The sequence below is a fragment of the Diabrotica virgifera genome, chromosome 5 (assembly GCF_917563875.1).
Source record: "Diabrotica virgifera virgifera chromosome 5, PGI_DIABVI_V3a".
NCBI lineage: Eukaryota > Metazoa > Arthropoda > Insecta > Coleoptera > Chrysomelidae > Diabrotica > Diabrotica virgifera.
This window is the reverse complement of record NC_065447.1, coordinates 119,138,856-119,205,774: the sequence shown is the minus strand read 5'-3', so window position 1 is coordinate 119,205,774 and position 66,919 is coordinate 119,138,856. Positions and strand designations below refer to the sequence as shown.

General features: G+C 32.0%; 3 protein-coding genes and 2 long non-coding RNA genes across 5 annotated transcripts in view; 2 read left to right on the top strand and 3 right to left on the bottom strand.

Annotated features, from left to right (window-relative positions):
- The first annotated feature begins 2,003 nt into the window (after window positions 1–2,003).
- LOC126885448 (general transcription factor II-I repeat domain-containing protein 2-like) lies at window positions 2,004–2,894 on the top strand. The gene has a single exon (XM_050652019.1). The coding sequence runs from the start codon at window positions 2,004–2,006 to the stop codon at window positions 2,892–2,894; it is 891 nt and encodes a 296-aa protein (XP_050507976.1).
- Window positions 2,895–23,620: 20,726 nt separating this feature from the next.
- Window positions 23,621–24,822, bottom strand: LOC126884345 (uncharacterized). Its single transcript, XR_007697975.1, has 2 exons — window positions 24,318–24,822; window positions 23,621–24,219 (listed from the first exon to the last, which is right to left on the bottom strand). It is a non-coding gene; the product is annotated as an uncharacterized LOC126884345 (long non-coding RNA).
- A 705-nt stretch (window positions 24,823–25,527) lies between these two features.
- Window positions 25,528–28,298, bottom strand: LOC114332816 (uncharacterized). The gene is made up of 3 exons (XR_007697972.1): window positions 27,775–28,298; window positions 26,894–27,051; window positions 25,528–25,651 (listed from the first exon to the last, which is right to left on the bottom strand). It is a non-coding gene; the product is annotated as an uncharacterized LOC114332816 (long non-coding RNA).
- Window positions 28,299–31,969: 3,671 nt separating this feature from the next.
- LOC126884329 (coiled-coil-helix-coiled-coil-helix domain-containing protein 1-like) lies at window positions 31,970–32,903 on the bottom strand. Its single transcript, XM_050650270.1, has one exon. It carries the CDS (start codon window positions 32,764–32,766, stop codon window positions 32,410–32,412), a length of 357 nt encoding a protein of 118 aa, XP_050506227.1. The 5' UTR covers window positions 32,767–32,903; the 3' UTR covers window positions 31,970–32,409.
- A 21,321-nt stretch (window positions 32,904–54,224) lies between these two features.
- The window catches only part of LOC126884323 (phenylalanine--tRNA ligase beta subunit), a 97,905-nt gene continuing 85,210 nt past the window's right edge, over window positions 54,225–66,919 (top strand). Inside the window, exons 1-3 of the mRNA XM_050650262.1 lie at window positions 54,225–54,465; window positions 54,535–54,590; window positions 64,370–64,530. Coding sequence (XP_050506219.1) covers window positions 54,408–54,465; window positions 54,535–54,590; window positions 64,370–64,530 — 275 coding nt within the window. The 5' untranslated portion in view covers window positions 54,225–54,407. The remainder of the gene's footprint in view (window positions 54,466–54,534; window positions 54,591–64,369; window positions 64,531–66,919) is intronic.

Here is a 66,919-nt window from a genome sequence, read left to right as displayed (position 1 = left end):
TCATTGTGCGTTTAAATTTTTCAAAAATACTTATTATAGTTTCCTCATGATTCGAAAAAAATGGATCAAATTCTGTTGAAATATACCAAAAATCTACTAAAAAATATTGCCTACTAATGGTTTGTTTTTAACCAAGAGGAGTGATTCAAATTTACCGCGCTGTAATGCTTGTTTGTAATTGGTCCAACTGCAGGCAAGTTTACTCCACTCTTATAAAATTTTGACACTAATGACATTTATCAAATTTTGACCCTAGTGGAATTTCATAGGTTAGTTAAGATATACCGGCGATTTTTTGTGTTATCTGTGTTATTCCTTTAATTTTTAGATTGTTAGTCTACTTTTATATAAAAAGCAGTCGTTTTTAGAACTCTTTAGCGACGTATTAATATAATATAATATTCATGGCTTACCGTTGAGGGCCGACATGATCAACCAAAAAAGAAGATGTATTTGGTTATTATTCTAGTGACTTTCTTAGGCGTGAATCTGCCTTTTAAGTTTACTCCTCCTGGTTAAAAAATAAACTATAGAATTTTTTAAAAAAATATCAAAAATCTACCAAAAAAGTAGAAATCTACTAAATGTGGCAACGCTGTTAATGAGAATGATACACTTTTGACACTGGTCACATGACCTTTGTCACCCAATAAGAGGGTGCGTTCTAAAATGGTTTTGATAGTCGGCGCAGCCAGGTTTGGTTGGCGATTGGACTTCTAAGTTGTCTTAACCGTCTAAGGTTGGTGATAAGGTATTTTTTTTTAGTAATATTGGTAACATTGTTTAATGCGCCATTTTGGTTTTACTTGAGATTTTTGGGATGTAAAGAAAATGAAAACACAGAATATAAAAAATGCAGGCATTTTCTGATATCTTTAAAAGCACCATAAATACATTAAATTTATACAGAACATCTTTAACATAAATTTTGACGTTTACATTAAAATTTGAGTTTTTAAATTTGCATATTTTTTGTCAAAAATGTCATAAAAAAAGGAGCGCGTGTGTTTTTTAAAGGTGAAATATCCATATTTGACGGTAATCTGAGATGCGTTTATAAATTTCACATCAGGTAATAAGTCTTTTATGTATTTATATAAATTTAAATACCGAATACGACGTCAAAACAGTTTACTTTTTGGTTTTCGCATTCACCATACAGGTGTTAAAAATATAGGTAAAAAAACATAACTAGTCTGACTCCTTGAGCAACCATTGCACGCGCAGGTGCTTTTTATAGTCGCTTCAGTTGTCTTATGCAACGCGTACGAAACGATGTTGCTTAAACAGGAGGTTGCCTAGGCAACGTTAAGACAACTCAAAAATCGTCCACCAAATCAGTGCAGAATAGGGTCGTCTTCTAGGCCAGGGGTCTCCAAACTTTCCAGCCTTAGGGCCATACTGATTACTCCTGTAAGTTCCGAGGGCCAAGATGGCAACACTGCATATTATTAATTTTCCTGTATTTAATTTTTTCCCGTAAAATAACGAATAATTTAATTTTTTGTAAGTGTGGTAAGCTGTCAACATTATTAAGTATGTCAAATATTCACCTATTTTTGATATATTTTAATTTAATACAAGGTAGACATAAACAAACAAAATATTTCCACCAGTGGAAATCTCCAATCTCTCCCGAGATTGTCCACTAATAACATAATTATTCTTTCTACTATTTTTCAACGCCATCGATAGAAATTGTCACAAACACACTTAACTATCCGAAATAATAAGAAGTCTGAAAAATAATAGCCGTAAATCACTTAAGTGTTACGCCCCTGATAACTGGGAGGAGACTAAAGACCCCACCTAAGCCAGTAAGCAATTTTGGGTTTGTGCGCTCCGCCAAGTTAGCTGGCGATGACAATAGTGGCGTAACTACAAGTCAGTTCCTATGAAACTGTTGTGAAATAAAATAGGGCGTACCTCCTTAAAACAAGTTTGTGCGTGTAACAGTATTTTGATTTGATTTGAATTGTTGCTTTTGTGTGTGATTTAGTAGAATGGAAAAGAAGCGAAAAATTGATAGTGAATGCAGAAAATTCAAAGATCAGTGGAACATTCAGTATTTCGTAATTGAGTCCAGTAACAAGGCGCTATGTTTGATTTGCAATGAAAGCATAGCCGTTCTCAAAGAATATAACATGAAACGTCATTATGAAACAAAACATTCTCAAAATTACTCAAAATATACAGGAATTGTGCGGACAGAAAAATTCGAAGCTTTGAAGTGCGGATTGAAATCGCAGCAATCTTTATTTACAAAAGTCAAAACTGAACAAGAGGCGGCAACTCGTGCCAGCTTTCGTGTGGCTCTTGAAATTGCAAAACGTGGAAAACCATTCACCGATGGAGAAATGATCAAGGAATGCATAATTGCAGTAGTCGAAGAAATGTGCCCTGAAAAGGTAAATTTATTAAAAACTGTCAGTATGTCAGCAAACACTGTGGCTCGAAGGGTACAAAACATCGCTGAAAATATATCCTCTCAACTGTTCGACAAAAATGGACATGTTGAGTGGTTTTCTTTGGCCTTGGATGAGTCAACGGATGTGTCAGATACTGCTCAGGTGTTGATTTATATTAGAGGAGTAGATAAAAGCTATGAAGTGCACGAAGAACTTCTTGATATGTATAGTATTCATGGCACAACTACTGGTATCGATATTTTTAAAGGAGTTGAAATGGCCATTAATAAAAAGAACCTTCGATGGAAAAACTTGAAATGTATTACAACTGATGGAGGCAAAAACATGAGTGGGAAAGATAAAGGAGTGGTCGCTCTTGTGTCAAAGGCTGTAGAAAATGACGGCGGCTCAAAACCATTAGTCTTACATTGTATCATTATCAACAGTCTTTGTGCGGAAAATGTTTGGATATGTCTGACGTTCTGAAACCAGTCATATCAACTGTTAATTTCATCAGATCTTTTGGGCTGAATCACCGACAATTCCGACAATTTATTGCAGAGATTGGAGAAACAGACTTACCTTATCATACTGCCGTACGCTGGCTTAGTTGTGGGAAAGTCCTTCAGCGCTTTTTTGAACTTCGAGCAGTGATCGAAATTTTTTTGAATGAAAAGCACCGCCCTCTTACTGAATTACAAAACAACGCATGGCTATGGAAGTTAGCATTCTATGTTGATTTGACAAAACATGTGAACGAACTGAATTTGAGATTGCAAGGAGAAAACCAGCATCTTCCTGATTTATACACTAATATCAAGTCATTCCGGATGAAATTGATACTGTTTCAATCACAACTACGAAGTAAATGTTTTTCACATTTTAAAACATGTGAAATATTCAGCCACACTACTGAGACTGAGTTTCCTATCGATTTTGCAATCGAAACTTTGAGTGCTTTGAAGATAAATTTTGATACTCGTTTCTCGGACTTTGATGCCATTGCGAATCAAATTAAGATTTTTCAGAATCCTTTTGATGCTGACATTGAAACCCTAGCCCCGGAACTTCAAATGGAAATTATTGATCTTCAGTGCAGTGATATAATTAAGAACAAATATGAAAACTCATCTTTGTTGGAATTTTATAAGAGTCTTCCACTGACACAATTTGATGATAATTTGCATAAATTTGCTCGTGGGCTGTTTTCCGTTTTTGGTACTACTTATTTGTGTGAGAAAACCTTCTCCAAAATGAAGTACACAAAAAATGTATACAGATTTAGCTGACGAGCATCTTAAATCTCTTTTGAGCAGAAATTAACTGACGAGCATCTTAAATCTCTTTTAATAATTGGTACAAGTAAAATTAGTCCACAACTACAAACTATTGTCGGTGGAAAATCTTAATTACATACATCTCATTAGCATTTCATATGTCATGTTTGTTATAAGGTATGTGTTGTTCATTACTTACAATGTATAAAATGTTAGTTGGATTCATTTCAATAATTTGTTAGTTATTATATGCTGAAGTTAAATTTACTGCATAAATTATACATGTCTTTACTCATTACCATTCTGTGTTTCTTTATCCAACTTATCACAAACATTTTATTTGCTATAAAAAATATTAAGGAGTTTTCAAGTATGTCTCCGCGGGCCGGACAAAATCTGTCTGCGGGCCGGATGTGGCCCTCGGGCCGTAGTTTGGAGACCCCTGTTCTAGGCAATAACAACGTTGTAAGAAAACGTTGCCACGCGGTAGATAACGTTGTCGCGTCGACAAATTGCTACTTGGGTAAGGGTGTCGAGTCGGACAAACTTTGATATATGGGAACACTGGAACAGGGGCAGTTTTAATTGTGGAACAGCTTAAAAATTTGGAACGGTCAGACCACGAAAACGGCACATTTATTTTGTCCGACAGAACAGACTTAAACTCTCCGAACAGAGAATAAACTCTCATGCAAAAATCAGACTGCTATTTATCACCTGTCATAATTCTCTAATAGAACTAATAGAATAATAAAGCTCTATAGAACAAAAGTTACTTAAAATTAGTCATTTACCCATTTCCGGACTTGTTTTGGACATATATTTTTTCACCCAAAAGAGGGGGTGAAAGTCACCCCCAGGGAAAAAGCACACATCGGCACAATATCACTTTTTCTCTTTGACATGTAAGCTATACGTATGCCCAATTTCATGTCAATCCAAGCGGTTCTTTAAAATTTAGACCAAAAACCGTGAAAGAATGGACTATACGTCTTTCAGGGGAAATTTAAAGAAAGATATACGATTATTTGTTCCATCGTTTCTTTCAAAACATCCCGCGTAAACACACTTATGCGTTACAGAGGCCATTTTATCTAAAATGTGAGTCCTTTTTTTTTAAGTTTGCTATAACTTGTCACAACACTTGTCACAGATAATACACCTATAGGGTAAGTTCGGCCCTGACACTACTCCTATCTCCTCGCAAGTCAGAGAGGGAATGAGAAATCGCGATACGGTTTTCGAGTAGCGCCATCTAGTTGTTGATACGTCTTTCGGTTACCAAGAGGTGAGCTATCTAGAGGAATATTTATAATCAATGGGTGCATTCAGCAGACACAATCGCTAACTAATCGATTAGTGATTTTCTGCTGAATGCCACATAAATTGTGACATTCAGCATGTAAATCACAAATCGATTACTAATCGATTACTTAGCGATTGCGTCTGCTGAATGCACCCAATGCCAGCGTTTAATCGTAAATCGCGGCGTCGACGTTGTCAAACCGCTCTTATATGAACAAGCCCTCAGTAATAATGTAATCTTTAATTCTGCGTTCAAATTGTTCAAAAATATTTATTAGTTTTCTCAGGAATCGAAAAAATTAATGCACTTAAATAGCATTTGCCCCAGATTTTGTCCTACTAATTTAAATGATGTCTAGTTTATACGGGCTGTCGGTAATAAATATGTACTTTATTACTATGTTATGGACACCAAGTCTTTTAAACCTCCAGACAAATTGAAAGATCATAAAATAGGTACTTTTTATTTTTGTAAAAAATTTTCTTGCTAACCCATTTCGTTGCCTGGATATTTAGAAACATATATTTAGAAGTCCAAAATACGAAGTTTTCGGCTGTAGGTACCTATTAAGGTGGTATGACACAATGTTAAAATTTATATAGTTTTTAGGTACAGTTAACGTCACTATTTTAAAACCAATCTTCAACTTAAGGATATGTACGTGAACTGTAGACTTTCTATTTTAATAGTATCTAGTTAAAATTTCCAAAGAAAGCAGTAATTTTTTTATAACTGTACTTAAAATAATCCATGTCAAAACTTACTTGGTAACTTGCCCGAAGAATTGGTTTTGTGTAATAATTTCCAAAAGAGACCGAAATCATTAGACCGAAAGCAGTAGACCGAAAAGCACTTTACCGAAACCTCACTAGGCCGAACAGCAGAAGACCGAAAAGCAGTTCTTTTTACTTGTCGCAGTAAAAGAGATAAGACTAATTTAATTACAACTAAATGTTATTTGGATGGTTATTATAAACAGTTAAAATGGTGTTAACGTCACTCTACCCTTAATTTATTTTTACCTTCACTAATTTGTTTGACGAATGAAAATTATTTCATATCAGACTGTACAGAGTAACAATTTACACAGTATATATATATATATATATATATATATACATATATATATATATATATATATATATATATATATATATATATATATATATATATATATATATATATATATATATATATATATATAAATGGTGGATGTGTGAATTATTCGTAAAGGGATTTTTCCACATTCTCAATTTCATTTGTTTGATTATATATATATTTATATATATATATATATATATATATATATATATATATATATATATATATATATATATATATATGAATTATTTGCAAACAATCTACCTACTTGTTTTGGTAATGAAACCTGTATGGCCTTCCACTTTGAAGGCACTAGATGGCGCCCGGTATTTAAAATAAAATACCTAGAACGCCGAAAACAAGAGGCAATAATTGCTGCTTTCTACTTTAACAAAAGTATGAAAATAATGTGTAAATAATATACGAAATTAATATTCACACCTCCGTCTCTCCTACCATTCGTAGACCGGTTTCTGCATTATTGCGTCATCAGTACGACTTTATAGGAAAGACGAAGATGAGAACATTCCTTTCGTATATCTGAGGCCGCGATGCAGCCAAAAAGTCATTCAAAGACTGGTGCAATCTGAATTATTATATACTTATTATTATATTATTATATATTATATACGAACAATTATATATATATATATATATATATATATATATATATATATATATATATTGTTATATTTCTATTTGATATGAAAATTAAAATTAGATAATTATAAACAGAATTCAATTTAATATAAAATATTTTCAATTTTCTCAACCACGGGCATATAAATTTAGAACAACCTGTATACAACAAATTGTTATATTTAATTTTAAGAAGTGATTAAACGATACTCGGAACAATGCGCTTAAAATAAAACTAAAGTGAAATCGATAATAGGTCATTATCGTTGTTCGCGGAAGGTTCAATCATTAGCCGATGCTAAAGAAGACTTAGTGAAAGTAGATAATAGATCATTAAATTTTGTAATTAGTAGAAAGTAATTTTAGAATGGGAATTAACTATTTTTTTTGGAAATCCATTAAGCATATTTAGAAAGTTTAAAAATTGGTTTTGAGGAATACTGCGAATGAGAGTTGGTGGTGGAATTTTGATTTGTGAATCTGGAAGGGATATTTAGAAAGTAGGGGAATGAATGACAAAGAGAGAGCAGAATGTTTTGAACTGTCGAGAAGTGAAGTCGAGTCGTAGACGGTAGTGTACGGAGAGTAAGAAAGCCGGTGTAGTTCCGTGAGTGTGGAGTATCTATCGTAGAACGAGAGGTAGGCCAAGTTGAGAGTAAAAGAACCTCCTTGAGCCAAGAGTTCCCGGTAGCTGATTGCAGTTTCGAAAAAGGTAGAACACAGCATCACGACAGAAGCAGGAAACGAGAGCTATACGAGCTAGTTTCGGAGGAGAACATTACTGGAAGCCAGGACGAGGTTTTGATTGCAGCCAAGGATAGCAGGAAAAGGGTCTTGTGTGAAGACATTCTCAGTGCACCAGAAAAAGGTCAGTCTCATTTGTTTGGACATGAATGTATGGGTTTTTCGTAGTAAATACCACATTTAAAATTGAAAAAACATAATCAATAATATCAGAAAAGCTTCATCAAACTTAAATAGAATTGTTGCTGATAAATCATACTAGTTAAATGTTAATAAAAGCTTTCAATTGGAAATCAAAAGAAAATAAGATTCCCATGTATAAATGTTATGTTTAAGAATAATAAGATATAGCAAATATTAAGCAGTGATTGCCATTTAAATAAAATAAACAATATTTTGATTACAATTGTAACCCATATGTGTTATTATTTTACTCTTTTCTTTCCTATCCCGATTAGGAACCATTAAGAAATACTTAGAAGCCACGTATGTAAGTAATTAATTTTATAAAAAAACCCTGAGATTGAAAACATATTGATATGTGATCTGGTAAATTAATTAGATTATTATTAAAGCATTGATTAAATTAAATGACATATAAAATTATTATCTCATATCAATAATCAAGATCACAACAACTGTCGTCCAACGTGGAGGGCATTGTAAAGTATTTCTAGTGGCAAATTTGAAGGATAGAAAGAGTAAAGCCGGTATTTGAAAATTTATATGCCTGTGGTAAAAAGTGAGATACTTACATTTGATAACATAGAATTTTAGATCTCTTTAGGTACAAATTTTACATAACTGATTTAATATTTTATTTTTTACGATATTACATTTGATATATTTATTGACAATTTATAATATTTGGGTGAGAAAAAGTCGTCTTGGTAACATACTAGTAAAATTTCATATTTGGCGGGGACAGTACTTCTTGAAAACAAATGTCTGTGACAAGAAGCCAAAGCAAGGACAACAAAAAACAAAAAGAACATTCAGACCAAGAAGATATTTTAGACACGACAATCATGGCATCAGAACAGCAAGAATTATCAGGAATAGATAAACTATTACAACTGATGCAACTCCAGTCACAAAAACTGGATGACAATCAAAGAGAAACAAAACTAGCAATGGATGAAGCAAAAAGGACAATGGATAAAAATCAGGAAGAAACATCAAAGAAAATGGATAAAGTGGATCAAAAAATGGATGAAACACAGCAAAAAATGGATGACAATCAAAAGGAAACAAAACAAGCAATAGAAGAGAACAATAAGAAAATAGAGGAACGCATAGAAAAGTATGAAAAGGAAATAAAAGGATGTTTGACAACAATGAAAAACGAGATAGAACAGCAAGAAATGAAAATTAAAGATCACATGCAAGAACAAGAAATTAGAATGAAGGACCACATGAAAGAACAAGAAATGATAATTCAAAACAAAATGGAGGAGTTAACGAATGGCCAGAAAAAGGAAATAGAAAATGTGGAAAACAAGTTTGAAAACGCTATTCAAGCAATCAGAGAAGAAATGGAAAGAAAGATTGCGGAAATCAATATTCAACAAAATGTAGGAGAAAGAAGAGAAAATGTTATACATAGCACAGATGACGTGAAGATAAGGTTTGGCGGGGATGTAAGAAGATTACACCCAGTGCCGTTCATAAATAGCCTGAAAAAGAAAATACAGCACATCGGAAATTTCGAAACAGCAAAAGAAACTATCAGAAACCATCTAAAATATGAAGCAAGCCTATGGTTCGATTGCAAAGAAGAAGAATTTGACAGTTGGCAACAATTTGAACAAAAATTTTTGAATTATTTCTGGGGAAAAGTCCAACAATTGGAAATTAACAAGGAATTGCAAAATGGGAAATACAATGATAGGATGGGTATATCAGAAAGGACATATGCATTACAAATTTACTATAACGCAAAACATCTACAATATAATTACTCATCGGAACAATTAGTCGAACTGATTGCAAGACATTTCGAAGAAACGCTGGAAGACCATATCACATTGCAAAACTACAAAGACATAGATAGTTTATGCCAATTCCTACAAATAAGAGAATCACGTTTAAGAGAAAGAAAATCAAGAAGGTCGCGAGAAGATTACAGGCTCCGAGAAACACAGGATTACAGAGATAGAAATCAAAATAGGAGGGACTATACAAGACGAGAATTTAATCCCAGAAGGGAAAACGAAAATAGAGACAACGGAAGAGGAAATTATGAACAAAGAAATAGGCAATGGAATGAGGACAGAAATCGAGAATACCAGAATAGAAACACCACACTCGCAAATCAAGAAAACAGAAATAATGGTAGACAAAATGAACAGGGATATCGAGAAAACCGAAACAGATCCGACAGACCAAGAGAAAATAGAAGAGAAGTAAATAATACCCAGACAGATGAATATGACGGAGAGAGACATTATGACGAAAATATAAACTACGATGAGCAACCGGCGTTTTTTCACGACGGCGCTCACTAAAAACCAAAAATCAAACAGGAATCTTTTGTAACCCCAAGGAGTTTATTAAATTGGCAAGAAACAACGAAAAGAAAAATGGAGTTAATTTAAAATTTGTGGATGGATTTATCAACGAAAAACCAATTAAAATTATGATAGACACTGGATCTGAAATAACATTGGTCAACAGAAAACTAATAGAAGAAGTTAACTTAACAAATTTAATTTACAAAATACCTAGGGTAAATTTAGTGGGCGCAAACAAACGGACATTGGCAACTATAAATGAAGGCATACGAGTAATGGTACGACTGGGTAAGAAGATGTATGCACTACAATGTGTAATAATGCCAAACATGTCACATGACATGATAGTAGGAGTTGACGAATTGGCAGAAAAACATGTAGTGATAGATTTTAAAAATAATACGATGAATCTAACAGAAGAAAAAGAAGAAGAACAGAACAAGGAACAGGAGAAACAAAATACGGACGAATCAGGTAAAGAACAAACAGTGGAAATGAATTTGGCAACGAAGCAAGGACAAAGAAGAAAAGGGAGAAAAAGTCAGAAAAAGACAAAAGAAAATGAAACCTGTGGCTCCTCAAAAGACGAGTTGAGCCCAGAAGAAGAAAAATTGAGAGTATCAAAAGCAAAAGAAAACTGGGATTCCTCAAAAGAAGAGATGAGCTCAGGAGAAGAAGAAATAAAGCTAACAAATGAAAGCGAAAAAGATATGATCGAAACAGTGGCATTTGAAGAGGAGGCATATGAAAACGAGGATGCAGAATACACGGTAAAAGTATGTGAAAAATCTGAGGAAAAAGACAGAAGATTGATATGGGAAAAAGGGAAAGACAACATAATAGCCGACACTCTAACACAGGATGAGGACACTGAAAATAAGGAAACAATTACTCTACAGGTGGGACTAATTAGAGTAATACAAGAAGAAGGGGTATAAGACGTAGATTAAAGTAAGGAAATATACAGGGAGTTGGTTTTGCCCTCGAGAAAATTTATTTAAAAATGCAGATAAATTTTATCGAATACAAGGCGGGGATTTGTTATATTTCTATTTGATATGAAAATTAAAATTAGATAATTATAAACAGAATTCAATTTAATATAAAATATTTTCAATTTTCTCAACCACGGGCATATAAATTTAGAACAACCTGTATACAACAAATTGTTATATTTAATTTTAAGAAGTGATTAAACGATACTCGGAACAATGCGCTTAAAATAAAACTAAAGTGAAATCGATAATAGGTCATTATCGTTGTTCGCGGAAGGTTCAATCATTAGCCGATGCTAAAGAAGACTTAGTGAAAGTAGATAATAGATCATTAAATTTTGTAATTAGTAGAAAGTAATTTTAGAATGGGAATTAACTATTTTTTTTGGAAATCCATTAAGCATATTTAGAAAGTTTAAAAATTGGTTTTGAGGAATACTGCGAATGAGAGTTGGTGGTGGAATTTTGATTTGTGAATCTGGAAGGGATATTTAGAAAGTAGGGGAATGAATGACAAAGAGAGAGCAGAATGTTTTGAACTGTCGAGAAGTGAAGTCGAGTCGTAGACGGTAGTGTACGGAGAGTAAGAAAGCCGGTGTAGTTCCGTGAGTGTGGAGTATCTATCGTAGAACGAGAGGTAGGCCAAGTTGAGAGTAAAAGAACCTCCTTGAGCCAAGAGTTCCCGGTAGCTGATTGCAGTTTCGAAAAAGGTAGAACACAGCATCACGACAGAAGCAGGAAACGAGAGCTATACGAGCTAGTTTCGGAGGAGAACATTACTGGAAGCCAGGACGAGGTTTTGATTGCAGCCAAGGATAGCAGGAAAAGGGTCTTGTGTGAAGACATTCTCAGTGCACCAGAAAAAGGTCAGTCTCATTTGTTTGGACATGAATGTATGGGTTTTTCGTAGTAAATACCACATTTAAAATTGAAAAAACATAATCAATAATATCAGAAAAGCTTCATCAAACTTAAATAGAATTGTTGCTGATAAATCATAATAGTTAAATGTTAATAAAAGCTTTCAATTGGAAATCAAAAGAAAATAAGATTCCCATGTATAAATGTTATGTTTAAGAATAATAAGATATAGCAAATATTAAGCAGTGATTGCCATTTAAATAAAATAAACAATATTTTGATTACAATTGTAACCCATATGTGTTATTATTTTACTCTTTTCTTTCCTATCCCGATTAGGAACCATTAAGAAATACTTAGAAGCCACGTATGTAAGTAATTAATTTTATAAAAAAACCCTGAGATTGAAAACATATTGATATGTGATCTGGTAAATTAATTAGATTATTATTAAAGCATTGATTAAATTAAATGACATATAAAATTATTATCTCATATCAATAATCAAGATCACAACAATATATATATGAATTAAACGAAAAGATTTCTCTGGTATACCAGAGAAATCTTTTCGTTTAATTCATATAGATGTCGTACCAAGTGTACTGAAGTCTGGTTATTTTATTATTACCAGAAAGACCAAAAGCATTTTCTTACACCTCGACCATCCACCTAGATGTTCCTGACGAGAGCTTGACATGAGCTCGAAACACGTCGTGTAGAATATCGGTGGTGGTCGAAGTGAAATAAAATGCAATCGCCGTTTCCTTTCATATATATATATATATATATATATATATATATATATATATATATATATATATATATATATATATATATATATAGGGTGAGGCAGATAACTGGCCTATTAGAAATATTTAGAGAACTAAAGGCAACAGAATCATGAAAATTGGAATGAAGGGGTTTTAAAGGGTGATCTATTTAATGAAAATATTTTCATCAATTTGCCACTTCCGGTTATACCGGAAGTTGCTTAAAATTTCGTTTTTTTAAATGGGACACCCTGTATATTTTTACATTTTTAGATTCTACTCGATGTCTTCTTTCTTAAAATATGCGGTTTTGTAATGTTATACAGGGTAGTTTAAAAGCTAATTACGTTTTTTTATTAATTTCGTAGCAACTTTCACACCCTGTAGAATTGTAGTAGTTGAATATCAAAAACTCTATTTATGTTAAAATGATTTTTAATATAGTCTACTATTATTAAAAATTATTAGTATAGCTAAATGTTAAATTTTAGTATACAGGGTTGGTCGAAACCCGGAATGAAGATTTTCTGAATTTTCTTAAATGGAACACCCTGTATTTTAGTATTGCAATGAAAAGACATTTTATGTTACTTTTTTATTTCTTAAGCATTCCCTATACCTAAATGCTTTCATTTGTGCCTAATTGTTAATCTCCCAAGAATGTTAACTACGTAGGTATTTTGATAGCTCAACCATTATTGGCAATTTTAAAGATCAGTCTAGATTAATATGTATTTATTTCCGAAAAATTATTTGTGATTGAATATTTTCACGGCCAACCTAATAAAATTTCACGTATTTTTTGTTGAAGTTAATGTTTGGTTTGAATCACCAATAACTCACAAATTAAAGCAGTTAGGTATAGGGAATGCTTAAGAAATAAAAAAGTAGCATAAAATATCATTTCATTACAATAATAAAATATAGGGTGTTCCATTTAAGAAAACTCAGAAAATACTCTTTCCGAGTTTCGACCAACCCTGTATAGTACAATTCAACATTATCTATACTAACAATTTTTAACAATAGTAGACTATATTAAAAATCATTTGAACATAAATAGAGTTTTTGATGTCAAACTACTACAATTCTACAGGGTGTGAATGTTGCTAGGAAATTAAGAAAAGAAACGTAATTATCTCTTAAACTACCCTGTATAACATTACAAAACCTCATATTTTAAGAAAGAAGACATCCAGGAGAATCCAAAAATGTAAAAATATACAGGATGTTCCATTTAAAAAAACGAAGTTATAAGCCACTTCCGGTATAACCGGAAGTAGCAAATCGATGAAAATATTTTCATTAAAGAGACCACTCTTCAAAACCCCTTCATTCCAATTTTCATGATTCTGTTTCTTTTAGTTCTCGAGATATTTCTAATAGGACTTTTATCTGCCTCACCCTGTATATATATATATATATATAAAATATAAGCAATATATTTAGTTATTATGTGCATTAGTATCAAAATAAGAATACTGCTTATATATTATACAGTGAGCACGTAAAAGTTGGAATAAATTCATGTTCTCGAGAATGGAACATTTTGGAAAAAAATCTCAAAACAGGTCAATTTTAATTTTAAAATTACGACTTACTGGTATATACAATATCATACAAATCACGTCATCCATCTGGGCGTGATAACTTCATCGATGATTTTTTTAAATTAGAATAGGGGTCGTGTGATAGCTCATTTGAAAGGTAATTTAATTCTCTATTTAGTAATATAAACATTAACATAATTATTTATACAGGGTGTCCAAAAAAATGTTTTGAATTAAATTTATTGCCATAAAAAGAAGAATGTGTGTATTTTATTTAATTCAAAATACATTTTACTGCTATCAGAAAACAGTAAAAAATGTTTATTTGGCAAATAAATATTGTTTTTTGCTTAAATTCAATATTAAAACCGCCAATCACCAGCCTCGTGACAGTTTGAACATTTAATTTAGGCGAAAATCAATGATTATTTTTCAAATAAACATTTTTTTGTTTTCTGAGAGCAGTAAAATGTATTTTGAACTAAATAAATTACATACATTCTTCTTTTTATGCCAATAAATTTAATAAAAAACATTTTTTTTGGACACGCTGTACAAATAGTTATGTTAAGGTTTATAATACTGAATAGAGAATTGAATTACCTTTCAAATGAGCTATCATATGACCCCTATTCTTATTTAAAAAAATCATCGATGACGTCATCACGCCCAGATGGGTGACGTCACTAGTATGACATATATGCCAAAAAGTCCTAATTTAAAAATAAAAATTGACCTGTTTCGGGATTTTTTTCCAAAATCATCCATTCTCGAGAAAATGAATTTATTCCAACCTTTACGTGCTCACTGTATAATAGCGAAATATATATAATATGTATGTAAATTACTAAAATTTATAGGTATCTATATACATTATACATACTTTTACCTACTAGGTATTTAGGAAATATTGAAGTACCAATATGAATTTATTATTTTCAAGCTGCTTTTTATGTTCTTAAAAATGTTTTAGTCCTTGTAGCTAGAAATACTTCGTCTTCGCTTCGTCCTAACAGCGTAGACATAAATGCCTAACTGTAACTGTACTGGAAACTATTTTTATATTTTGCCCTTGTTACCTACCCCCTTCCCTTGTGCAGGTATAAAATATGCAATGCAAGGGTCAGAATGACAATGAATGGCCGTTTACGGATTCCCGAAAATTATAGGTAAAAATACTCATGGTATAAACTCAAATCAAAATGGTATATTCATTTCAATTGAAAACGAAACGAGAATTTCTCATTTTTCTTCAATAGAATTAAGTTTTAAACTTTTTTAGCATACAATTAAAACGGTTTAAAAAAAATGAATTAGATAGTTCAGTAGTACCTACCAAAATACCTAAACTTTATTAATTATTCTTAACGCGAAGTTGATAATCTATAGACTAACATCATTCTTCTTCCTATAGGTACATACAGTATATTCTTTTTAAGATATTTTAAAAGTATATACAAGTATGTAGTATGTGTTAAGCATATACTTTTGCATATACTAAGAATATTCGATTAAGGTATATTCTAAGTATAAACTTTTACGAACATTCCGAGATACTACGTACACGAATGTGCTCAGTATATTCGGTACAAGAATATTCTTTGAAGCACATGCAAAGAACATGAAATTTAGAATGTTTTTATGGTACATGCTATGCTTGTACTACGCATATACCAAAAAGGATATACTTCGACGAATGTTGGTAGGATATGCTTAGAACATGATGCAAACATCATTGGCCAAAACTAAGGTGAACAGTTTGGGTGATAGAGTGTCTCTCTGTTTAATGGTACAGGGTTCGTGTATTCATTTTCGTTTAGGTAGTATGTAGCTGTAGCTTGGTTAAAAGTTAATATATCTGCTGTCTATTCTACAATTTTGCATTGCGTTTATTACGGCCGTGTGTTCTATAGTGTCGAAAGCTTTTTTGTAGTCTACAAATGCTATAAAAACTGGAAACTTGTACTCGCTACATTTTTTTATTAATATTTTTGTGGTTAACAGGTGATCGGAAGTTGAATAGCCTTTTCTAAAACCTCCCTGTTCATATGGTTCCCTAATAGCATAAGGACGTCCGTCACGGACGTCCCTTGGACGTCCGTTTTCGTCCGAGGAACGTCCTTTATACGTCCTATTTTGGTCCAAATGTCGCGCTACCGAACGTCCGTTGGACGTCCATCTAAGGTACAAGGGGACTTAAATTGGACCTTAATCGGACGTCCTAGGGGACGTAAATTGGACCTTAATAGGACGTCCTAGTTTAGTCCAAATGCCACGTTGCCAAACGTCCAATGGACGTCCACCTAACGTAAAATGGACGTCCATCTAACGTCCGAGGGGACGTTCGGTGGACGTCAATTGGACCTTCATAGGACGTCCCAGTTTACCAATGTCGTGCTGCCGAACGTCCATCTAACGTCCTGAGAGGACGTTATTTGGACGTTCATCGGACGTCCAAAAAATACCTTCGGTGGACTTCAATGAAGAATGTATTTTGAATTTTGGTAAATAAAAAATAAAAATGTTAAAAGGAACTTTTATTACAAATTACAATAAATTACATTATAATATATTAATTTATTGATATTTATTTATTAATAACAAACGGGACAAACAAACTTTCAAAATTATACATGAATGCAGCATTAAAGAAATACATAATATACAATTATTACCTATTTACTATCTATATAAAATTATAAATAAAAATAAAATAATAAATTAATACAATAAAGTATACATTTAAACAATGTAACATTTTGAATTTTAGTGCTTCAAATAGTACCTTAACCGCGCTGTATTTATATCTAATGAACAGTGATTTACTGAACACTATGTAAAAATTCGAATATTTCGAGTAACTGTGCAATAGAGTACTTTGAATGCTATCAAAATCTGATATATTTCAATTATTGTTTGAAAGACAATGTGTCCATATATTTCAATGATAATAAATATAATATAAAAAATTTGAATAATCCAACTAAGAAAATAATTGGATTAAACGTATTCAAAACAACACCATGTCGACATAATGTACTGTTCTTACGATGTCAGTTGGACCAAAAGCATTGTTGGGGTCCGGTCAGTAATTCTACGAAGAGCATAGAAAAATAAAGATAAACCATATAAACATTTGCTTGCTTCAAAATTGATCACTCCTTGTTTAGTCCACATGGACGCGGGTGTGGCTTATTACTTTCTAACGTATCTTATTGGGCAATACTGAAGAGTAATTGGTCAAATTGTTCGGAAGTGCTTAGGCTCAAATCATATCGTTATCTGGTCAAAATACCTTCTCATGTTTCAAAGGCGGCAAGCAATATAAACACTAAATAAACAGTGTCGTCGTCATAACTTACAATTATTTTATTTTTATAATACATTTTTTGTCTCATTTCGTCAGTACTTAAAAAATGAATAAGCACATTAAATTGCATTTGTAAGTATTATATACTTTTAATGATCAATTTTAAATTTTAATAATATTATTGTTTATACAGGATGTCCCATATATTATGCGAGATTTAAGGACGTCAATTTGCTCAGTCCGCTGATTGGATAATGTAATTAATGGAATTTTTCATGTTTCATATTTTTATTTTTTCCATATTTTCTTTTGTATGTGTCCATGTCTAAGAGCCATATATGAGGAGAGGGAGTGTACATTGATTGAAGACTCTTGATTTTAGGTATTGGGGATATTTTTTTTCTTTAGAATAAAAGACAGTTTTCCGAGTGATGCCCATGCCAATCTTATTATTTTTTTTATTTCTTCGGTCTGATTTTTTTTATTTAACTTAGTGATTTGTCCTAGAATATCTCTTTTACTTGCTTTATTCTTGTTTGTGCCACTGTAATTATTGGTTTTCCTTGTTGATTGGTCATGGCTTTTGTTTTACTGTAAGCGATGTTCAGTCCCATCTTTGTCGATTCACTATCTAGTGCTTCCATCATTCTTTGTAATTCTTCACTATTTTCTGTTTTAATACAATATATATACTTACAAGTCAAAAGTGACATTTGGAAAAATTGTGTAGCTCATGTTCAAGTAAAATAAAAATATTATCTTGCTGTGTCACCAATATTAATATCTTCTTCTTCTTTTCCTTCTTCTTCTTCTTGTGTAGACATGACTGTCTGTTTTTCAATGTGCCTCCAGTAAGTTGTCATTCCATCGTTTTCGTGGTCTTCCCACTTAGTTTTGGATCCCGCGTATGAAAAAAAAGTTGATTAATAGCAAGCTGAAAATTTTTTAATAGCTTAAGGGTGTCTAGTTGGAGAAACTTTGATATATGGGAACACTGGAACAGGGGAAGTTTTAATTGTGGAACAGGTTAAAAATTTCGAACGGCCAGACCACGAAAAAGGCACATGTATTTTATCCGACAGAACAGACTTAAACTCTCCGAACAGAGATTAAACTCTCATGCTAAAATCAGCCTACTATATATCACCAAATGGGCATTTTAATGAGTGGAACATGTAGAATATGTCAAATGACAGGAATTATGACAGGTGATAAATAGCAGTCTGATTTTTGCATGAGAGTTTAATCTCTGTTTCGGAAAGTTTAAGTCTGTTGTGTCGGACAAAATACATGTGCCGTTTTCGTGGTCTGACCGTTCCAAATTTTTAACCTGTTCCACAATTAAAACTGCCCCTGTTACAATGTTCTCATATATCACAGTTTATCCGACTAGACACCGTTTAAGCTATTAACAAATTTTCAGCTTACTATTAATCAACTTTTTTTTCATACGCGGGATACAGACCTAACTGATCGTCTTCCTATTGGGGAACCGTCTCTCGCCGTCCTTACTACTTTGTTTTTTGTCATTTGGCTCATGTAGTTGTTCCATTATACTCTTCTGATTTTTACCCAGTTATTAATATTGTCCACCTTGCATATCTGTCGTATATCTGTACTTCTAGCTCTTCCCATATCCCATCGATTTTTCAAAGTATTTTCATCTCTGCTGTTTCTAGCATTCTTTCTGTCCTTTCTGTATCAAGTCGTGTTTCTGCCGCGTATTTTTATGTCATTATTGGTCTGATAACTGTTGTGTAAATTGCGCCTTTCACTTCTTTTCCAATATTGGTGTGGTAGTTATAAACACAACAAGTGTCGAATCAAGTTCTGAACACACGGATAGTGATATATTTCAACTTGTCAAAAATATGTCCCATGTATTACAGTAGTAAAAGTGATCTCTCCATTAGTCATGAATTGACTGGAAGACGAATTGTTCGTTTTCATGTATTTTATGTGTATATTCAAAGTGTAGTCTTATTTCTTTAGTTCTCAAATTAATAAGCACGTTAAATTTCATTTGTATTATGTATTTTTAATTATCTTTGGTCTCAATTTCATAAAGAAATGTGAACAATTAACAACATTATTACTGTTTAACAAATATTGAACCATAATTTAAAAATAAAAGTTTACTCATTAATTTCTATTGCGCCGCCTATGTTTTACAAACGGTGCCGACAATCGGTGTCGAATTTTGTTTTTATACTGGTCCAACTGACATCGTAAGAACTTTAAATACCTACATTGTTTAAAATTTATTATAGGTATGTAGTACTACAATAATAAAATACCGAGACGGTCTATTATTATAATACTTTACAATAGGACCCGACGCTACAGGAGCAGGTAAAATTTTTGCGCCTGAGCATCGAGCATCGATACAAGCAGTATGTACCGGTCGAAGGTTTGGTTTTATCAAACCTTCCAAACCAATACACCGTTGGATGGTGTATTCTTTGGTTTTATTGTGAAAAATAGAGGTACCTATATATTTACCTAGTTTTAAAAATCGAATACCTAAATTAAAAGATATTTAACATCCATAAAGATTTTTTGTCAAACTCTATCACCGACTTCATGAAAACAAGTACATATTAAATAGTAGGTACATTCTTTGATGGTTGTTGCTGTAAATTTTAAAGGATTGATGACATGAAATTTGGCATAAGTACGCATATAGCTAACATGTCAAAGAAAAAATTGATATTGTGCCGATGTGTGCTTTTGCCCTGGGGTGAGTTTCACCCTTTCTCGGGGGTGAAAAACGTTCAAAATAAGTCCGGACTTCGATAAACTGACTAATATTAAGCAACCTTTATTCTATACTTAGTCCCGAGTTTTTTCACTGAGAATATTTTGAGTTATTTATGAGTAAATATGTTAATTTCTCAACAAAACAACCATTACGTTTTAGACGGTTTTTCGCAAATAACTCAAAAAGTAAAGTAGATATTTTATCGAAAAAAACATTCTTAGCAAAAATATAGCCTGTAAAAAAGTGAAAATAATGGTTTACGCATGAAGTCTCTAGACCTAGTGATATTTACGCAAATCATATCATAAGGTAATCATATCCCTAGTATGTGAATTTAGGGGGTGAGTTTCACCCCGAGAAGGGGTGAAGGAAAGCACACATCGGCACAAGTTCACTTTTTTCTTTGACTTGTTAGCTATGTGTATGCCAAATTTCATGTCAATCCAAGCGGCTCTTTTATTTAGTGGTTTTACAATTTAGTGGTTTTGGTTTTGCAATATTTCACCGTTAAAGAACGTACTATATGAGAAGAGATATTCAAAATAGACGGAAAAACATGATAATATACGAGAAATAATCTAAAAAATTGACAAAATTTGTCGTAAAATAGGAAAAACGTCGTGTGGGATTTACGATAATGTCGAACGAAATTAAAAATCCAATGAAACTGTTTATAAATAGAAAATCTATAAGATTGGCCAGAAAATGTTGAAAGATCGTAAATTATGCAAAAAAAAACCATGTAAAATTTTTACACAAGATATACAAAAATGTTTCAAAACAACGAAAAAATGTGGTAAAATGCAAATATACATATGATAAAATTGGAAAGATTCTCTTTTTATCGAAATATAGTAAAAAATATGAAAAATGTACCAAAAAGCATGAAAAAATATGTAAGTGTAAGAAAAAACGTAAATAATTAAATAAACTTTTGACAACATATACAACACAAAATTTGAAACACTATTTGGATTGGTTGTCCTGGATGGTGGTTTTCTCCTTTGCAGACGACGCCCACGGATCGATGTCAATGTCCTCGGTGAGTTTGTCTTCCTCTAGGCCATCAGGAATGGATAGGCTATGTCCAGATGGTGGTAGCAGACATAGGAGGTGGTAGCAGAGTATGAATGCTTACCTCTTTGGAGTTCATTTACCAGGAAGTGGCTATCTACATCGTGGACCTCCAGTAGCTGTCTGGGGTTGATGGCTTTGAAAGCTTCTAATCTGATTGAGGAATCAGAAACATATGTAGACTGCTTCGGCACTTCAGAAAAACTCCACGAACAGGAATTCTCAGGGTAGTGGCCTATGGAGTTATGCATTGATGCTCTAAATGGCCAGATGAGGCAGTCGGACGCTGTGTTATGCTGTGAAACAGCGTCTTCATTTCTTTACATAATATGTAGTATATGTATACGTATATTATACTTAATTCGTATATAATATAATTTCTTACATTATGGAAATAAGTTACATTATGAAAATAAGTGGTTGATGAATAAAACTCTAGGCGTGAGCCCTAACTACGACAACGACTGAGAGATCAACTCTCTAACTTCGAACTGATATCGGTGAATCGAAAATCTATCGCCCATCGTTATACTTTTGTGAACAGAGAAACCATGTAGTGGGGGCGATGATTTTCGGACGTCCAGAAAACGTCCGTATTTCGTCCAGTACGGACGTCCTAGCACGGACGTCCAATGGACATCCAAAGGACGTTCATATTTATTCAACACGAAGTACGTCCAACCTCGGACGTCCGAAGGACGTCCATTTATAGTCCATCCGCATTAGGACTAAAACTGGACCTATTTCGGGCACGTGTGCTCAACTTCAAAAAATGCTTTCAATATTCATCTATAGTAAGGATATTGATAAAAATTATATTTTTCCTTATTAGAATTAACCACCAAACTTCTATCATCTTGGTAATGGGAATAATAAAACATTGTAACGAATAATTTACCGATAAGGTTTTCACACTATACATAAAAACAAAAACGTATTGGATATTAAACTATGTATACAATTTTGAATTAAATATAATTTATAATCTTTTCCATTTAAACTATTTTATTAACATAATTAAGTTAATCTTTTATTGAATAATTTTGCTATTTAATCCCTTATTGGTATAATATGTCCAATATGGACGATTGGAAAACGTCCGTATTTCGTCCGAGTACGGACGTCCATATTTATTCCACCCGAAGTACGTCCAACGCCGGAGGTCCGAAGGACGTACATATTTAGTCCACCCGAAGGACGTCCAACGCCGGACGTTCGAAGGACGTACATATTTAGTCCACCCGAAGGACGTCCAACGCCGGACGTCCATATTTAGTCCACCCGAAGTACGTCCAGCATCGGATGTCCGTTTATGGTCCATGGACGTTAGGACCAAAAATGGACGTCCATAGGACGTCGTGTGCTATTAGGGATGGGCCTGTAGTTTTCCAACTTTCGATTATCACCTTTCTTGTGTAATAAGATTACTTAAGAGTTGTTATCAAGCTCTTAGTGACTTTGCCCTGGTGTAAACAACTGTCTATAAGCTTAGTTACAATTGCAATGAGTTCCTTCCCTAATAACACAAAACATTCCAGGAATGTTCCTAGAAGGTACACACAGGACATTGAAAACATTCCTGGAATGTCCACAAAAGCACACGAACGTCCCTGGAAAGTCCCAGGAAAGTGCTGTGTCAGCATTTTAAACATTCCTTGAATGTCTTGTTGGAACATTCCATGAATGTCTACGAATGTTCTTTGAACATTCACAGTATATTGTTTAGACTGAATGTCTTGTTGAAACATTCCATGAATGTTCTTAGGACATTCAAAGTATATTTTTTAGACATTCTCTGAAATACATCGTCAGTGATGTGACAATACCTCCTATATGTTTTTTCATGAGTTTTGCAGGAGACGAAAAACATTTTTTACGGTCACCTCCTGTTTTCATACTTAAGTTTTGACTTGTTTTGTAGTAAATAGATAGTTGAATTTACTACAAAACAAATCAAAAAATATATGAAAACACGAGGTGGCCCAAGCAAGTTTTTCATCTCCTACAAAATTCATGAAAAAGCAGATAGGAGGTATTGTCACATTACCGACGATATACCAGAAGTACAGTAGGAAAAATGAAAGAATACCCATGAACTAACATATAAAACACGCTGTATTTTCCTGTCACCGTGTCACACAAAAAACTGGTCAGCATAAGTACATGTAATAATTATTGTTACTTGCACTGGACAATTTTCTTTGTGGCACAGTGACAGGAAAATACAGAGTGTTTTATATGTTCATTCATGGGTATTCTTTCATTTTTCCGACTGTACATGTAGCCATACCAAATAATACATCCTTGATAAATATAAACATTTTTATTGCACAAAATCTTGTCATATATTTTTTTCCATAATCATCACTACGATGACGATTCATTGTATTGAATTGTTCATTAGAATTACAATTTGGTCATAACTCTGACCAATGAGCAATTTTAATTTAACCTAAATTACTACTGTTCCTTAAAATGAAGAGCTTACCCATAGCGTCTCTTATCTAATCTAACAGGCACACAAGCACTATGCTCTGCTTTTCTAACCGCACTATTCTAACATACACATGCACACAAGCATTATGCTCTGCTTTTCACTATCACTCAAACTAGTTCAAAAGACTTTGTCCTCTTCAATCTTCTAGTTTGCCCAGTAGTATCCAGGAGCTGGATTTCCTCAATATTCTTGTAGGTACTTACGAAGTTGTTGCTTGTGACTTCCAACTTTACTCCAACTTTAAAAACAAATCCAGCTGTAAAATATTTATGTGCCTGAAGGCTTTTGTATGCTTTCATCTATAATATCTATAATAGTAATTTGGTGGAATGCTCTTTATGGTAAAATTCAATTCTGACTGAATTGTATATGGATCTAAATCCCCAATTATTTTCAGCTTTAATAAATATCTAAAACAATAAAAGAAATAATGTTATTGCTTGCAAAATTCATCAATATTGATAAATATCAGAGAAAAATGAACATTGATAAAAATTGTTTGCCCTACCTTTCTCCAAACAGCTGGTGTCTCCAATAATAATTTCCTTAAATAATCACTTTGCAGTGTGGTAAAGTTTATAAAGTTCACAAAATACAGCAAACGAAATCCAAATGAATCCAAAATATGACGATAAACAGTGAAATGATGAAATCTTAGACAAGGAAAAAAGAGAGGACGGGTAACACTCATTTAACACACACGTTCCAAAAGTGAAGCCAGTTTTTGGTTTGTTTGTCACCAAAAACATGGCGGTCACGTCAAAAATAACAATGGGTTGCCAGTGGTGGGTGTTCGTTGAAGGTTAAAATTTCATAAAAAATAAAGTAAATCATCATCTAAAATTCGTAATAAAAACATATGTATGTATTGAAACATATGTACGTAATATGAGCAACTTAATAAAACATTTACCGTACACAAATTCTTCATTTTAAATACATTTCATGTTTTTATTTTAAATACTCAATGCATAACAATACCCCAAAGATACGTCGATGATCAAAATCTCTGGTGTCGGTCCCTAATAACACAAAACATTCCATGAATGTTCCTAGAATGTACACACAGGACATTGAAAACATTCCTGGAATGTCCCCAAATGCACACGAATGTCCCTGGAAAGTCCCAGGAAAGTGCTGTGTCAGCATTTTAAATATTCTTAGAATGTTCTGTTGGAACATTCCATGAATGTCTACGAATGTTCTTTGGACATTCACAGTCTATTTTTTAGACTGAATGTCTTGTTGGAACATTCCATGAATGTTCTTTGGACATTCACAGTATATTTTTAGACTGAATGTCTTGTTAGAACATTCCATGAATGTCTACGAACGTTCTTTGAACATTCACAGAATATTTTTTAGACATTCACTGAAATATATCGTCAGTAATGTGACAATACCTCCTATATGTTTTTTCATGAGGTTTGCAGGAGACGAAAAACATTTTTTAAGGTCACTTTCTGTTTTCGTACGTATTCTGACTTTTTTGTAGTAAACAGATAGTTGAATTTACTGCAAAACAAGTCAAAAAATATATGAAAACAGGAGGTGGCCGAAACAAGTTTTTAGTCTATCTTACAAATCTCTTGAAAAAAACAGATAGGAGGTATTGTCACATCACTGACGATATGTGGCCATACCAAATAATACATCCTTGATAAATATAAACATTTTTATTGCAAAAAATCTTTACATACATTTTTTAATGTAATTTACTGACATTCCTAAATATTATAAAAAAATGTGTCACATTTGCTTTGTAAACCTTTCTTTTGCTTTTCGTAGCCACATATTCCGTTTCCTTTCTGGTTTTTTGTAGACCACTTCTCTCAGCTGATTCTAAAAGAAAATAAAATAAAAGGTAATTTTTCTATCCTTTACAATTAACAATCAGAAGAAATATTATTTACAGGTAATAATACGCATAAATAATAATAATAAAAAAATAAATATTAAATAATATTTAAATAAATAATAAATAATATTTAATAAATAAAATAATAATAATGAACATTTTGTATTTTGACAACGACATCCGACGTGGAAGTAGAAACCTTAATAAAATTATTTTTTCAAGTAAATTGTGGCTTATTTCCTCATTAGAATAGTTAATTACAAAAAAGCCACAAAGAAATAGATTTTTCACAAACAAATAAGTATTTAGTATTCATTATATTTATTGTTTTTATTATTTACTTTAATGTCCTACTGGTACATTATTTGACAAATAATGACATTTCGAAGTCTGTTAAGTATGATATCACGCCCTTGGGCATTAAATTTAAATAACGACTTAGATACTGTCAAGTTGACAAATATCAACCTAAGTAAAACTATGGTTACCACAATTATGTTACTACTGTTACTGGTAAATGTACTTATTTAAAAACTAATCAATTCAAAATTCATTCAAATTTTTCGCATATAAAGAATTATTTAGTCAGACATTAAACGTTGAAGGCACCACAGGTATTATAATAATAACGCTTTCGGTCAACGTATATCCCTCAGGCCCTTGTTAAAAACACCATTGACCTCAAGCGTTATTATCCTTATAATACCCTTGGTACCTTAATAACTGTAACATAAGATTATACCTTAATTCTTGTTTTCTATTTCTGATGTTTTTATTTATTTACATTGAATATTAATCTGTTTTGTTGTATAATCTACTTCGCAATAACTATGTATATATTTGACTTAAAATGAATTCAAAAATTTTTTGCAGTTGGGCAACAATGTCAACTTAGATCTCCGATGTAGATAATGAATTACAACAGTATCTATATTGTACAGACTGTATTATTAATTAGGTTATTTATTTATTTATTTATTAAAATATACATCCACCAGGTATAAACCCATAAAGGTGTACATAAGAAAACTACATACATTGACTGAACACTTGATGACAAAATATAAAATAAAATAAAGAATAACCAAAAATGTTTCTGTTGTTAATACACATACACAATAATAAACAAAGACCTTAATAAAGAAAAATAACATGGCATCAATTCGATAAGCTATTGCGTATTTCGCGTTTAAAGATGTTAAAACCAAGAAAAAAAATGCATATACCTGTGTGACATAAGCTATTGGAACAGCACAGTCTCTTAAACGAACAGATGAAAGTGAAGTTCTGTCAATATCTTTTTCTAAAAAGTGTTTTGAACATACTCCTCTATTAACAAATCTGATCTATACTTCATGTCTTCTTCGCAGGATCTTCTGGAAAGCTAAAAATACAAAATATATGCATTACTAAGCATTATTAACAAATTTTAGTTTTAAATAAAAAATATGATTAATGGACTCACAAAATATTATAAAACAGCTTAGAAATTGTTTATTAGTACAGTCGGTTCCCCAAACTCTGACACAACTGGCTAGTGATTTTAGTAGGTAATTTTTTTTGTTTTTGGCCAATTATGCCAAAATTACAGTAATTATTAACTATTTAGTTATTATTTTTTTTTGCCAATTTTACCAAATTGGCAAAATTATTTACTAAAATCACTAGCCAGTTGTGTCTGAGACTCAGTAGTACTGAGACTGAGTTTAGCAAATCGACTATAATATTCTGTGTATTCATTAGTTGGTACTGCATATTATAGTGTGTGGTCTACCATCCTATTTATAAAGGCATACATTAGCAAAAACGCAAAAAGAATACTTAAGTTTTACAAATCCTATTGTTATTATCTCTATTTACTATTTTAGTTAGGAATAAGCGAAGTTTGTGGCTTATTCACAATTATTATTAAAATAATAAATGGATATGACCAATTATTAACTTATAAAATAAAATAATAATTCTTCTGATTTATGCCTTTTATTCACTTTGTTATATCTAGGTTACTTAAAAGATTTTTTATGAATGGTATTATTAGGGTATTAATAGTATTAATTTATTTTCTGAAATACAGGGCATGCCTTCGTTTACATATTTGCATACTAACCTTTTAATAGGGCTTTTCATTCACAGTCATTTGTTTGGAGCTTCTGTCATAATTGAAACGTTATTCCTGCAGATTTTTTTATCTACATTTGTTTCTGCTACTCCAACTGCGTTAAAAACAGGACACCATTTTATTCACTATGTTAATAATACTATTAAAGCTATTATAAAAGTATCCGAATTAAAAAAATATTCTTAAAAAGCACAAATAATAGAAACAACGATCCACCCACGGCAAAGCAAGGTGGCCAAGATGAAGATGCCAAGATGGCCGAAGCGAGGTCGTTGGTTGGTCGTTTTTAGTCACGTGATGCCCTCTCAAGCGCCATGCACAAAAATATATGCACGGCGAATTTGAAAATGAACGCAAAAGAAATAAATATAAATGCCTCTCTTGGGTTTTGCATAAGTTATAAGTATTTTTTTTTATTAACAAAATCGCATTCCAAATTGAATATTCGCGAACAATAATTTTTATTACATTTGTATGTTTATAATATTGTATTAATTGAACTTGGGAAACTCTTTAAAGACATATTATTGCACTGTAGGCCTAAAGTGTCGCTTAGTTTGTCTGGTATGTTATAAGTAATGTTGTATCTGTTACACGTATGTATTATTTCGGAACTTAAAATATAGGAACATTAGTAGTATGTTCACAGAATGTCTTATGGTAACATTCCAGGAATAATTTAAACAGATGTTCACCGAATGTTCCCTAAATGTCCAGGACATTCAAATATTGATAGAACTTTGGTAGTACATTCCTGGAATGTTGTGTGTTGTTAGGGCAAATCATCAATATCATTGGAGTATATCTGCTGCATGTTAACTTGATTTAATGCATGCATTATCTTTTTATTAAATTCACTATTTTTTTATTTCTTCAGATGTCCATTTGTATCTTTTTTCATGTATTCTTTTTCTTTCTAGTTTTTTGTTTATTACTAGTTTTCTTCTTATTAGTCTATGGTCGCTTCCTAGGTCAAACTGATTTAATACCGATACGTATACGCTGTGAGCTCGTACGTAGAGGGGATATTTACAAAGTCGCGAGCGCCAGTAGTGACAAGTCTGTAAACATTTACCGGAAATTTTACATATATGTCAAAGTGATTAATTTAAAATTAAAATTAAAAACATTAATTATAAAAAATATTAGTTGGTCAAAGTTGTGGTATATATTTTTACCTTAAATATACTTACGTTTTAAATACTGAATTTAAGTTTTTTTAATGTTCCGTAATATGTAATTATAAATTAATCTTAGCACCATCTACACGATAATTGTGAAAGTATCCGAACTAAGAAATTCATATTTTATCGATAGAACGTCAAAATGATTAGCGAAATCTTAAAAAAATCGATTACAATTTAATTACGTTTTTGCGTTGTAAATATTAAGCGATAACAATTAAATAATAAATTTAAAAATTACCGGTAAAAGTTGAATTAGTAACCGCTAGGAGCGACACCAGCGAAGCCCAGAGCGTATACGCTCTGAGCTTCGCTGGTGTCGCTCCTAGCGGTTACTAATTCAACTTTTACCGGTAATTTTTAAATTTATTATTTAATTGTTATCGCTTAATATTTACAACGCAAAAACGTAATTAAATTGTAATCGATTTTTTTAAGATTTTTCTAATCATTTTGACGTTCTATTGATAAAATATCAATTTCTTACTTCGGATACTTTGACAATAATCGTGTAGATGGCGCTAAGAGTATAATAGATTATTTATAATTAGATATTACGGAACATTAAAAAAACTTAAATTCAGTATTTAAAACGTAAGTATATTTAAGGTAAAAATATATACCACAGCTTTGACCAACTAATATTGTTTATAATTAATGTTTTTAATTTTAATTTTAAATTAATCACTTTGACATTTATGTCAAATTTCCGGTAAACGTTTACAAACTTGTCACTACTGGCGTTCGCGAATTTGTAAATATCCCCTCTACGTACGAGCTCACAGCGTATAGAAATACATTCACCTAAATATTTAGACAATTTGAGATTGTCAGGCAAAAGTACTGTCAGAAACTAGCAATTTACAAATGACAAAAAATGTGATTTTCAAAAGACTGGCTATTTTTAAACAGCTGTATCTTACAAACTAGATTAATTGCTCATTTGAAAATTATTTAAAAACCCTTTCAATTCCGGTTTCTACATTTTTTTCCTGGTTTAGTTAAATTTTAACAGTTGAAAATCATAGAATTTTGTAAATTTTCATTTTATTCTTCTTAGACTAACTTACAAATGCTCATTTGAAAGGTATCTACATTTTTTCCTAGTTTAGTTAAATTTGGACAATTACCTTAAGTCTCAAAGCTCAAACTTTTTTTATTTAAAGTACGTATGTATGTCTTCTCCAGAAAAAAAATTACAAACCATATTATCGGCTTGCCTTATGCTGTTAAAAAAATGCTTAAAATGGAATTTTATCAGTTTACCTTTTCAAACTTTGAGGTTCATTTAAGGCCTTAAGGATAGTTTGAAATTAAATAATGCTACAGGCCATTTTTTTAGAGCATACTTTTCTAAAAAGCTTGGTTTTTGATTTATTGTTCTAGGACAAACCTCAATGAAAATATTGGCTAAAGAGCGAAGCCATGTTTTCTGTGAAAATGATTGATACGCGTTAAAAAAAATGGCCGTCATCGGCAAAATAAATTTTTTAAAAATATAATGAATGCAATTTTGTACTCTCTATAGACTGAAGTTTAAATGGTAGAAAAATAAAAAATATTAAAAATAGTCAAGCAACCAACTTAATTTAAATTGGACCACTTGGCATGGATTGACCCTATTGGTTAATTGTAATAATTGTTTTTTTGAAAAAAATTACACCATGACACCAAAATAATCTAAATAATACAAAAAAGAGTTATAAACAAGATTACTATCACTGTAACAATATCAAAACTTGAATGATATTGATGACATGTTTTTAGGTTCTGTAAGTAGAAAATATAAAAAATAATTCATTGATTATTATGATGTACTCAGGGAATGGGCAGATGAACAATAATATAAACTTCCTTGAATATAAGCAAATAGGGGAAAGGTGGGCAAAATGGGTACTTAAGGTTTAAATTGGGATTTAAAAAAAATCTGTAACTCTTAAGGTCTTAAAATAAGACAAATATCATTGTTATAGTGGTAACTATTTATTAATATAATTTAAATTTAAAAAAAGTCAAAGTTTTTTTTATTATATGAAAAAACAGAAACTAATGTAAATTGCCACATTATGCCCGTCGTATAGGGTAAAATGGGGTACCAAATTGAAACCAAGAAAAGCCTATTGACAAAATTCGCCTACAAGTACTACTTCATCATCCTCATCTTCTACACCTGCACATGAATTTTTAGCCCATTTAAGGCAACTGCATCAACTTATCCATCCTTCTGTGGAACTTGAATAAAAGTTTCCGCAGAACCAGTCAGTGTCACTATCTTCGCCTTCTGACTCTACTTTTTTAGTTTTATTCAATTGAGATTTCTTACTCGTCTGTGATTTGGTTTGATCATCGGCTATCTTACTTGGTAAGGTAAAAGGGTAAAGACTACCAACAGGTATGGTAAAAAGGGTACCCCATTTTACCCTACCTATTGGTACCCCATTTTGCCCAACGATCAGATTTTGAGATTATGACCTGTTTAAATTATTACAAGTTTTTATTTTTTAACATAATGACAAAAAAAAATACTTCACAAACAAATAGAACACATTCACTGTTAGTTGGAAGTAATGATATTAAATAAAGAATTGTTTTAGTAATACTAACGATGGATTATTTTTCGACCGATATTATAACTTGGTTAACTAAAAATGCACATTAACTCTTCACAACAATCGACTAACAGTTAATTATATCTGCTTTATGACAGAAGGCGTCTATAATATAATTTCATCAACGTCGTATAGATGGAGCGAATGATATTGAAAAAAATGGGATACCCCGTTTTGCCCGCCTTTCCCCTACAGTAAAACTTCCGTTAACAGAAATAATTGGGAAGGAGACTGTTTCGGATAACAAGAATTTCAGTTAAAAATAGCATTGTTTTTTGTATTCTTCTTGTATCAAATTACATAGTATTGGAGAGATATAGCTACAAAACATTGTTGTCAAAGGAAAATACAACAGAAAATAGATTTCTTAAAAAAAACACTCCAAACATGTTCATTTTCGTTAATTTTATTGCTTTTTTTAAATTTACGTTTTATTGACAAAATTATTGAAACCTGTCAGCCATTTCGGTTAACCGATGTTTCGGTTAACAGAGATTTTACTATATGCATATTAAATAAATTATGTCTTTTATGAACAAATAACTAAGTACATAATTTAATTACATGTACTCAAGAAACATTCTGTATAATTATTTAATAAAAAAATAACGAACATCATAACTAACACAATAATATATTTTTTACAACATGCTAATTTCATATTCTCTATTTTATAGTAGGTAGTTACATATGTAAATATTAGTTATTTTGAATATATATTTGATATTCCAAAACTGTTAGTGAAATTGACCACCAAGGATATTTATCAAACACTATGGTAAAGCATTGTGGTATTTCAAAAGGTTATACAACAGTTTATTAACACAGAACTACTTAACATTTGGAAACTTTTTTAACAATGTATTAAGTTGTTTATGTGACAATTCCTTTTCTCCGGGGATTAATACACCTTTTGCTTCTTTTTGCTGCTTGATTTTCTTTGTATCTAAATGGCCTTTGTAACATTTTTGGAAAGATTCAATTTCCTTTGAACAGACCGATTGATTAAATTCATTTTCTTTAAAACATGAAAACATTACGGACATTTCGTAAATACAACATACATCGGAAGTCTTTCCACCTTTTCCCGAAACGGCACTTCTTAGCTTTAAGGGTAAAATTTCTTTGAATGGTACTGGCTCCTTGGGAATTGGTCTGGCTACAAAAAGGCTAGTAAATATTTTCATATTAGCTGAAACTTCTTCTAATTGTAAAAATAATATTAATTGGAAATAATATTTCTTAAAAAATATTAATTAATCACTAAAAAATAAATTTATAACCAATATTTTTTTTAAGGTTAAATGTTGAAATGTCATAGAAGAATGCTTCTGTAATATTAAGGTAAACAGCCAGGAATTTGTATGTCATCAAAAGTAACCTCTCGGTGTGCTCTCGGACTGTGCCATAGCCACCTTTACTTAACAAGCCATGAAGTTGAAACTTGGCAACATCTATTGGTAGACCGATTAATTCTGACAGTTCTCATTTTTTTTTAAATAATTTTCACTGTATTTACAGAGAAACTGAAATATTTTACAATATTTCGTGCTCCAAATTATAAAGAACATTAAAAGGTATGTTATTAAGATGATTTTAGTTCAATATAATATATTTTATATAAACTTGCGTGCATATAGAAATCCGTTCACTTAAAATTTTTGTCATTTTTAATGTCTTATATTTTCTAAACTTGTTGGCAGATTTAAGTGATTTTTTTAATATGTTATAGCCTAATTCTTTAACAATACCGCTGTAATATTATTGTTGCTAACCAGTTAAATTTTTATGGTGTACCGGTCATTTATAAAATATTGAAATTAATACCCAACTATCGACTCCGGTTTTCTTAACATTCTGTTTTTTTTTATTAATTCGCTTATGTTTAAAAACTAGATTTGTTATTTATCAATTCAGGGTGTTTCCAAATAAGTGCGACAAACTTTAAGGGGAAAGGAACAAAATGCAAAATTTTGACGCCTGTATTTTAAATGTAATCATTTTTTTCGAATTCTGAGAAAACTAATAAGTATTTTTGAAAAATTTAAACGCAGAATAAAAGATTACTTTAGGTTTGTTCCAACACGACCGAGAACCGTCACGAAACGGTAACGCTCCTGCGCAGTAAACAAAATCCGTTCCAACAAAAATATGATCGTCATCGGATCGTCCATCCCACTGTTCCAACAAGAATTGTGATCTTTTAGTGACGGTTTCGTGATGATCATTTCAGTAATCGGGAAATAGGGTTTTTCATTGATTGTCATTTGTTTCGAGCTTTTGTCATGTGTCACCTAATATTAATATATCAAGGGCATACGTCTTTAGCTTTTATCATTGGATATACCAACAACAAAATAGATATTGATAGATAAATCAGTTATCAGTCAGGTAACCGTTCCAACATCGGTTTCCAAATTACCGTCATGGGACGATAACTGGGCGATACAATTACGAACATGCGCACAACAAACGGTACAAGTAGTTTCGTGACGGTTTCTGGACCGTCCAAAAGTTCATGTTGGAACAAACCTTTTATTACCGAGGGCCAAAAGTCCCTCAGAATGAATAAAAAGTTTTGTTTAATGACATATTTGAAACTAAAAATCACACTAAATTTTCCCAGTTTTTCACCCCTGTAACTTATTAAAATAAACATAGAAGTTTTCAGGGACTTTGGGCCCTTGGTCCTAACGTAATCTTTCACTCTGCGTTTAAATTTTTGAAAAATACTTATTAGTTTTCTTAGGATTCGAAAAAAATGAATCCCGTTTATATTCTTGTTATTGGTTTTTTTTTTGTATAATAAACGTCAGTACCGGCACTAGGGTATGAGGCGCCCGCCTGCAAAACTAGCATAGACGCCCTTCGGTTCCTTTTAAATTAATATTTTATATCGCAGCAGCGGAAAAAATCTCATTTTGGCGCCCCCAAACAGGGGCGCCCGCCTGCAGTGCATCCCTTGCAGGCCCGTTATCGCCGGCCCTGATAAACGTTACTTACAAGGAATTACTTTTAATACTATTTTTTACAAACTTCCAATTAATAATATTTTCTTGTTTGACTCAAAAAATACTATAAATTTTACCAGAATTTGTACTTTAAAGTCGTAGTTTCGAAAGCGGTAGTCCGAAAGTCAGACTACGGACGTCATCAATTGCGACGTTGCCTTTGTCTCTTCATGGCTTGTAAAGTAAAGGTGGCTATGGTGGCTATGACTGTGCTCTCGGCCCTTTATTTGACAGCTCGACAGTGTTGCCAGATTTAATACGACGCGCGGTAGTTCAAAAGTTCAAATAAAAATGACCATGATCAGAGCCACCTTTACTTAACAAGCCATCATCATTCTCTTTGCCATATCCCTATGCGGGGTCGGCTTCTCTAATTGCATTTCTCCATACAATTCTATCTTGAGTCATATCAATATTAATCCCCTTTACCAACATGTCCTGCCTAATCGTCTCCCCCCACGTCCTCTTTGGTCTTCCTCTCCTACTCCTTCCAGGAATCTGCACTTCAGCAATTCTTCGTATTGGGTGATTAGCATCTCGACGTTGAACATGACCAAACCATCTCAACCTTGTATATTTGCTGGTTCGGTTTAGGATTTATTAATGGATTTGGATTACTTTCACATATTTATTTTTAATTAAAAGTGCAATCAACTGAAATCTTATACTATCTGACCTGAAGTGACCTCGCTTGTCAACCCATAGGACATGACAGGAGTACATAGACACAGAACTATCACTAGGCGCACTAGACTGACTAGTTACCCTGACATCCCCTTTCCTCAATAAAGCTAAAACAGAATTTACAATTACAGATCCAACCTCTGAGGACATTTAATTTTCCTTCCATAGGAATTAACCAAATGACTTGTACCAGTTTCATAAACTAAACTGTTATCTTCAGAGTATAATGGGATTTATCTCATTATTTAGATATTTTAGAAATCCTTAAATTACCTTAAAGTATTCGTTAGATATTTATTTATAAAACAATTAAACATTACGCATATTCGTTATAGTAATTGCAAAGTAGAACACCTTAGTTAAAGTCCACGTTTTGCTTAGATCAACAAGGTCGATTATTCATTTTGACACACCAACGAGAATATATACAAACATATTTACAAAACGAAGTATTTGATAAATATGGGAACACGATCAGATTTGAGTGATTAGTGGGTCAGTCGAATTAGTTAGTTAGGCTTGGGAGGTTGCTGCCGTTAGAACAGAATAATGTCACCTATCAACTGAATACATTTATATGGTATTACTTTAATCAAATAAAGTAGTTATGAGTACATAGTGCCTTCCTGTTAATCAATCCTCCATTACCACCATATGGCGATCCTGCCATTATATATTAGCATACCCATTTCGTGGTTAGAAACTAACTGGATCTCACCTAGACTGAGTATATCAGATCAGACAGGAATTTAGGGATGCAAGATGTAGAAGTTTTTTTGTAAGCGCACAACTATCCATTTTGTCTTTTTGGAACTAACCTTCTCACGACTAAGGACGTGCAAAAGGACCGGAAGCAAATTCAAGGGTATACAGTTGCGAAAAACTACCCACCAAGTAGGTAGGGGTTAGAAAATGAAGAATTTTTAAAGTAAATGATAGATATAAATGAAGAATTATGAAAATAATACAAATATAAGAAGGAAGATATATATATGAAATATAAAGTAAATGATAAAGAAATAATGAAGAAATGTGAAGAAGAAGAAGATTTTTGTTTAATAATACACGATGAAGAAAGTACTAATTATAAAGAAAATGAAGAAATATGTAATTATTGTGAAGTTCCAGACAAGAAGAAGAAGAAGAAGAAGAAAGAGATAATTTCTAATAGAAGAATATTAAAAATTAAAGAACATCAAAAGCTTTGTCTTAAGGGTCTAGTAAAGAAGTAGAATTTACAATATTAAAAAAACGAGCCTGTACCGCCATTAAGAAGAACAAAAAAATACACTTTCTTCAAATGAACTTTTTTATCCGATGCCTAGATTTTGTGTCATTTTGGAACTACTAATGAAATAAAAAATTTTAGTAGTTCCAAAATGACACAAAATCTAGGCATCGGATAAAAAAGTTCATTTGAAGAAAGTGTATTTTTTTGTTCTTCTTAATGGCGGTACAGGCTCGTTTTTTAATATTACATTAGAAACAAACTTTACAAGCGATGTAAAACCATCTTTGGTTGCAATCATGATACTATAAATAAAGTTTTTTTTTTTTGGTTTATTGGCTTTGGGAAGAACCCGTTTTGCCACGAAAATTTATAACATTTAAAAGACTATACATATAACTGAACACAATTTGGTACAAATACAATTTTTACAAATCTGTACATATAAATACAGTAACTGAATACATTTATTTGGTACAAATACAGTTTTTACAAATCTATACATATATATTTAATACCTAACTGAATAAAATTTGGATTGGTTGATACAGACCTAAAAGTTGAGGAAATTATAAGCGTCTCCTCGTACGACCTAAAAAGTTACAAAAAATAGCTCTTACTTCGGGATTATGGATGCACTCCAGCATAATGGAAAGATAATTTTGAGGAAACGGGATTTTTAGTTTCGTTAGTTCCGTAATAAGGTAAGAGGTGGCATTAGAATTATGACTGCATTGAAAAATCCAGTGATTAAAGTCGTCAAAACTGTCACTGCAGTCACAGAGGGGGGATGTGGCCAATTTCATCTTATAAAGCTTAGAGTTGACTGCTCCGTGTCCAAAGAGGCACCTAATGTATTTGGTGTTAATTTTTCTATTGGGATGGCTTCTTTTAGCAAGCTTTGTAGAAGGAAGTGTTGGAAAAAGCGTGCAGTACTGAAATGCATTGTTAGATCTAATTGTTGTCCATTTGTCTGCCCATTTAGTTCTTAAGTTTTGCTTACATATAGATAATGCGTCTTGTAGCGTTAATTCGGGGGCTTGTTTACCATCAGTGATAGCTCTTTTTGCCAGTTTGTCAGCTGTTTCGTTTCCCGTTATGGACGAATGCCCTTTGGCCCATATGAAGAATGTATTTATCTGTTTATAATCTAAGGCTCTTAAGGTTGTCAAAATTTCCACGATTATTGAGTTATTGTATATGGAGGTAACCGGGTACACCAGAGCTGATAAAACAGATTTCGAATCCGATATTATAGCCAAGTTTGACAAGGGTAGCAGTGAATTGTTTGCCCAATCCAAAGCCTTAAATATAGCAAGTGCCTCTGCTGTAAAGATTGTAGAGTTTTTGTTTAGTTTAAACAACAAACTTTCGTTTGAGTTTTCCCTGTACACTGCACATCCTTTCCAGTAGGGGATTTGGATCCGTCTGTAAAAAATTTATGTACATTACCTAATTTCTCTAATTCTATTTGCATAGATATCAGTGGCGGCTTTTCTTTATGTGCTGCTGAGCTGCAGAACTACCAAACAACCATAGCAAATCTTAATTATTAAAGAATAATTAATATAGTTTTATTTCAAATCTGCCATATTATCATATTAAACATCAACTGTTAATAATAATTCACCAACAACGATGATTAATATTATTTTTTTTACGTATTTACTCCTCTAGTGAAACCGTATAATTTTTTTACGTATTTGGTGCTCCAGTGAAGCAATCTTTTTACGTATTTGCTGCTCCAGTGAAGCCGCGTCGATAACAACCGAAACACTGGCAGCGGTAAAATGCATTTATTAGGCAAACGGCGATCTTAGCCGATGTGCTTCGGCAATCGGCTGATTAACGGCCTCGGAAATGTGTTTGCGAGCTGCAATTCACGACAGTTATTCGTGACCGTTGCATCTGTGCCGTGCATCTGTGCCGTGCTGCTGTGACCACAGCAGAAGCTGAACGTAGTTTTTCAACTTTAAAACGGATCAAAACATTTTTAAGAAATTCAATGCGCGAAGACAGATTAACAGCCCTTTCCACACTCTCGATAGAAAAAAAGTTCATCGCTTCAATACCGAACTTTAACGATAAAGTAATCGAAAAGTTTGCGACAAAAAAGGACCGGCGTATTAATTTCCAATTTAGAAAAATGCAATAAATGTAAGTTAATCAGATTTTTATAGCATGTCGTTATTAGTTACTATTAATTAGTATTAAAGCTAATTTTATTGTTTTTGTTTTCGTATGTTATTCTATTTCTATTATTTTATATTGGCCGTGGTTCATGCAGCACACCCTATAGCAGATGTCACGAGCCGCCACTGATAGATATGTTATTAATTGCTGGGTTATCATTATATTCTGGAAAAATAATATTTGGTTGTGTAAGACATATATCGAATTTAGCCGTGAAGAACGGCAAACCAGAATCATCACGTAGTTCGATGTTTGAGACTGTTGCAAATGCATCAGCTAGAGGGGGACAGTTTCTGTTGTGCCAGTATTTATTAGTGTAGCTATATGCAGTTAAGATGCCTAAATTTTTAATAAGATCGTTGTGTGTAAATCGTTGTTGTTTAACGACGAATTTTTCAGCTAGTAACTGTCGTCGAAGTTGCATGGGGGGTTCGCCACACTCTGCAAGGAGAGCAGCTGTGGGAGTGGATTTAAATGCACCAAGAACAATGCGTAGAGCCTTGAACTGTACCCTATCTATTTGTGAAAGTCTGGAATTAGTGGCTGATCCATACAAGAAACAACCATAATCTAGGATAGATCGAGTGTACGCTCGGTAGAAAATCAAGTTAATGTTAGGGTCAGCGCCCCAATGATATCTGTTAATTGCTCTTAGGATATTAAGACTTTTTTCACTTTTCTTAATGCATCTTGATATGTGATCAGACCAGGTCAGTTTGCAATCAAATGTGATACCCAAATATGTGTATGTTTTGCAAACAGGTATAGTGTGATTTTGAATTGTAAGGCTATTAAGTTCTGGCAATTGGTGTCTGGTAAAAAATACAATAGCAGATTTATGAGGTGATATTTCAAATCCCTGTTCAGGAAAGTATTTAAAGCAGCAATGCACTATATACTTAAGATTACTAACACATTGAGAGTAGTTTTTATGAGTAGTGTATATAGAAAAATCGTCAGCATATTGTAAAATTCTTGCGTTCATACCAAGGTTGTGAACATCGAGGGTATAGATATTAAATAGAAGCGGGCTCAACACCGACCCCTGTGGCAGACCAGAGTTAACCTCTCTAGGACCTAGAGTATTTGTATTGCATTTTATAAAGATCTGTCGTCTGAGGAACATATTAATAAGAACAAATGCAAATTGTGGTGGTATATGGATGTATGTTAACTTTTCATATAAACAATCCAACAGCACGCTTTCATAAGCACTAGAGATATCTAAAAATAAGGCAGCTGAATAATGGTTTTCTGAAAAAGCCAACTGTATTTCCGTTGCAAGATTGGCTGCACAGTCGAGAGTACCTTTACCTCGCCGAAAACCAAACTGGGATTGGGGGAGGATGTTATTATTTTCTAACCACCATTCTAATCTGAGTTTGATAATTCTTTCCAAAGTTTTTAATACACAAGACATTAGAGAAATGGGTCGCAGAGCTTTGTTGTCACTGACCTTAGGAATAGGAATAATTAGACACTGTTTTAGTGAGGGGTAATCCGTATCTCCTGAAAGTATATTGTTATATATTTTGCAAAGAAAGTGTTTCGCCGAGTCAGGGAGCTTTTTAATCATCATGTAATTGATGCCATCTAAGCCTGGAGCAGTAAGTTTTGACGATTTGATATTAAGTTCTAACTCTCTTAGTGTAACTGGGGCTAGAAGAGAATGATTATGATTACTGGCGGGTGTGTAGTGAATGTAAGGACTAACAAAACTTGGAGCTAATTTATGAAAAAGTATTTCCGCCTCATCTTCTTCACATGGTTGGATATCATTTTTCTTCTTTTGAAATCTATTAATCCGGCGCCAAATTTCCGAGGGATTTGAATTCCTATTAAGTTGAGTACAATAGTCTGCCCAAGCCTGTTTGGCTTTCAATTTGAAGGTTCTTTTGCAGAGCGCATCTATTTTTTTTACATTGATATAATTTGAAGTTATCATATTGCGCTTGTACGTTTTGTAAGCTTCCTTCCTTTGGGTAACTAACTGTTGACATTCCTCATCCCACCAAGGGGGATGAGGAGCCTTTTTAGGAGAGAAGGGGTAAGTTTTTTTAAGAGCTGAATCCGCCGAGGATGTCATTGAATTGGTGATAAAGTTAATCATTTCGTTAGTATTGTTGAAAAGCGGAATCTCGGAGAAATCTTTATCAATTTTTGTTTGAAACAATGCCCAATCAGCTTCTCGCATTCGCATAGACCATTTATGAATGGGGGTAATATTAATATTATCAATTCTGAGTTGTTGTAACACAAATGTGATAGCATAATGGTCAGAGCCATACGTATCTGCTTTAACAGACCAAGAGAATTGTGAGCTAAAGTTGGACGAAATGAGGGTAAGATCAACACATGATGGAGGAGAGCCAGGGGCAGATACTCTGGTAGGAGATCCGTCATTTGCAATGATAAAGTTGTCGAAGTATTCTAAAGCTTCCATGAGTATGTTACCGCTATGATCATTGTTTATAGAGCCCCAGGCTCCATGATTGGCGTTAAAGTCGCCACCAGTAATAAAATTATGCGGAATTTGTTGAAAAAGAGAAACATAGTCGTTCACTGTGACTGCAATGCTACCTGGACGATAAATACTAACCACAGATATTTTGGTGCCATTGACATCAATATCAATGCCACAAACTTCAATATTTTTATTAAATGTTTGGTTGAATACTATATTATTGTATTTAATATTATTAGAGATAATTATGCTAACACCTCCACCTCGTTTATTACGTCTATCTTTTCTAATAATATTAAATCCCTGTAAGGACATTTCATACTTAGGTTTGTACCAAGTTCAAAGTGTTTGTATCAAAGTGTTTGTTTAATATATATAGCTGTGTAACAGCGTAGCAAGGGGCTGCGTGCTAGACATGACATGGCTAACTTCAAGCCAGTCAACATGGTTGTCACTTGTATGATTTATTGTATGTAAGATGTTTAGTAAGTTTTATAAAAATATATAAGTTTACTCAATACTATGATTGTTTGACTTATAACCCATTAAATAAAGTAGTTTAAACATGGCGCAGTCAAACAGCTAGTTGGGTTACAGTTTACAGTCGAAAAGCTAAATTTATAGCAACTTGTACACGAGGTACCATAACCTACAATGGCAGTGATGGGAATAAATGTAAAATTACCACCAGATTTTGACCTGCAGGATCAAAATGCTGCAAGCGAATGGAAGTTCTGGAAGACTAGTTTCGAAGATTATTTACTAGCAACGGGACAAGACCAGTCAGCAGATAAAATGAAAATATCAATTTTAAGAAATATAATTGGGGCTGAGTCTGCCAAAATTATGTCCACATTCGAGATCCCAGAAGCCGAAAATAACAAGTATGACTTGATGATATCACTAATCGATAAGTATGTTAATCCAAGGATGAATGAATCATTTGAAAGATACAATTTTATCATGAGGGTCCAGAAAGAAGGAGAGTCGTTTGAGCAGTTTCTTACTAGTTGTAGACATTTGATTCGAACATGTAATTATAATGAAATTGATCCAGAACAAACAGCCGAAGATAAAGCTCTGAGAGACAAAATATTAATGGGCATCAGAGATCCAGTTACTAGAGAAGCTCTATTGAGAGTGGACAAACTTACCCTACAAAAAGCCATCGAATTTTGTAGAACTAGTGAACAAAGTAAGAACCAAAATTTGAAATTTCATACCGAAAGAAAAGATGTAGACATAGGAGAAGTTCGTAAAGATAGGTACCAGGGCCATAGAAATTATAATAACTCTAGAAGTAAAGCGAATACCAATGAAAAATTCAAGTGTAAAAGATGTCAATCAACTCATGGGGCCAGAGAATGTTCAGCGTATGGAAAGAAATGTAAGAAATGTGGGCTTTTAAACCATTTTGCAAAGTCGTGTAGAGTGAAGAATATTGATGTCATAGATGAAGATAGCAGTGATGGATCAGCTGATAGTTTTGTAGGAAATGTCAATAAAGTATACCAAAATGTAAGTAGTCAAAATATTTGGGATGAAATTATAGAAATTGAAAACAAGAGAATTAAAGTAAAACTTGACACAGGTGCAGATGTAAGTATAATTCCATTAAAAATTTTTAAGAAAATTGATAAACAATTTAAAATTAGGGATAATCATTATGTACTGAAAGGGTTTGAGGGTACTCAGGCTAAAACAATGGGTGTCGTAAATTTATTTTGTAAACATAAAAATAAGTATGTTTACGAGGATTTTACAATTATTAATGGGGCAACTCGAGTTCTTTTAAGTGGTAAATTATGTATTGATTTGGGGTTAGTTAAACGAATCAACAATATTGAGAGTTGTGGTACTTTAGAATTAGCAGAAAGGGATAAATTTATAAACCTTAACCCTGAAGTTTTTAGAGGTCATGGTAAATTTTGTGGTAAACATAGGATCACTACAGTAGACAATTTTGAGCCAGTAAGTTACCCACCTGTAAATGCACCTGTCGCAATTAGAGATAATTTAAAAAATGAATTAGATAGGTTGACAAAAAGAGGGGCAATTGTCAAAGTTAACGAAATTGACCCCAGGGCAAGCATAAACCGCATTGTTATTGTGGAAAAGCAAAATGGTAAGTTACGTTTATGCTTAGACCCATTAGATCTAAACAAACAAATAGTCCGCAAACCAAGAGTAGTACATAAATTGGAAGATGTTTGTGCACAAATGATAGGTAAAAAGATATTTTCTGTATTTGATCTCTCTGAAGGGTATCATCATTTAGAACTTGACGAGACATCATCATGGAAATGCTGTTTTGCAACTTCTTATGGAATTTTCAGATATAAAGTATTGCCATATGGATTATCAAATTCCCAAGATCTGTTTCAAGAAGTAGTAGAAGATAAATTTAAAGGTATAGAGAATTTATTGATTTGTCATGATGATATGATTGTTATGGGAACAACAAAAGAAGAACATGATACAACTGTTAAAAAAGTGTTAGAAAGGGCTAAAGAAGTAGGAGCAAAGTTTAATGGGGACAAATTTCAATATTGTCAAGAAGAGGTCAGATTTATGGGTCAAGTTTTTTCACATAAAGGGATGCAAATAGATCCTGACAGAGTGGAATCACTTTGTAAACTTGAAAAACCAAATAGTAAAGTAGAATTACAAAGAATTTTGGGCGCATTTAATTACGTTAGACGGTACATTCCGAACATGGCTGAACATATTCAACCTCTTTGTCAATTACTTAAAAATAATGTAGAATGGGTGTGGCTCCCGTCACATCAAAAATGTTTTGATAATTTAAAGAACATAATTTGTAAATCACCAGCGTTAGTCCCTTATGATCCTAATCAAAAAATTATTTTACAATGTGATGCATCTAAAAATGGTTTAGGTGTTTGTATGTTCCAGAAATATGATTCTATTTTAAAATTAGTAGCTTGTGCATCACGAAATATGAATGATAGTGAAATAAATTATAGTCAGACTGAGAAGGAACTATTGGCAATTTATTATGCTACTCAAAAATTTCACAATTTTATTTATAATTTTGATGTTGACGTTCAATCAGATCACAAACCTATAATCTCCATTATGAAGAAGCCAATTTCCAAAATTGGATCAGTTAGACTCCAACGTTTAAGGCTTAAACTTCTCAAGTACAGATTAAATGTATATTTTGTTCCTGGGAAAGACATACATTTTGCTGATATGCTATCTAGGTCCAGTTTAAATATAGAGACACATGACCCAGAAATGTTTGAAATGGTCCACTCAGTGAGTAAACATTTACCTATGAGCCAGGAAAAGCAATCTGAGTTAAGACTAGCTACTAGCCAGGATGAGGCATTAGCAGTAATTTTTGATTTTTATTATAATGGGTGGCCAAAAGAAAAAAATGTTCCTCAAGTGTGTAAAAAGTACTATGGTATAAGAGATTCACTGTATTTTGAAGCTGGCATCGCATTTATTGATGACAAAATAATTATTCCGAAAAAACTTAGGCTTGACATGATAAAATTGCTTCACAAAGGCCATATAGGAGTCAGTAAAACTATAAACAAAGCCAGGAGTATATATTATTGGCCAGGACTTAATGATGATGTGACAAACTATATAAAAAAATGCAGGATATGTGAGAAATACAGACCAAATAATTTTAAAGAACCAATGATGCCTCATGACATTCCCAGACTAAGATTCAATAAAGTTGGTACAGACATTTTAGAGTATGGTTCAAAAGCATATTTAGTAATTGTAGACTATTTTTCGCATTGGTTGGACATTTCAATATTAAAAGATAAAACCTCCAGTTCAGTAATCAACTCATTTCAAGATACTTTTAGTAGATTTGGATATCCAGAAATTTTAATTGCAGATAATCTACCATTTACTTCGGTAAAATGTAAAAATTATTATAGAGAAAAAGACATTACAATTATGACATGCACTCCACATTACCACCAGAGTAATGGACTTGCAGAAAAAGCAGTCAATATAAGCAAACAAATTTTAAGAAAGAGTAATGAGGAAAATGTTGATTTTAGAGATTTGGTGATGGAATATAATAATACCTGCATAATAAATCTTGATGCATCTCCAGCTCAAATTTTACAGAGCAGGATCCTGAGAGGACAATTACCAACTACAGCTAATAAATTAGAACCTACAATCCAGAAACAAGTATATAAGAATTTATGCAAAGAAAAAGAGAAATTACAAGTACGTTATGATAAGACAGCACGAAGAAAACCAGTAGAGTTTAGAAAGGGAGATAGGGTAGTAATAAGAAGTTCAAAAGATAATTATTGGCGTAAAGCAATTGTGTTAGAAAAGGCCAATGAACCTAGATCATATTGGGTGAAAAAAGAAGATAACAATAAAATTATTAGACGGAATTCACACCAAATGAAACATTCATACACCACAACACTTGAAAAAGAACTCATTTTAGAACCCGAGTTGTACCCTGATATTCAGTCACAAAGTGTTCATAAAGATACCACTCACATTAACGTAAATGATAGTGTTAATAAAACCATTAGTTGCCCAAGCCCAAATGTAAAATCAGTACCTACATTGAGTCATAAAGTCAACCCAAATATTGAGACTTCTAACAGTTATAAGACGAGAGTTGGTCGTAATATAAAGACCCCTTATAGATATCGATCTTAGGGGGAAGGTGTTTAATATATATAGCTGTGTAACAGCGTAGCAAGGGGCTGCGTGCTAGACATGACATGGCTAACTTCAAGCCAGTCAACATGGTTGTCACTTGTATGATTTATTGTATGTAAGATGTTTAGTAAGTTTTATAAAAATATATAAGTTTACTCAATACTATGATTGTTTGACTTATAACCCATTAAATAAAGTAGTTTAAACAGTGTTCTTCTGTAAAAAGTTGCGTAATAGAGTTTTTATTAGAGTACGCTGATCTAGCGTTCCACTGGACAATTTTTAAACCGGCCATATCAGGTAAAGAAATGTTTAATCACGCTGTTAATTATATTTTCTACATCTTGTATAGAGGGAACTGAACTATTAATCGCAGGGTTTCGAGCAGGAATGTCTGAAAAGAAATTATTGATTGAATCCTTCAAAGTAGTAGCGAATTCATTTTTAAGATGTTCATCGTTATTTTTAGATACATTTTTATTATAGTTTCCGAACTGGAATACGGGGCTAGCACAAAAGCTAAATTCGCTTGGAGCGGTAATAAGCGTAGGAGACGATGGGTGTATTTTTCGTTTTTTTCTAGTAGAAGCTGCAGTATTTGAAATGTTTGCAATGGAAGGCAAATGTTTTGATGAGCTTTGAGCAATATTGGAATAGGTATTTGGCCTGGAAACTAATGAAGGGAATTCAGTAGTGGATGACAGTAACGGAGCAAATCTGTTTTTTTGAACAATACTAGTGTAGGCAGGATTGTCAATAACTTTTTCGGCCTCTTTGAAAGAAATATTAAGGTGTGCCATTGCTTCCTTAGTTCGTTTTTGTTTTTTATACTCTGAACAATCTCGATTTGTCGAGTTGTGTGAATTAGAGTTACAAAAAATGCAGAAGTTATCACATTGAGTGCATTCGTTATCATTTTCTTTGCCGCAGTTTCGGCATTTCTTTTTTCCTTTACATTGAGATGCAGAGTGACCGTAACGAAGACAATTGTAACACTGCATAACAGGATGAACGTACGTGTCTACATGACATCTCACTTTATTTATATAAATAAATTGGGGAATTTTGTTCCCTGCAAATGTGACAATTATCATTTGACGGGGGATTTTTTCAATCACTCCGTCTTTTATTACTTTTCGAAACATTCTTTGAACCTTACGAACAGAACACTCTGATTTTATAACTTTAACAAGATCATTTTCAGTCAGATATGTATCGACCGATCTCACAATACCTTTTTTTTTTCAGTTAAATGTGAGGGGATATAAGCTATCAGTTTATTGTCTTTGAATACCGAATTTGCCACTAATTTGTTCGCAACTAACCCTGAATTAACTTCAATTTTAAGTCTGTTACGACCCACGCTACTAATTTCTAAGATCGATTTTTCGTATTCCGAAAGTGCTAACAGTTTTTCACCAAGTCTCATTGGATGCAATCTTCCCACATTCAAAACTTCGTGTTCCACAAAAATTAAGTACGGACCTGTATCTCTTGACGTAAATCGATTATTAATGGAAATATCGCGTTTGAAAGACTGGTTTGGCTGGTCTAAATTACTTGCTGTTGTTGTTAATGAGCTTTTATTGTTATCATTATCTGCTGGAAAAACTTGATTTTTGTCCCCTGTTGCAATATTATTCTTATCGGCTTCTGTAAATCCACGAAATCCATCTTGATTAATATTAACATTTGAATCGTCGAGTTCCATGCCATCCAGAACCCTGATATCCTCGATTCTTATATTTGAAGATCGCGGCGGCTTCCCGCCGCCAGGTGAAGTTCCCGACATCCGTCCCAGACAGAAGTCGGATTTTTAAGTATAATTTCCCAGGACAAATTAAGTAATGAATCGACTTACTTGTAGAAATCCAAAAAACTTAACCAAATAAATGAGTAAAAGGTAAACAAACTGTGTATTTTTTGCGGCAATTAGTGAATCGACTTTTAAATCAAACACGTCTAATCACTAAGAGACTTGATAGACGACTATAAATAAAGTTATTTATTATATATAAATATATATAATAAATAAAGTATATATAGTATATTTATATAATATATTAAATCATCGGTGTATGGTTCCGTGTAATGCGGACGTGTATTTTGTGAGCTCCGTAGTGAAATGTTTTAAAACATGGTAAAAACAGGAAAATAAATGTATACAAGTGCATCAGTGGATGAGCATCTAAACTGTAAGACATAATATCTTTTTAATTTTTATCTACAACTAATATTTTGAAAATGGACTATTAGAAAAACTAAAGCAAAACACATACTTAACATATAGTTGTTATTTTGGCAACAACCGCAAAAACCTCAATCGAACCGTAAACATTCATTAAATATTATAAAGCGGTCCATGCACGAAAAGATGTCACAGCCAACCAATGCCGAAATATTAGACGAAATTAAGAAAATAAGAAATTTGGTAGAAGCAAGTGAAGTTCGAATATTATTAAAGATAGAAGAAAAGTTAAATAAAGAAATTAAAACATTAGAAAAAGAAAACTTAATATTAAAAGAGAAAGTAGAGCTATTAGAAAGACAAAATAAAAAAAATAATATTGTAATATTCGGTATTAAACAAAATATACCAGATGTATCAGTGGATAGTGTTTGTAATAAATTAAATAATTTGTTGAATTTACAATTGGAAGTCGATCATATTAATAACGTTTATAGTCTGGGAAAGTCACCAGAAGCACCGATAAAAGTAGAATTTATATCTAACATCAATAAAACAAAAATTCTCAGAAATTGTTCTAAATTGAAGGGTTCAAACATTATAATATCACATGATCAAACAACAGCTCAGCGAGAAACATATGCAATACTTAGCAGACATCTAAAAAGATTAAAAAATTCATCGAATAAGTGCTACATTAAAGGTGAAAAACTGTGTTGATAGCACAGTATTTACTGCTCCAGACATATTAGAAATTGAAGCGACAAGGAATCAAATACAGGCAAACAGCGCTCCCAACACCCCCAAAAGAGGCACAACCGAAAAATCGTCAGTTGCAGATATAGATTCGTACGATAAAAACACATATTAACGAAAAAGTGCCAAAACCAACAAATCCGACATCAAAGACTAGTGAAATAAAATCCAGAACACGTTTTGGATCCACAAATAAAAAATAGTGGGTACTTGCTATCAATAGGATAATTGTTAGATGTAAATTTATAGTGTTGTAAACTGTTTATTTGTTAGTATAGAAGTAATATTCTTATCGATTTGCGGTACACATAATTAGTGATAATATTAATAACAATGGATCAATATATTCGGGAGTTTGAAATATACTCATTACCAACTTACACTCTGGACACACTAGAAGAATGTTCACAGATTTTAGAAATAAATAAAAACAATCAAAATTTAAAAATTTTGCATATGAATATTCGCAGTATATAGTCCTGTCGCCAGGGGGGGTACAACGGCCTCCTTAATTCAGATGGACTTACCCAAGTTTTTTTTATATATTTTGACCCGCAGAATACGAATTTTTTGGGTAACAGTTGATCCGGATGTCGATAAGATTGTTATAGACAAAGAACTTGAGGAATTACATAACAGTGATTTCTCGCAAATCAAAACATATTTTTGTATTTTTTGGGTCATTCTAGACAAAAAATGTTCTGACAAGTTTTTTCGTAGGATGCATAGTTTTCGAGATAACCGCGGTTAAACTTTCAAAAAATCGAAAAATTGCAATTTTTGAACCCGAATAACTTTTGATTAAAAAATAAAGTAGCAATTCTGCTTAACGCATTTGAAATTTTAAGTCAAATTATATCGGTTTTGATTATTTGCATTGCTAAAAATTTATTATTTTATTGTTAAACAAAGCTATAAAAACCTAGTGCGTGAGTGATATTTTCAATGATTTCTCATTTAAAATCGAACGAGTAGGTAGAGTAGCTACAAGTGCAAGCGAGGCAATTTCTACGTAGCATGCGTTAAAACGCATGTATTAGGTACGGGAAACACTATGTATTTATAGCTTTATTTAACAATAAAAAAAATAATTTTTAGCAATGAAAATAATCAAAACCAATAGAATTTGACTTAAACTTTCAAACGCGGTAAGCCGAATTGCTACTTTATTTTTTAATCAAAAGTTATTCGGGTTCAAAAATTGCAATTTTTAGATTTTTTGAAGGTTCAACCGCGGCTATCTCGAAAACTATGCATTCTACGAAAAAACTTATAGGAATATTTTTTGCTTAAAATGACCCAAAAAATACAAAAAGATGTTTTGTTTTGCGAGAAATCGCTGTTAAGTAATTCCTCAAGTTCTTTGTCTATAACAATCTTATCGACATCCGGATCAACTGTTACCCAAAAAATTCGTATTCTACGGGTCATAATATATAAAAAAAACTTGGGTAAGTCCATCTGAATTAAGGAGGCCGTTGTACCCCCCTTGGCGACAGGACTAATAAACAAAAATCTAGATGAATTTTTAATAACATTAAATAAAATTAATTCTGATATTGACTGTATAATCTTAAGTGAAACATGGGAAATAATTGATATAAATGTATTTGATGTTCCGGGATATGATGTCGTATATAGTGAGAGCCATTACAATCAAAACGATGGTGTTGTTATATACATAAAAACATCTTTAAAGTACAAATTTGAAATACTTCCTTTTTATAATAATATAAATTTGTTGCAAATTCAGATAAAACTAGAAAATCGTCAATTAATTAAAGTGACTGCTTTGTACAGATCACCCAGTACTAACTTAAATGATTTTAGTCACAGTTTGTATGAGTTTCTAGAAAAGACTGAGACTGATTCAGATGAGTATGCTGTATTTGTGGGAGATATAAACATTGACTTGTTGCAGCCTGATGATAACTACACTGCCGAGTACTTAAATATTTTAAGTGAGTTTGGCTATATCTCAACAATAAATGAACCTACTAGGGTTCAGGCCAGCAGCAAGTCATGTTTAGATCATATTTTTTTGAAAACAGAAGTTAACAATTTGGACTATGTTTTGCCACTAGTCTTGAAATCTTCAGTTACTGATCATTATATAACAATTCTACAATTAGTAACTGGTGGAAGCGTACAAAAAAACGCTCGAAAATTCAGAAATATTATTAATACAACAAAGTTAACTTATACATTTCAAAATACTAAATGGGATTCAATATATTCTTTACAGGACCCAGAAGTTGCGACGAATACATTTATGAGAATCTTGAAACATAACCTGGAAGCGTGTAGTGAGAAAAAACAGCTAAGAAGGAAACGTGATAAAATCGCTCCTTGGATAACAAGCGCACTGCTAATTTCTGTAAATAAAAAAAAATAAAATGTATACTGAACTTCATAACGACCCAAATAACATTATTCTAAAAAACAGATACAAAATATACAGAAATAAATTAACTTCGCTAATACAAAAAGCAAAATTTCGATATTACCAACAGCAAATTGAGAGCAACGAAGGCAACTGTCAAAGTCTATGGAAAGTGGTACAACAAATTACCAAGACGAAAAAACGAGATGAAGGAATTGACAGTATAAAGCAAGCAAACACAAACAAATTATTAAGCGAAAAGTTGGATATTACTAATGAATTCAATAAACATTTTAGTGAAATCAGTAAAAAACTGGCAACTAAAATACATCAAGATCATGAATACATTTCTAACAGACATACTGTCTCTAATTCTTTTGTATTTGCACCGATTACAAGTGATGAAATAAAAAATATAATATTCGGATTAAAAAATGGTAAAGCAGTCGGTATTGACAATATAAAAGCAGAAACAATTAAAAGTATTTCTGATTATATCACTGAACCTTTGACATACATACTGAATAAATGTGTGGACAGTTCTATTTATCCTTCAGCATGCTATTGTGACTCCAGTATATAAAAAACGAAAACTCGACTGATATGAATAACTATCGACCTATATCTCTCATTACCCACATTTCAAAAATATTTGAAAATGTAATCAAAACTAGATTAGTATCTTATCTAGGAAAGTACAAAATACTTTCAGAAAAACAATTTGGTTTTAGGGAAAATACATCCACACAAGACGCCATTCTTTCACTAACCTCAAAAATAAATAAATCTCTTAGGGTCGATTTCTCATACCTGCGTTAATCTATGGTTCAGTTGAACCGGGTTCACGGGTGATCTCAGGTTCTGTTTGGAATGCATTTCTCATTGCGCGTTCATGTCAGTGCTCGTTCTACAGCTTTCGAGAAATGCCAATAGATGGCAAAAGGCAAAAAACTGTCGCCATTTTGAACTACCTTTTTTATGCTGTTTTTGAATAAAGTTAAATTTAAGTATTTATAGTCAAATAGTCATTTTAATAATTATAAATAAATATTATAAAAACACAAATAATGTTATCGTTTATCGTTAGGCTTAATATAATAAAATAGGATATATGTATATTATGACAGCGTTTCGTGTTAATACAACGCATGCGTAGTCGATGAAATCATCTGAACTGAGTTCTGAAATCTTTGAACCGCCGAATTCCACCGTTCAAGCATCGTTCAAGTTTAAACTGCCGTCGGTTGAACGAGAATTGAGAAAGACGATTTTGACTTTAAACTGACGTTTACTAGAAGTTCAGGTTAAACTGGAGTTGAACTCGATATGAGAAATTGGCCCTTAATGAAAGTAAGCCGTGTTTGTGCATATTTATAGATCTATCAAAAGCTTTTGACACAGTTAGTCATCATTTACTTTTGCAAGCTATGGAAGATATTGGTATACGAAATAAATCACTAAAACTGTTTGATAGTTATCTAACTAACAGACAACAAACTGTAAAAATAAGCGATGTAGAGAGTAGTCCACGTATTATTGATTATGGAGTTCCACAAGGTTCAATACTTGGACCTATCCTGTTTAATATATATATATATATATATATATATATATATATATATATATATATATATATATATATATATATATATATATAAATGGTTTATTTTCATTGGAATCTACTGGAAGCATTATCGGCTTTGCAGATGACACCGTAATATTCTATAATGCTACCAATTGGGAAGAACTAAAACATACAGCTGAAATTGACTTTCTAAAAATTAAAAAATGGTTGGACTATAAATTATTAACAGTCAACCTAAGTAAAACCAATTATCTACCATTTAGTTGCTATTCTTCGGGTGCTCCTCAATTTAACCACTTATGTATTACACAATCAATGTCCATTGCACCTGAAAAGAAAATGAAATATTTAGGGATTATTATAGACCCCCACATGAAATGGGATCTACATATAAAGTATTTAATAAATAAATTAAGAGTAATACTGTACAAATTTAGAAAACTAAAACAACTGGTACCTACCAATCACTTGAAAACTTTATATTTTGCATTGGTTGAAACTCATCTGCGATATGGAATTTTAGTATGGGGTTCAACTTATAAAACACATATCACCTCCCTAGAAATTATGCAAAGAAAATTTCTTAAATTAATCTTGTCCAGAAGTACAGTGTATGCATCTGATAGTCTATATACTGAAATGAAAATTTTGGATGTAAGGCAGTTATACTATCTGTGTTCTGGCATCAGGTATTATTCAAATAAAAGTTTAGATGCACTACCAACACACCAATATAATACTCGTCAAAGAGATCATTTTATTGTTCCTCTTATGAATAAAACTAGTACACAAAAATCGTATACCTACATGGCTCCCAAACTATATAATACTATTCCGGACTATATAAGGTACATTGTTAATTTATATAGTTTTAAACACCAATTGAAAATATTTCTTTTGAATACAGACAGATCAATTATACACAACTACTTTGATATATTATAATGATCCATTGGTAGATTGAATTGTTAGATTTAAATGTTTTTGTTACCTTTTATTATATTATTAGACATTAATATTTTTAACTTAAATTGATTTTTATAAATTTTATATTGTACATATCGTTGAATTTATATTTCCCTCGAATTAAATAATCTATATTATTTTAATTTCAAATTTTTATACATAGTTTTATAGATTATAAATTATACCTATTTATATTATTATGTAACCGAAACAAGTGTGTAGACACTTATCGGTATATGTACTACTTTATTCAAATATTTTATTTATATATGTATACAAAGCTGTAAATTTTTTTTTGAATAAAGTTCATTCATGACTATAAATAAAATTATGTTCATTCATGACTATAATAGATGACTATAAATAAAATTATTTATTATATATAATAAAGTATCATGGTTGCAATATGGTTGCAACGTTGCCACAGTTACTTCAAAGAAGCTGCCTTGAATGCTTATAGAGAAGTAGTCCAAGAAAATTTTAGGTTAGATTTATATCACCGAAATGTGACGTTGCCGTTGCCATTTATTTATTTCTGGCTTCATGCTTCATAGTTGTTGGAACGTGGTTGGAACAGACATATGTATAGGAATATAGGAAGATATAATAACTATATCTTTATATTATAAAAGTTACATAGATTAGTATAATATTTCATCACCTTGAATAAAAATCTTTCTATTTATAATGCCGACAATTGGAGTTAATAGGGATTTATTATTTAAATCCTTAGGGAAAACTTACAGTAAGTGAATGTTATTTAATTTTATTTATTAAGGAAGGTTGTGCATTACATAGTTTTTCTATTTTTTAGCTGATGATGAATTCCAGGTCCTTTGTTTTGAATTCGGTTTGGAACTAGATGAAGTGGTAGGTGTACAAAGATATTAACAATACATGACTACCTATATTAATAAGGAAACTAGTAAAAACAATATCCATAAATATTGACATTGATTTTCTACTAGATTAATGTGTTAATCCATTGTGGAAAACCACTACAAGCACATTTTTGACACCTTACACCTATTTGGCTATAATATCAATATTAACACCTTTAAATTGTTTAAGTAGGATAACTTCCAAGGTTTTTAAGTTAATTTTTACTATAAAGGTACAGTTCCGACAATGACTACAGATGTCAGTTACAGTGGTCACTGTGACAGACTTCACTACTTTCCACTATTAATTTGTATGAGACTGGTTCTGACTGCAATTGCTGTCCGGCAGAGCGTCAGTTGCTAATGATTATACAAATTAATAGTGCAAAGTAATGACGATTGTCATGGTGACAACTGTAACTGCCATCTGCACTCGTTGTCACAATCGTATCTTAAAACTTTCTGAATTTTCTGTATATGTTCTGACTATAACTTTAATAATTAGTTTTTTTCAATGTCAATGATTCGTATCAAAATACCTATGTAATTTATTAAATGAACTAACAAGAGAGAATCCTTCAAGTGGGCATCCAAGAAAGACAAATAATTTTAGCAAAACTGATAGAATTTAAATACGATGGTCATAAAACTATGTATAAAATACACTCCACATCAGAGAAAACGGGCCACCCATATATTTTAAAAAATTTTGCATCTTTTTATTTTTTCCTTATTTATATCAAATTAAATCTATTGTGTTTTGAGGCAGTTACTCTCGTAGTATGTTAGCCTACATTATCATTAGTATCAAAGGAAAAACTTAAGATTTATACATTAAGAGCAAACAGTAGCAATCAACAGGTAGCAACAAACACGTTCCAAGATTGTGGCTATAATTGTGAATATTTTGTCGAGATATTTGGCACACATATTCGTAATATAATAAAGAATGGCGATACAGAGCCCAATTTCAGAAATATGTTAGTATGTGGAAATTACTCTATAACTAAATAAAATATTGAAAAAAGGAGCCTGTACCGCAATTAAGAAAGACAAAGAATACACTTTCTTCAAATAAACTTTTTTATCCCGTGCCTAGATTTTATGTCACATTGGAACTACTAAAAATCGATTTTTTTATAACAAGAAATCGAACGTCACTGACTTGGCAACATTTCGCGCCTATGTGTATAAAAATTATTGTTTTTGATAGTGTAAACATCACTGTCAGTGTCGAATTACCGATGCACTGTTGCCTCACTTTTGAAAGTTCGCAGAACTTTCGCAATCTTGGACCACGTTTGTTGCTACCTGTTGATCGCTACTGTGTGCTCTTAATAAATGTATCAAAAATTTCAATGCAACATGACAGTTACAATTACAATAATTGAATATTGAATTATTATAGAGTCAAAAAAAGGCAATTACCACTTGTTTCAATGATATCGATACATTTTAGGCAAAGTAACGTAAGTGACATTTTTGAAAATCATGTTTTTCCATTAAACAAACGCTATTATTGTTCAAAAGGCACTGCCAAAGTGTAGTAAGCCTATACATATATTATGTTTAAAGTAATTCTAGGCTTACTACACTTTGGCAGTACCTTCTAAACAATAATAGTGTTAGTTTAATGGAAAATCATGATTTTCGCCAAAAATGTCACTTACTTTACTTTGCCAAAAACGTATCGATATGTGTTCAGAAGGCCACTGAATTTTACTAATTTAATTATCTTCAAGGTACTGTGTTACAATCCTTGCTGTGTGTGGTCTCGCATTATCTCTTAACCTTTACTTAATGCAATTAAGAGTTTTATATTCTCCATTGGAGTGCATACGGGTCACATTATCCGTATGCATGCCAATGGTGAATATTAAATTCTTAATTGTATGTCAAAAAATGCGCAATAACTACCTTTTAAAACCTACTAAATTTCATTATGTATTTGAATTTCTCAACCGGTATTAGAGCAATAAATAAATCGTCAGTTTGTAAGAAAAAATTGAATGTTGCTTGTCTCGGAAACGAAGCATTTGCTGACATACGTTTATAAATTATAAAGCAAACAGTCGTTATTTTTCCATGCAAAATTGCTCCTTAAAGTTTGTCACACTTATTTAGAAACACCCTGTATTTATGAAGAACATGGCTAGCTATTAAAGTACCTTAAAGTAACTTCTTTATTATCCAACATAAGCAAATTAATCCAAAAACAGAATGTTAAGAAAACCTTAGGCTATAGTTTGGTTTTAATTTCGGTATTTTATAAATGCTAGAATGTCTCAAAGGGTATGGTGAACTTTTAGAAAAAAAAAACAGTTTGATTGGTACACCCGGATTACATAGTGTGACCAACTCCAATTCAGTCGAATTAAGGACAAGGCTGAAAAAATACCTGAAATCCGGGACTTTTCAATGAAAATCAGGTCTTTTTTTTAATATACAGGGTGAGTCACCACTAACGGGACGGAAGATTACAGGGAAATGGTAAAAGATTTGAAAACATTTTTAAATATAAGTTTTAATAGTTTGTAAGTTGATAAAAGCTACATTTTAAAATTATTTTGAAATATACAGGGTGTCCCAATAAATGGTGGCGTATCAAAGTTATATTTTTTCTTATGGAATACCCTGTATTTTATTGCATTTTTTAATTGTCCCTAAAAAATAAGGTATAGTTTCATAAGGCTTCCCTATACCTATGTACAGAGTGTTCTGAGTTATGTTGACTTTTCTTAAAATGTAAAGTTTTAAAAGAAGGCTTATTCTCAAGTTATTTAAGAAATTATAAAAATATTACTTTTACATATAAATTGTTGGATATTGATGGAATGTAATCCATGATTAATTATTACACATTTATCTACAGGGTGTTCAAAATTTACAGTTTCATAATTGAAGTATTCAATGTGTCATATGATGCTTATTTTAAATGGAACACCATGTATATTAATAAATAATTATACTTGACAAATTTACCTCTTTCGAATGGTATATGGATGTCCTATACCTAGGTCTCATAGTTCTTGCGTAATTTACAATTATTTAAATTCTTAGTCTGTAAATCGATTTTAAAACAAAAGTTGAAGTTAATTAATGTCATTGTGTGACATTGTCATTTTATGACAATACGGTCTGGTAATTATCATATAATTAATGCATACCATGATTGATTATTACACATTTATTTACAGGGTGTACAGTTGCGTTACAATTTACAGTTTCATTATTGGATTATTCAATGTTGGTTATTTTATTAGAACACCATGTATATTAATCAATGATTAGGTATACTAAACACAGGTTTCTCTTTCGAATGGTATATAGATTTTTTATAACTAGGAGTCATAGTTTTTGCGTAATTTACAATTTTCTTAAACGGTACATCGATCTTAAAAATATTTATAGTCACTTTCCATTTTTAAACCCATCATCTTGGCATAGTTGTTATAGAGTGTAGTTGTAAATAAATATGTAGGTATATTTTTATTTGCTGATTTGTAAAATAAATTTTTTCATTATTGAAAATAACTAAATACATAACGAAACATATAGAATCTTATTAAAACAAATACATAAATAACACAAAATGAACCACAACTTACTATAAGTAAAAAATTATCAGTTATGTAATACATGTTCAAAATGTTTATACAACAAGCGATTTTAAATGATTTGTTTACATTATTTAACACAGTATTTAACATAGACGCAAAAGCGTTCGAAAAATATCATCTAAAGTAGTAGGGTAGCAAGTGTATCATTTACAATATTTTTAATATAACCCCATTTAAAAAAATTCATCTTGGTCAATCCTGGTGACCTAGGTGGCCAAATATAGGTATGGACCGAATCTATCTATCCATTTCTAAATTTTATGTTGAGGTTGTTCTTAACATCACGTCAAAAATAAGCTGGAACTCTGTCGTCCAATTGGAGCCACATGTTTGTTCATACGCTAAGTGGAAGGCTATAAGATGGATATGGATCCAAAAAACTAGTTTTAAAAAATTTAAAAAAGTTGCTCCATTCAGATTTTCGTCAAAAAAATATGGGTCGATAACGTATTCGCTCAGAATACTGCCCCAAATATTAACACTTCATCGATGTTGGCGATCAACAGTAAAATGTTTGTTTACTGTCTCATAATAAAATGAAAGCTATGTCTATTAAATAGACGATTATTATGAAAAGTAGGTAGATTCGCCTGTACACAATACATTTTTAAAAAAAATCAGGATTTTCTCCAAATTCTAAAGTCTATAAACGAAAAGTGAAACGTTCCTGTTCTGTCTAATGCTGGTGTAGTTGAGTTTTATACGGATGATAGTGGTTTTTCTTATGTATTCTACATACACTCGTTTGACTCGAAATTTTTTACGTACTAGTATTTGGGTTTTCCGTAACAGAAAGCAGGACATCAAGTTCGTTGACGTCATCAAAAATAAATGGTTTATTTTTATTTAACTTTTCGTACCTATGCAACATTACCAGTACACGGAATCTATCGAGAAATCTCTCAAAAACGTCCTTTTTTGGGTGTCTTCTATCAGGATACTACTTTTAAGCGCAAACATTAGAAGCTAAGAGACAATTTTAAAAATATTCCCCAATGCAAAGTAGCATGTCTACTCTTTCATAGATAGCGTGATTATTCATTTTTAGGAACAATTAAATTTGAATGTAATTGGCTCAGCCAAAGCCATTTTTAAGTAAAAAAAATTTGAATATTATACACGGATGTTTATAGTTTTGATAATTACCAGATCGTACTGTTATAAACTGACAATGTCATACAATGACATTAATTAACTATATCTTTTGTTTTAAAATCGATTTACAGATTAGGAATTTAAATAATTGTAAATTACGCAAAAACTATGACACCTAGGTATAGGACATCCATATACCATTCGAAAGAAGTAAATTTGTTTAGTATAATTATTTATTAATATACATGGTGTTCCATTTAAAATAAGCATCATATGACACATTGAATACTCCAATAATGAAACTGTAAATTTTGAACACCCTGTAGACAAATGTGTAATAATTAATCATGAAATACATTCAACCAATATCCAACTATTTAGATGTAAAAGTAATGTTTCTATAATTTCTTAAATAACTTGAGAATAAGCGTTCTTTTAAAACTTTACATTTTAAGAAAAGTCAACATAACTCAGAACACTCTGTACATAGGTATAGGGAAGCCTTATGAAACTATACCTTATTTATTGCGGACAATTAAAAAATGCAATAAAATACAGGATGTTCCATAAGAAAAAATAAAACTTTGATACGCCGCCATTTAATGGGACACCCTGTATATTTCAAAATAATTTTAAAATGTAGCTTTTATCAACTTACAAACTATTCAATTTAAACCTTTTTGAAATCTTCTACCATTTCGCTGTAATCTTCCGTCCCGTTAGTGGTGACTCACCCTGTAGAACTTTAATATTATCATTTTATTTATTATTTAACAGTTTTATGTTGACAATGATATTTTTGATGGGATTCAGCCACAATTGGTTGTAATGACAATTACATTTTTGTTAGTTTTTGACGTTTCGACTTCCAATTCGGAAATTGTTCTTAAAAAGGGAAAAATTAAAAAAAAAACTGGTGTTAGATTTCAATGTAAATATAACCTTAGGTTAATACAAAAATGTAATTAATTATCATTACAACCAATGATGGCTTAATCCCACCAAAAATATAATAGGGAACTTGCACATAAAAATATTTTTGCATAAAATTGTTAATTTATGTTTAAAAATGATAAATTCAAAATATTACGTCTTAACAATTAATAGTGTACGTACAACAACTGATTATAATTCCGCGCCCGAAATTACCGTTTCAAACAACTTTAAAAGCGCGCGCTTGGGTCTGACGTCACCAACCATGATATTATTTACCACTGTTCTCGTTTGGCTACTGCCTAGTGCCAGACGTGCACTCTGCAGATAATATCTTGTAAAGATTTTCATGCATTCATAATATTATTTTTAGTTTAGGGAAATACATTTTTATTTTACAACATAGGTATCTCAAATGCCAAATTATATTATAAAGTTTGAACAAAATTAAATACCTACATTAATATCATATTTCTTAAAAAATGTAAGTACATAGATACTACTAAAAAATTACTTATAAAAAAAAAGAATGTTTTATTATAATATATAAATATATATTTAGTTTAAAATATGAATTTCATTCTCACATAAAGAAATAAAAAATATTTTATGGATGAAACTTTATTTTATCAAATTTTTATTCCATTTATTTTTAATAATTATCAGATCCAAATAGATGCGGGAAAATATTTACACTCCAAAAGTCTTGTGCTATACTAATCAAACTGTCGATAAGATCTGCGTCCTATTCTATCCAAATACAGTGGAACCCCGATAAGTCGGCCCCCGATAACCCGGAAGTCCGGCTAACCCGGACCGATTTTCATCAGATAAACATTTTGATTTTCAATATTGTATTTTTCAATTTAATTGTGGCTTATTTCCAATCAAAATAGTTAATTATCAGACAAACCTTTCAACAATAAAAATGTATGTAATATAATATTTGAGAGATAATGTGTACTTATGTGTGTAATTTGCACGCCGCAGAAACAACAGCCACCTGTCTGTAGTATCTATTCCTTTTTATTTCAAACTGTCAGCTTTGTTTAGGAAAGACTATTTAAAAAATTCTTTTATAAACAATGGTCTGTAGTGTTGTGTGTCTTGTATTGTTCGCTTCCATTTGCTTACGTTTGGGTTTGGTGTTTTTTTTAGTAATTTTAATGAGTAGGTAATACTGTGCATATTTATAAATATATTTCATGTTATTTCAATTCTAACGGAGTTTATCTGTAAGTATACCGTATTTTATTAATTTTTACCATATTCTCCGGCTATCTCGGATTTTCGATAACCCGGATCGGTCGCGGTCCCGATTAATTCGAGTTATCGAGGTTCCACTGTATAAGTAAATTTTGAATTATTTTTAAAGTGTGTATCTGGTACGCAAAATCAACACTTTTTTTTCAAATAGAAACATTATTTGCAACTGTACTTTTGCATTGTACATTGTAACATTGGTTATTTGGTTGTCTATTGGTTATTAAATGTTCCAAATATATGTACTTCTAGTCATAATATTTTGTAATAAACAAAACTAAAACCTATAATTTATAAATATTTTAAATTCATAACAAAGAAGAAAGAAAATAAAAATAACTTAAAAATAAACAAAACTTTTAGTAATAAAAGTCAGAGTAACTAAAAACTATTGTTATAAACAATTTAAACGTGTTTATTAATAATACTTATAATAGGTACGTACTTATTTGCCTCCTCGCATTTCTCCAGTATAATAACTTTCACTGCTTTTTATAAAATTTGCCACCATGAAGACATCAACTACTGTAGATTGTCAGATTAACTTTTTGAAAAACCCTAGTCAGTCATATTATACATTTAAAAACACTACTTTATAAAGTATCACTCAAAATGATCAATTTCAGTTTAAAACTAAATATACTCATTATGGAACTATACAAGAACACAAATACCTTGGAATTCCAATTAAATAATATGATTAAAATGGAATTAATACAATCCCCAAAACAACCTTTTTTGAACTTTTATTTACAATCAACTTCTACATGAGAGTTTTAAGTAAATGTGAATGAATTTGTAAATAATTTCGAAATATCCTAGCGGCTTTGTTGTCGACTCATAGAAATCTAGCAGGTAGACGTGGGTCGTGACGTCAGACCTGTTTACGCGCCTCTGAAGAAATTTGAATTTTATAGCTTTTTCAATGTCTCGTAATAAGCCTATGGGTTAACAATATTTGTTTTTTTTTTGCATGCATGCGTTTTATGATCATGTTACCTTATACTTTTTAATATTATTTTAATATTTAAAAATATATGCAAGTTCCCTATTGTCAAACATGCCAAAAGAAAACCGCTTCATAACATTTTTATGTTGATTACTTCTTATTATTGTAGCTTGTTTCTTAAAATCATATTTGTCTTGTTTTTTTGTTTATTTAATAAAACTCCAACAGGAATCTTATGATTATTGCTATCTGATCATTACTATGATCAATAAGCAAGTTAGTTATATATACAAAATATTATAAAAAACTTATCTAAGGTCATATTCAACAATATTCCTTAGGCTCTAATACATTACAGTACTACTAGCTAAGGTGTACACTTTAGCCGCACTTTGCTATGCTTTTTCACTTTCACGCACTTCCCCTAGAACTAGTCATAATAAATCACTTTATAACTAATCAAATAAACTAAAACAGCTAATAACACTAACACAAGCAGTAGCGAGGGTTGCACTTGCACATAACCTAAAAACTTTAATTTGTTGTCATCTGATGTCAGCTGACGAATACATGAAGGAGGAATGTCACAATTTTTATTCTCTGTGGTATGGATGAAGGAGGTAAGTACTTTATCTTGTTACTTACCTCATTCATTCACTAGATATTTAAAGTAGTATGGTCAATTACCTCCTTCATACGCTGGCTATCTCAGTTATTTTAAATCATAGAAGGCTGTGGATAAGTGGAAAATTTAATTTAGCACTTACCACCTTCATCCATGCGGATAACTCATTTTCTTAAAAAATGTCACTTACTCCCTTCATCCACTCACCCCTTCAAATGGACAGCCTAAGTCTGACGTCACAAATGTCACAAAATTGGGAGGAGCTTATATTGACTCCAAACAATTTTGTTTGTAATGTTAAATGGTCATAAGGAATTTTTCATTTATGTGCTTTGTGTGGCAAAATAAGACTTCATTTAGGTATTTCGTTAAAGAAACGTGTTAATTAAGAGATTTTTATTCGTTTTTGTTCAGGTGGTTTTTATTCCTTAGTGGTTGAAAATAAACATAACCTCAAAACTGTTTACGTTCTAAGCATTACATTAAATTAACTCACCTGGGCAAAAACGAATAATAATCTCTTAATTGACACGTTTCTTTAACTAAATACCTAAATGAAAAGTCTTATTTTCACTTATAATCACCGATCGGTAGAAGAAGTATCGGCCGACCGCGCAAAAGATGAACAAGCAGAATTGCTTATAAAGAGGAAGAAGAAGACTTTATCGAAGGCCTTCTCAAAATCTATTAAATCTACATAGAGGTCTTGGTTTGCATCCAAACATCTCTGCATTAACACACTCAGACTAAACAAAACTTCCCGTGTTCCCAGTCCACTTCTGAATCCAAACTGTGTGTCACGTATGTCCTCTTCTAATTTGTTAAATATTATTTTGTAAATTATTTTTAAAAATACTTCAATGTGTGGCTCATCAATGCTATAGTCCTGTGGTCTGTGCTCTGAACACTCTCTGGCGTTATTCGTCTTAGGGATTGTGACAGAAGTAGAGGAACCATTGCTTTGGTATGATACCTGTTCTATAAATTGTGTTAAAGAGGTTCACCATTATTTCAAGTGTGTCGTCGTCTGTAAGTTTCAACAATTCTACAGGAATTTCATCTGGTCCTGCAGCTTCACCCCCTTTAGTGTTCCTTATAACATATTCTATCTCGCTTTTTAGGACTTCAGGATATGAATATGACTAGAAATTTAGAAGAGGGGAGAAAAATAGTCAATTCATGTAGGCAGCAGCTAAGCTCGCAGAACTAAATTATTATTTTGAGATGTAATAACTTCATAAAGTTGTATTAAAATTATTGTTAAAATCCAGTATTTTTTATAGACAACAGAAAAGCAGATGATAACAAAAGAACAAGGAGAAGATCGACAGGTTACAGTTAATGCTTCTGAAGATGTAATATATAGGATCGATATCCCGGCTAATCGTTATGATCTACTTTGTTTAGAAGGATTGGTTCAAGGAATTCTAGTATTTCAAGGAAAGTAAGTATTTACGAACGCACTCTTAACCTCAATATCAGTCAATATGTCATCTGTGTAAAAGCCAATTATTGTAACCTTCAAAGTTCTCAAAATATGTTTGTTCTCGAGAGACGACACCATTGTGCATCAAATAAATCTTTAATAATAAGAACATTTTAACACAGTTTTACAGGAAGCAGCATGGAACTCAACACCATTACCTACAAATCGACATATGAACAAACACTGTTCCAATACGATACATGAAAAAATAATTGAGAAAAGAAAAAGAATTGAGAAAACAATGGCAATTATCAAGATCACCTCAAAGTAAAACAAACCTCAATAAAGCACAAAAAGACCTAAAAAAATTTAAAATAGCAGAAAAAAATGCAAGCTTTCAGGAATACCTACAAAAACTAGATGCAACTCAAGCCACTGACTACTCGTTATGGAAGGCTACAAGGACTCTACGAAGGCAGAACTATACAGTCCCACCACTAAGAACACAAACAGGACAATGGGCGAGAAGTCCTCTAGAAAAGGCCGAAACATTTGCGACAAACCTTAAAAAAGTCTTTACACCAAATGAGGGAAATTACTCACTACAAACTGAAGAAGAAATTATTTCGATACTCACAAAACCTTATCAACTAGAACTTCCTGAAAAAAAATTCACAAAAAATGAGGTAAAAAATATTATACAATACAACATCGATCCAAAAAAGGCTCCAGGATACGACCTGATTACAGGAAAAACTCTTCAGCAACTCCCAGAGAAAGGCTTCCAATTTCTGACACAGTTATTTAACTCTATAATGAGACTAGGTCATTTCCCATCACAATGGAAACTAGCACAAATAACAATGATACTAAAGCCAGGAAAAGAACCAGAAAGTGTACAGTCCTACCGTCCTATTAGTCTTCTTCCAGTGGTATCCAAAGTTTTCGAAAAGCTGACACTTACTAAGCTAATGCCTATACTAGGAAACAAAAAACTAATACCACCACACCAATTTGGGTTTATAAAACAACATTCAACAATACAACAGGTACATAGAATTGTAGAGAGAATCAACGAGGACTTTGAAAATAATAGGTACTGCTCGGCGGTATTTCTGGACGTAAGTCAGGCATTTGATAAAGTCTGGTATCAAGGCCTATTATGTAAACTAAAACAGAATTTACCTACAAGTTACTATATACTCTTAAAGTCATATATCACCAACAGAAACTTCCAGGTAAAGTATGAGAATGAATACACAAACATACAACAAATTCTCGCTGGGGTGCCCCAAGGAAGTGTACTAGGACCTATATTATACCTTATATTCACTGCTGACTTACCGACAGATACACATATCACTACAGCCACATTTGCGGATGATACGGCAATACTATCATCGAACAAAAATCCCAAAATAGCCTCAGAAATCTTACAAAATAATCTAAATAAAATTCAACAATGGATGACAAAATGGAGAGTCAAAATTAATGAAAACAAATCGCTACACTTAACATTTACCACGCGTAGGGAAACATGTCCGGCTGTATACTTAAACGATAAAGGAATCCCACAAGGGGATGAAGTCAAATATCTAGGTATGTACTTGGACAGAAGATTAAACTGGAGGAAGCATATATTTACTAAGCGAAAACAACTGGGTCATAAGTTAAGAACCATATATTGGCTGTTGGGCAAAAAATCAAAACTATCAACTGAAAATAAAATATTAATCTACAAATCCATCCTAAAACCAGTGTGGACTTATGGGATAGAATTATGGGGAACCGCTGCACATTCCAACATTGAAATAATACAAAGATTTCAGTCCAAAATATTGAGATCAATACTAGGGGTTCCATGGTTCATAACCAATGAAGCCATCCATCGGGACGCCGGACTACCATACGTCAAAGATGACATCAAAAAGTGCGCGAAAAAACATACAGAGAAACTTAAAGTGCATCCAAACGTGTTAGCAAAAAATTTAGTGAATAAACCGCGTAATGTTCGTAGGTTAAAACGAAAAGTTCCGTTAGAGTTAAGTGAACAATAGGTACTAAATTAATGTGTATAAGTTTATGTCAGAAATAGTCAGTGTTTTAGGCTAAGTTTTAAAAAGGGGTGCATCATTGGATGCCTTCCTACATGTCATTCCTAATTATTGTCAGTCCTATTACTTATTGTCTGTTATCTACCTAAACATTTAGGTTTAGATTGTATAGATATATTGTAATAAATGTGGGGTTAATAAAAAAAATAACCCGAAACGTTATAATAATAATTGTTATTTTTATGTTTTTTTTGAAAGGTGCAAACAGAGTTACCATGACCACTTGCAAGCTGTAAGCCACCTTATTTTGCCTTTACTCTAACTCTGTACCTACGTCAGGGAATTTATGTCTA

Bases quoted from the DNA above. Each gene is read 5' to 3' on its own strand.
- LOC126885448 (XM_050652019.1), top strand. From the start codon at position 2,004: ATGGAAAAGAAGCGAAAAATTGATAGTGAATGCAGAAAATTCAAAGAT.
- LOC126884329 (XM_050650270.1), bottom strand. From the start codon at position 32,766: ATGAAAATATTTACTAGCCTTTTTGTAGCCAGACCAATTCCCAAGGAG.